Below are 72089 nucleotides of genomic sequence, written 5' to 3'. Positions count from 1 at the left end.
GTTCTGTGATGGTGTCTATAGTCATTCCTCCACTATTCTATTTTGCACCTATATTCTTCTTTATGGCTTCCTTTTTATCACTTCTCAAGGTCTTTGGCCAATCTAGGGTTAGAATACTAGTAACCCTATGTACAATTTTCTTTGTAAACTTTATTGGCCCTATCTCTAACCAAAAAGTTCCATCATGGATTTTGATCAATACTATGCATATCCATTTTTTTTTGAAAATAATAGGGAAAACTAGGGCTTTGGTCAGACCCTTCTTCTCCACTATGGAGAATTCATCTTTAAGGTTTCCATTTTCACATAGTTTATCAAATGCATTAAAAATCTCCAAGTCTCCTACAACTCCAACTTTGCAATTATAACACTTTCAAATGTCTTGAACCATGACAACTTTATCAAGAATAATGGATAGGGCACCAGCAGGATCATTTTTATAAGAAACTTTAGGAATGGACCTAAACTCTAGCTATTTGACTTCATTAGTGACTAACTGAATTTCATGACTCTCCTTCTCCTTAGTAGTTCTTGACCTAGATGCCATTGTTTTTTGAACTAGGGTTTAAAATCAAATAAACTTTCACACTCTATGTAGCTCGACACTTGAATGAAATATATGTGAATCAATGAACTAGAGTTGAATTGAGGTTGAAATCACTGTAAATCATTGTTTGATCACTGTAGAATCACTTTTTTTCTTTTCTTGACTTTTTTTTGTGTTTGTATGATTCAAAAATGAAAGATTTTCACCTTTATTAGGTTCAAAAACCTAGCATTTATTACACTTGTGCTTACAGATGTACACTCAGCTTCTAAAGATTTTATCAACTTCGCTTCCACTAAAGTTCATCTAGTTGGCAGCAACTAAAATTGCAAATTGCTCGACAACCACTAATATCTCTTACTCGACATCCACTAAACTGTTCAACTTAGCAACCAAGGGTAGCTTGGCATCATCTTCTAACTTTCAACTTGGCATCTTTCCTCATGCATTTTTCTTCTTTACAATACTTCTATGTTTTCTTGGGTTGATGTATGATACATCTTTATATGTATTGGCCTCATGTATTTGTCTTGTGCTTAATTTGATGAGATGTGATCACTTGACCTCTTAGGTGAAGTGATCTCCCCAGTTGACATGCTACATTCACCTTTCTTCTTCCATTTCTTGTTCATTTGTCCTCTTATTTGTTCAACATCAATCTTCTCTTTTCCTTTGTTGACTTCAGTCTTTGGTGCTTTTGACTTTGTAGGACAGTTTCTGCTGATATGACCAGTCTTTAAGCAACTAAAACATGTAATTTGGTTTAGCCATCTATTGTAATGTTCCTTGAAATTTGTCATTATTCAATTTTTAGGACTATTTCCATACTCTTGGCAATAGTGACAGCTATACCTAGTATTATAATCCCAATTGTAGTGATGCACATGATTGATTCCTCTTGCAGGCTAATTAAGTTTCCACATAGGCTTTTATCTACATTTAAATGCTCTATGTCCATACTTTTTGTATTTGTAGTAGTGTCCCTCAAATCTTGTTGTCCTCATGGTCTTGGTTCTGTAGTCTTGTGTTGAATGTCCTTTTCTTTTGCATTTGTGACAAAAGTTTGCACTTGTAGGCTTATCATGCTGATGATTATTCTTGCTTTTGCACACATTAGAGGTATGTCACTTTTTACCACAAAATGACAAGTAGGTTTCGTGTTCTTACCTTTTTTTATTCTTTCTTCTATAGCGTTGGATGATTCTCCTTGTTCAGTGCTGATGTAGCGAAGTCCTAAAGTATCATTACTAGCCCTTGGTGATTTCAACAATTGCTCAAAGTACTTGATGGCCTCATTGGGTTTTTTGCAACTTTCTAAAATTTCATTTTCTCTCTTCAATTCATTTTGCAATTATTTATTCTACATCTTCAAAGTGGAGATCTCAATGTCTTTCATGTTTAGCTCAAGATGAAAATTCATCATCTGGTTAAAGGTGTTAAACTGCATGTTTGAGATCTTTTCAAGTTCAATTATCTTCTCTTCTAACCTATCGATGAGATTTCTCTTGTCATCTTCTATCATGGCCTTGTCTTCAATAGCTCTTTTCTTTTGTTCAGTAATCTCACATAGCATCATATCTTGTGATTCTTATTCCATCTTGAGAGATCTTATCTCTTCTGCTTGAGCCCTATTTTTCTCCATTAATTCTAGTATTACTGCATCAAATTCCTTGGAATCTCCATTTGAAAACACTTGTGAGGTGTCAATATCTTTGTAGTGTATGTCATTTTCAGCTATGGCTATCTCCTCCTTCTTTCCAAGGATTTTCTCAATTCCTCCCTAGCTTCCTGTACTTCCTGTAAAGATCACCTGATTGTCAGTGATCTTCCCAAGTTTGAAGACTTCCATCTTCTGACCTTTTTTTCCAAGTTGGTAGGCTTCTCCTTGTGAGAACTAGGGCTTTGATACCAATTGTTGGAATATTCAAATGGAAAAAGTACTTCTGAGATGGGTGGTGAATCAGAAGTAAACAATTTTTATCCTTTTAAACCCTTATTAACACATAACTTAAAGTAATGTATATGCATGTAATCATATAAACAAACATGAAATGAAAGCATGCATCAACACATAACACAAAGATTTAGTAACCCAAAAACCCTCCAAGAATGAGAAGGTAAAATTGGGGTGGGGATGACACCCATTAAAACTAATGCATCAATCAATGTTCAACCGCTTATGATGGTCAGCCCTGTGAAAAGCCTACCCTATTAAAGGCTTTACACTGTGTCAATAGTGACCTAGTTAAAGAATTTACAAACACTTACATGAAGTGCCACCTTGTTAAAGGATTTACAATAGGTTGTTAAACCCACCTAGTACATAGGATTTTCAATCACCTTCTCCAAAGGTTCTTCTACCTAGCTGTTAAGCTAACCTATCAATATAGGATTTCAACCTCTAATACAATTGTGAGAGAGTATTAGAACATTTGACCTAATTGAATGCAATCTCAAATTGTTGGATTCAAGTACTAGATCTACTCTTCTCATTCTAATCCTTGCTTGATCTAATCTCTATATGTTTTCCTTGTTTCATGTGCTATTCTGACCAACCAGATATTAAATTGCTGATTTGTTCCTCTAAGTCTTTCCTTCTTCACACTGAAATTTCACTATAATCTTCCCATACATTGTTCTCAGTCATACATGCAATTGTGCATTTGACCTCGTTTTAAATAAATTGAAGACTTAGGGTTAGGTATGGATCTATGATCCATATTGAATCTCAAATTCCCACTCATACCTTGGATTTTTCTCATTGGTTGCATGCCTTCGCCATTTTTCTAATTGGTTCCATGCAGATTGCATAGAGAATGTAAATGATTTTTCCTTATCCTTTTTCTTCTTTGAAATCTCTCTAAGTCAGCTCCAAAAATAGTCTACATCTTAGTTTGTGAAAGCACAAACTCTTATGTTGATCCTAACTTACTAGACACTCATTACATTACTGATGCTCGGCATGAATTGATTCCTAGATTGCTCGGCATCTATTACTTTCTAACTTGCTCAACACCTATTAATTTCCTAGTTCACTTAGCACTTGTTAAACATTGTATTTCTCAACACATGTATGTTCTATATTGCTCGACATCTAAACATTTCCTGGATCATTCAGCACATAAATATTTCTTGGATTACTTGGTACATACTACATTCTAACTTGCTCAACACCTATTGAAATTCTAGCTCGACATACATTGTGTACTCAACCTATATAGTGAAAAAAGGTTAAGTGTGTTGACACTCAATTTTCAAGACTATTCTTTTAAACAAAAAATTAGCCTTAACAAAACTTTGGATTCTCATAACTAACAAACATTATTCCCAAACATTACTTTTGGTCCACAATTTCCTTTGTTTCTCCTCTTTTCTTCCAAACACACATTTGGAATTCCCATTAACACTCACAAGATTTCTAGCTCAACAACTATAATCAATTCCACATTCAGTTACAACATAATTAGTTGTGTTTCTCTTCCTCTAATGTTTCCTGCTAATTTAATATCAAATTTATATGAAATACATACTTCAATAAAATGCTTGTTTTAGATCAGAAAAACGGTTAATCAAATTGATGTTGGCATAAGGGTCCATTTTTTTGTTGGAATATAATTTGAGAATTAGCATCCAAAATCCTTGATTTGGGATTCTGGAACTTGAAATCGGTATTATTGTTTTTGAAATTTGATTTTAGACCATTTAGTTGAAATGTCCCTTTTCTGATTTTGTATGATATTTTCAACCTATAATCAGATCTTTAAGATCAAACAACTAATATCACAATGATCCACCAAATTTCTCAAGAAACCCCAAATCGGGTATGCCGAAAATAGTGCCAAAAAGCTTCACAGCTTCACCTGTTATTAATAAATCTGAAAGTGGACATTTCTACAGAAATTTCAACAGCATAAAATCCTACAAAATGATGTTTCTAGATCTATATAGCCTTTACACAATAACTCACAAATGTAGGACAAAAACTATGCTCATCGGGCTCTCGAAATTAACACAAAATGCCCGGAAACACCACAAAAACACTAATAAACTATCTCAGAAGTTTAATCACGTCCCAATACATATATTCAGCTCTATTTTAATAGCTTAAAGTCTGAAATACAGAAGCAACCAAAACTGATATGAAATGCTCAACTGAAAACACCAAACTCATGCAAAAAACACACCCAAAAATCCACAAATCTACACTGTTCAGCACAAAGGCAAACTCTGTATGAGCATGCACATGGAATGGCTTCAAACTCCCATCCTTAGCCTTCCTGGAAACCTGCAAACTCCCATTCTTGGGTCTCCCCGAAAACCTGCAAACTCCCGTTCTTGGGTCTCCTTCTCCACAGGTTTGGCAGCCTCTGAAGAATAACAAAGAATGAGCGAAAATCAAGTCTGGAATCCCCCCCAAAATGCCTCCAAACCTCTTTAAAAAGGGCATAACTATAACTCACATCCAAGAGAGGTTAATGAAACATATTTTAATAATAATTATCATTTATTAGTCCAACGGTTTCCAAAGATTAACTCCCTTTTTCCGAAAATTCACTTTCTTGGGCCTGCCTGTCTTAGCAAAGATTATTATTTTTTAATTATTTGAAAAGGGGACATGAAAAGTCCTCCCCTCCCAAACATTGCTTGTCCTCAAGCAATGGCTGAACAATAAACCAATCAATCCTCCTGGATCCCAAATGTAGTCATGAACTATACTACTACCAATTAACACAGACTCTTGCAAGATCCTCTGCAATATGACCAAGAGGAATCCATAATCAAACTGGCAATTATAGCTCAACCAAACTCCAAAATCACCATTACCACAGTCAAAAAGCCATGAGACACAAACTCTTAGAATATCAAAACCCAAGTAAAGTGGACTACCAACATAGTAAATACCATCAATGCATTCCACTGGCCTATATGGAATGTACAATCCAACTCTGCAACAATGGTGAATGCTCTCAAATGAAACTATACCAAGTATGGAGAATCCACACACTGTACAACTCCTGCAGTCAACACAACTCTGTAGATCATTGGCCACTGTCTCATAACCATAACTCCCATGCACCCCTGATGGTGAAAATCCATCACAAGATAAACAACAAGAAATGGAACCCAAACCAAATTTTCCTGCCATCAACTCCTCAGCATAAGGATCAATTGTTAACTGATGTACATACCCTGCAATATACTGTTGATTAAAAAAAGCAACCTCAGTCAACAGCTCACCATGAACAAGTGATACAACCCACTGTGATTGATCACTAGCTAAGTCAGGAGATGTCATAGCCAAAGGAGTAGAATCAATAACAATACTTGCTGAAGCATCACTCCAAAACTCCTGCTCTAAGTCATGTATTATCAAGCTATCAACTACAGAACCTGTTGCCATGTCGTGCCCATCACAACTCTCATCTCGAGGCATCAAACTATTCCATAACTGATGATAAGCACTAGGAACCAAAGTACATCTCTGTATCATAATCTCATCAACATGGTCATCAAAGGTAAATTGATGAGCGTACCTCACAGTGTAATGCCGATAGAATGCACCAATCTCAGTCAGTGGCTCAGACTGTAATCCAGATGAAACTAACTGCAATTGATCATCAACCATGTTGGAACTGACTACTACCTCCAAAGATATCACCAAGGGAGTAGTATTACTAGCAGGAACCATGCCAACTGTCGACTCACCAACATCACACATGACCTTTGATACATCTCTAGTCTCTGTGCCTTCAGTACTAGAGGCCACCACCCTGTCAGGCATACAATAATCTGCTACAATACCCAACTCAACTAAACCTGACTCTAGTGGGAATGAACTTGATATGCCAATGTTAGTATCAAGGATGGATGCATCCCCATCTCCACTGTCTCTGACAATCTCAGCCATGGACATCCTCGAATCACCAAACACCATAGCTTGTGACTGTATAGAATCAGATAAAGACTGTAGTCGCTCTAACTCCATGGTCACCTTAGCCAAATGAAACTGTGACTCCTTGAAAGCCAACTGTGTACTCTCAAGAATCTCAGAAGTCACCTCAAGCTGCTCAGTAAGCTCACTCACCTCATCTTCCTTGGCCAACAATGCATCATATGCTGTACTACCCCACTCGATAAGATAATCTCTATCAGCTACCAACTGCATATACTTCTGTCTCAAAATCTGAATAGCCTCCCATAAAGAGTGGATCTCTATCAAGGAAAGATAACTGCCTTCCTTCTCATCACTAGTAGGAGAACCCCATCCATAAACTTCTAACAACTGACGAGTAGCATCGAAATGCTGGCAAGTGATAGCAATGTCTCTGTCACTAACTCTCAACTGATTAGACACATGATGGCACTGGCTTGACTGTCTCCTACAAACCTCCTCTGATGCACTATCTAAAGGAGTATCCTCAAAGTTACTAGTCTCTAGAGTATTACCATCCATGTCCTGTGAATCAACTTTAAAGCTCATATCAACATACGGAGTATCAAAAATTGTAGCACTGCTGTCCAACTCCTCTGTACCCAAAGAAACTAAGTCTTCAAAATTGCCCACTGCATCCTCCTGGATGTCATCAATGCCAATATGATCTTGGGACTCATCTGTACACACTGCCAAATATGAAAGATCATCAACACATTCCAGAAAGTATGGTCGACTGGATATATGAACAAAACCCAACACCGGTGTATAAAAACTAATACCAACATCGAACAAGCTGCTAGCACAAGAAAAGACAACACCGTGCAATCTACTAATCAAATCCATGATAGCACCCAAACAAACACTGCTACCAAAAAGTGTTAAAGATCTCCTGTCAACTGAATCCCAAATGCCAATATAACAATCTTGAGTCCATATGTGTAAACTAGAATCAGCTGGTAACTCAAGAAAACTCCTCACCTGAGTAATATGACCAATACCAACTAACTCCACATACTTGTCATGATGAGGTAATGAAGTCACAATACTATCTTCACTCACCTTCAGCTGGCGGGATAAATCATGTGAAGTACTACCTGCCTCAACCTCATGTGATGAAGCATCTAACTGTGCTTGGTACTCTTTCTCAGCAAAGTCATGAATGCTCAATGTCTGCTCATCTTTACCAGGTATCTCACCATCTTGCACAACAACATCCTCATAATCATCATCTGAACCCACTACACTGTAGTCACTACCTGTTGTAACTATACCATCTTGAATACCTGTGGCATCACCCTTTGACGACCTGTAAACAATTGTCTCAATTTGAGTATCAAGTTGACCGTTACTATCAATCTGTGTAATATCTTTGCCCACCACCTCCTGTGGCAGAGTAGAATCTAAGACCTCTACCTGGCTATCAACTAGTTTCTCAAACTCCTCTTGCAACTTCTTGGGAATTGTGTCATCTGTCCTGTGAGAAAATATGCCAAATAGAAATCCAGTCAACTTATCCACCTTAGCTGGGTCAGATAACATGTCATTCATTATACGGTGGTGCTCAACCAACTATTTAGACATGTCATGGCTTATTTTCATAAGTTTATCTCGAACATCTAAATAACCATCCTTTCTACTGTTTTGACTCTGGCTATCAATTGTCCAAGATCATTTCCTCTGAGACTCTGTACTATACCTGTCCATTCTGGATAAAGTAGAGTGTAACCCCAATAGGATATAACTTCTTCAAACACCAAGAACTAACATGCAAATGATTAGAAGTAGCATGCAAGCATAGATTTGGACATGCAACTGATTAGAAGCAACATGCAACCACCAAATTATGACATGCAAGATCTGGGTAGTTGTCAAAGCTTCTACAACCACCAAATTCACCAAGACCTAACATGCAAATGATTAGAAGTAGCATGCAACCATAAATTTTGACATGCAGCTGATTAGAATCAACATGCAATCATAAATTATGACATGCAAGATTTGGGTAGTTCTCAAAACTGAAATGCAAGATCTAGGTAGTTGTCAAAACTGACCTGCAACTTCTACAAACCCTCAGGCTGGCAAGATCATGGCTCTGATACCACTGAAATGTCCCTTTTCTGATTTTGTATGATATTTTCAACCTATAATCAGATCTTTAAGATCAAACAACTAATATCACAAAGATCCACCAAATTTCTCAAGAAACCCCAAATCGGGTATGCCGAAAATAGTGCCAAAAAGCTTCACAGCTTCACCTGTTATTAATAAATCTGAAAGTGGAAATTTCTACAGAAATTTAAACAGCATAACAGCCTAAAAAATGATGTTTCCAAATCTATATAGCCTTTACACAACAACTCACAAATGTAGGACAAAAACTATGCTCATCGGGCTCTCGAAATTAACACAAAATGCCCGGAAACACCACAAAAACACTAATAAACTATCTCAGAAGTTTAATCACGTCCCAATACATATATTCAGCTCTATTTTAATAGCTTAAAGTCTGAAATACAGCAGCAACCAAAACTGATATGAAATGCTCAACTGAAAACACCAAACTCATGCAAAAAACACACCCAAAAATCCACAAATCTACACTGTTCAGCACAAAGGCAAACTCTGTATGAGCATGCACATGGAATGGCTTCAAACTCCCGTCCTTATCCTTCCTGGAAACCTGCAAACTCCCATTCTTGGGTCTCCCTGGAAACCTGCAAACTCCCGTTCTTGGGTCTCCTTCTCCACAGGTTTGGCAGCCTCTGAAGAATAACAAAGAATGAGCGAAAATCAAGTCTGGAATCCCCCCCCAAAATGCCTCCAAACCTCTTTAAAAAGGGCATAACTATAACTCACGTCCAAGAGAGGTTAATGAAACATATTTTAATAATAATTATCATTTATTAGTCCAACGGTTTCCAAAGATTAACTCCCTTTTTCCGAAACTTCACTTTCTTGGGCCTGCCTGTCTTAGCAAAGATTATTATTTTTTAATTATTTGAAAAGGGGACATGACATTAGTTGACCAAGAATTGATTACAAGAATACATATTTTCTCTTTTTAGTTGCACATTTTTAGAATTGGAATGCTAACTAGAATAATCATTCTTTAATATTTCAACATGAATGAAATGTGACTTTAATATATTGTTTTAGCAATTTATTGTCATTAAAACTATACTACAAAGTAAAAATACAAACATTAGAAAAAAAATAAAACACTACATTTTTTATTTTGTGAGATTATATACGAAATAACTCAAATATCTATGAAGTGTTTATAAAAATGTAATTATGGTATTTATGTTAAAGCATGAACTAAATTTTAGTTGCATTTTAATGAAGTTGTATGTCCAAAATTGAGAATAATAATTATGTTATCTTTAAAAAGATCTAAAGTTATATCAAAGAAGTTTGATAGAATTTGAAGTAGAAATTTTTATGCATATTTCTCCCCCATATTTTCATCATTGTTCAAAGTTTCATGAAATGGAATAATTAATAAGCCATAAAACATGATTTCAAATGTATGTTTATTTAGCATTCAATTACAATCTTGTTATGTTTCTGTACATGAAAATTGTCTAAACTGAATAACTATGAGGATTTTTTATTTTACATTTCTTGATTTTAATTTTTTCAAAATCAATATGAATAGATGGTCAGATGGTTGTAGATCCCTACCCTAAAGTTGTCTAGACTAAATTCAAATGACAATTTAGCCTTTCTTTATATGAATCTGTAGGATTTAGTGTTATAAAATTTAGCAAGTAAAGTTAGGTATTTTGGTCATCAAAATAATTGCTATATCTTTTTTTTTCCAAGCTATAGTTCAAATTCAATTTGTTGGAGTTCCATTATTTCTATTCTTTTTTATTATATTCAAAATTCCCTATGTAGTAATGGAAAGATTGATTAATTATCGCTATTTTTTTAAATAAATGGTCACGTTTGAAACTTATATAACATACTTCTTCCTTAGCTCTGTTCACATGGTGTCTAAGATGGCTTTCTGCTTGACATTTGGTAGAGACACTTGCCCATGTATGGTTGAAGTTGTAGAGGAGATCCAATCAATTAGGGCTTCCTATAAAACAAATTCCACAACCAAAGAATACAATTCCATAATTGATAATTGAATAGTTGAAAAGATCTATTACCTGATTGAATACAAACATGGCATCACTAGTTTCGATAATAAAATCTATAAGTTAGGGCATGTTTGGCTCTAAGAATTGTCAAATGTGGCATTCATCTATGTTGGAATAAGTTCTATTCTAGTATTCATGCATTCTTAAAATAAGTTCTGGAATAACATTTGGACCTATTTGTTTGACCTAGAAAAGGAGTCAAAATATGCATATTCTTTGTTTGGTTGCAACAATTGAAATAGGAATTGGAATAAGTTTTATTTTAAAATTTTAATTTTTGTTTAGTTTGGTAATATTTTAAATAAATAAGATTTTTTATTCATAATAACTGGTTTTTTATTATTTTTTTAAAAGGTCAAATTATTTTAATTTGTCTATATTTCATTTTTTTAATTGACTTTATAAGTGAAAGATATACCACAATCTTTGAAATTAATTGAAATTCAAAGGACATAATATATTGTATATTAAAAATTTAATTCTAAATTAAATCATTTTTTTTAATGAGTATAAGATCAAAACTAAAATCATTTAATTTTTAAGCATATTAAAGAAAATAAAAAATACAAATAAGTTGAGATCATTACTATGATATTTAAATGATCTTTCAACATAGTTTTAATTATAAGACTAAATAGAAGATTTATTTGTAAAGATAGTTTTGTGAAAGTTTAGAAAAGTTATCAAATCTGATATTATTCTTTTTTTCATTTAAAAAAAAATACATAGTAAACAAAATAATGTTGACATAGTATATATCTTATGATGAACGGAGAAAATAGTTCAAAAATGCATTTGAGTTGCAAAATACTATCAAACAACAAAGTCATGGACTAGGCAACCCATCAAATCGGGTTCATTAAAAATTGGAATAAGAATAACCTATTCTGTTTCCATCTTTTTTTAGGAATTCTACTATGCTCATTTTGGGGTCAAAGTAGGATAGGAAAATTCTAATTCCAATTATGTATTTTGCAAACAAATATCAAATTGGCAAATGTGGGTATTCAAATTTTCCTATTCCTTCCCAATTCCTACAAACAAACGAGGCCTTAGTGGTTAAAGCTCTCCCTCCACAAAGTCAGGCAGATGTCAAAATAATTCCAAGTTTGATTAATTTGGAATGCTTATTTTTGGAAAATTAGAATTAGAATGGATATTTGAGAAATTCCACCTGTTTAGATTGAAGACGAAATCCTACTTTTGGAGGGTAAATGAGGATACCGATATTTTTTATTCTCATTCCCATTTTGTAGACCCAAACAATGGATTAGAAAATTTAAAGGATTCCAAATTCTAATTCTTGTTCAAATCTACAATCCAAATGAGCCCTAATATATTATGATGAGATCGGGGTAGAATTAATAGATCCAGAGTTCACAAATTCCTTATTGACATTAACATAGGAGACAAGTTTTGATTATGAGGGTTTATTTTCTTATGTGTAGTAATTGCAGAGCACCTGAAGTGTTGCAATAATGCCAAGTAGAACATAAAACTATGGAAACATGTCATGTGGTCACTTGATTTGCTACCACATTTGTAGAGGACCCTTTGCTAAATCATGTTGAAAACAACACCAACACAAGGTAAGGAAGATTGTGTACATAGATCTTTTATTAGACAAAAGAATGAAACACTACTAACCCTAATAAATGTTGACAATCCCAATCTTACACTTTCAAAATAAAATTTTAAATAAGTAATATAAGTTTTTATGACAAAAAATAACTTCATAAAAAACATTAGAAAAATTGTGTTATTTATAATTTGAATAATATGATTAAATTTTATTAGATATTAACTATTGAAATTAATTGAATTTTGATTTTTAAACCAATTTTAGATTGCACATTTTAAATAGTTTAGTTTTTAAAAAATATGTTCATTTGAAGATTATTAACTTTTACTTAAATTTAACACAACAAATATAAGGATCAAATGATCAATTTCAAGTAAGTATGAACTTTTGATTCACAATTAAATTCATAAAAAAAAAACAATACAAATTTTTGAAGTAAAACTTTATATATATAATTTTTAAATGAAGTTATATAAATAAATGTTTATAATAATTGTCATGATATAAATGATTTGTAATATAAATTTTGTACATCTTTTTTCATTGTAACTAAAAACATCACATATCTATCGATATAGATCTAGAAGCATATGGTAATCTTAGACAAATCTATATTTAAATAATATTTATGAGACTAGAAAATACACATTAAGAATGATTCAATCAAATATTAACTTGTGACCATATATTATCAATGGCTGAAGGTTTACTTGAATACCACATAAGCCCTTTGTTCTAGGTGGAGTTGTGACAAATAAAATAGTCTATATTCATTTTATATAGAAACTTGTTCTTGATCTGATGACTTTCTTTTGAACTATTTATTTTATGAATTCTTATTCCAAGAAGCTACATTTAACTATGCACAAAATTTTATATCTATTAATTTTATTTTTTAAATTAGGCAATGGTTAAATCATAATTTAAACTGTAATGTTGTTATGCATGTAGCATACCATAACAAGATATGAAATTTGACGAGATGTGACATTTCCAGTACTATGTACATGCAAGCAGGCATTAATTTTCTGCCATTCTCATCATATTTATAATATCTTTTCTTTTCTTTTTTGTGATGGATTGCACTTCATTAGAAATAAAAATTAATGAGCGTAATTTTAAGAAATGATTAAAAATAAGGGTTGCCTGAGAAACTCAAGTCCTTTCTTGTGGTGGGAGAGTGGAAAAGAAATGTGGGAATGTCTAATTTAAGAAGATTATAGAATCTAAAACTCAATTGTTCATGTCTCTGTTAGTAGAACATATCAAGTTTTGGTATGGTTACAAATGACTGATCTGAATTTAGTAGTTTCAAAATCACTTCCAAGTAGAAGATGGCTTAGAACATATGCAAAAGTAAAATAGGCAAAAGTAACATATGTTGGATGTTCTTTTTCTTATGATGTTAATTGATGGTTATTTGTGAGAATGATCTCATGAGACAACTCCAACTATCTTGTTGGAAATTTGAGATTCATGCTTGGGGGTATGCTTAGGGCCCTTGAGGTCTCATGGTGCCATTATTGTAGGGAGGAAACAAGCATGGTTGGTTGGATTTGGTTTCATCATATCCTTGTACTTTCCTTCTTAAGATGTTGCTTATGTCCATGTATTTGTGTGGATTTGGTTTTATTTCGTTGCAATATTATTTATCATGGTTTCGAGTAGCTTGTTGTTTATGTGAGTTATCTAGATCTTCTCTATGTAAATGATGCTCTCAATTTTGGTGGTTCCAGTACTCCTCGGTGTGGAGGTCTTAACCTTATTTACATCCTAGTGTAGCCTCTTATCATTGTTTTTATTCTTGGGTGACACTAGGAAAACATCTCCTATGCTACTAGTAAAGTATCACCATTAATTGGAGGAAGTGTCATACAATATTGGGAAAGTATCACCCTTACTTGGAGGAAGTATGATATGGTACTGGTGAAGGACCACACAATAGTTATATGAAATATCATATGATACTGGTGAAGTATCACACCATAGTAATGATAAGTATCACGCAACTTATTAAGGTGATTTGGACACCCTTTTGGGGGTTCTCACTTCCTATATATAAAATATATCATTGAAGTATAAGTTGGCATTCTCTTCTTCCTTATTCTTTCTTATACTTAAGATATATTTCATATATATGGGATGATTTATTTGAGATAGGTTCTAGCCCTCCATGAGTCAAGGTAAAGATTCTAGAAAATATTAGGGCTTCAAGAATTTAGATTTAGTCAGATTGTAGGGCTTCAAGATTTCAGACTTAGCCAATTTAAGGATTTAGCATTTGTCCTTTAGTATGGTGCCTAGTAGATGAGTGGTTATAACCTTGATTCCTTGTCTTGTGCTTGATTGTTTTAGGATCTATTCTTTTAATTCTTCATTACATTATGGTTAGATGGAAATGGAATTTTATGTTTAAGCATGCTAGGAACTTTTACCTTGGGATTAAAAAGAACATCTCTTTTGGATATTCCCATGATTCGTGTGATATTTGATTTTGAGTTTCATTTGGTGCTTGGAGATCTTTGGAAGTGTTTGTAAGGCTTCCTCTGGTATAAGTGAACATGTGAGTTTAACCATGTTCCCTATTCTTTTACCTTATTTAGATGTTTCATTCTTACACTTGGTTACTTTATGTTATTGTTATCTTACTTATCTTAAGAAAAAATATATAGTGCATATTTTATCCTTGTGTTCCAAGGATCTTCGGGTAGGGCATTACAAAATAAATTGATTTTATTATCTTTTTGATCAAATCCTCTTACCACCACTTCACTAGTTGATGTAATACATTCCTTTAAAGGACTTAAAAACCTATCCTAATACCTAAACCTATTTTTTGAGCCATATGAGAACTAGATTCACCATTTTTACATTTTTATTGTCCTTTTAACTTTTTTACAACTTTTCATAAGTGACAACTTTTGATATTTTATGAAAATTTACTAATGACTTATGTAATTGAATCTTTGACCCAATTTTTTTTTACTCCTTTTCACATCAAGTGGATATTTAAAACATCAAAATAAACCTTTTATACACTATTTGTCTTTTGGTTGCAAGAAAATTTGTTTGACAGCTTTTCTTTCAACTTAAATTTTTTTTATCATATTAGAATTGACTTTAATACATTTGATTACATTTTAAAAGGGATCATATGATCCTATTAGAATATAAAGGTAAAATACAATTTCATAACCCATCAATTAATCTTTTTGGACAATTAGGGCTAGGTGTGCCTGTACTATACTACCTATGAAAATGAATCTCATGTACCTTAAGTGAGGATGTGCAAAAAAATCTTCCTTGATATCTTATTCCTATAATCTCAAAATGGTTATCTCATTTTGTGTGTGCTTCTAGTACAATTGATATTGGAAGCATGCATCAACTTAGGAATTTGTATTAGCTTTATACTTCATCTTCACCCTTGGTCTTCCTACCCTTCTATTTAGGAACTTGGACTTGTCAAAGAGAATTTATTTCTTCTTCAAATCTAATTCTCTCATGACTCTTGTAGTTGAGTAAACATAATAAAATAAATCATTAATAAAAATATGATTAGTATCAATATTGCTTATGAAATCTTTATTTTTCTTCTCTTACATTTATTCAATTGTCTTAGGTCTAGGCACCTCAATGTAGTTATGTTCCAGGTAGTAAGAAGTGTAATCTCCAATCCAAGATAACTACAATTTCATTATCTTTTTCCATGCTAAGAAGTTCTCCTTGTTCATCTTAGGTATCTCTCTCCTATAGATCTTGAACTCTGACTTGAGTCCCTTCAAACTTTCTTGACAAGAACCAATGCTTTGATACAAATTCTTATAATGATTTAGGATAACTTGAGGGGGTGTGGGGGTGAATCAATTATCCCCAAGTCAGGATGTACCAATTCAATTTAAACACTTGAAACAACTTAAATAAACTCAGATATCCATTCAATTTGTATATCATATCATTAACAATTTAACATTTCACAAATTTAATTAACTCTCTGTCTCTATATATGTCGACTACCAGTAAATAAACTACTGTAAAATATATCTTGCAAAATAATAACATCCACACATCATAATAACACTTTTGACACTAGGATTTAATATGGAAACCCAATTTGAAAAAAACCAAGTAACATGCTACCAATTTTCACTCTTTTGAAGTGAGCTTGGTTAAGAGCCAACCCTGTTAAAGGTTATACAAAACACTATTAAATATGACCTTGTTAAAGAATTTAATCACCCTTTTAGGAGTTTCCTAGATAGAGGACTTTAGAATGTTCTATTAGAATGTCACCTTGATTAAAGGATTTACAAAATGAGTATTAGGTCAACCTTGATTAAAGGATTTTGGACTGATACAATGGTTAGAATGGAACAATATGTTTGAACTGTAAAGTAAAAATCACTTTGCAAATTGAAATCTACATTCGCTCATCTACAGGTTCATTGACTGGCATTCACTCACATCTCCATCACTGATATATTTGACACCTCCTCAAGTAATCACACTTCACAAACCCTTCACACTTCACCTCTTCTATGTGCCTCTTCACAACTTCTCCTTAAGATGCCCAATCAACCAAAAATCAACCTTAAAATTCATTCCTTATGCCTCCTTAAATAGACAATTTCAATCCTTTTTCACTTAAACATCACCACTGATCTCAAGGTTAGGTTAGATTTATAGAATCCTTCAATCTTTTTGTTCTCCTTCCTCTTCTAGAAACTTTTGATAAAATCCTTACTTTTGATCCTATAACAAATTCTCCTCATGTATTAAATATTCCAACCCTTCAATCCTTATCTTCCACATGCGTTGAATAATTCAAATCCTAACTGTGTCGACCTCAAAATCAAATATTTTTGAAACATTAACATTTTCTATCACTCAGCAATCACTGTGTTCTTCAGCTTGGTCAATACTATGTAACTTGAAATACACTATACTATCTCACTTAGCATCAACTTTCTCCCTCGAACATTACTATGCTCACTCAACCATTACTTTGAACAACATAATTTGACTTATGTCCAAATAATATTTGGGATTTGGCATGTGGTCTCTAATGCCACTTGTCAACTTTAACATGTCTTTAGTATTGGGTGATACTCTTGAGCTAGAGAGCCAAACTTGTGTAATTTCTTCTTTCACATCATCAGATAGCTTATCAAAATGTGGAAGTCTCCCACCAAAAGCCCATGTTTCATTTTGAAGAGGATCATCAATGCTCTCCTATCTACTAAGTGTTCTTCTCAAAGTAGTACAATTTAGGTTCAAGTCAATACAAGTTAGTCTCATATATCTACCCTTTCTCAAATGATGACTTACCAAAGAGGTTGTAATAACCCTTCGAGCAACTCTCTTATCCTTATCTCTGCTATCTTTCCAATTGCTATTGAGAGCACTAAAAACATTCTTCACAATAATGTCATTTCTTTCAAAAAAAGTATTGACACGAATCTTCAATTTGGAAAGCATAGGTCTCATCTTTAATAAGTGCATAAAAAGTTGACATTTCTCCACCACTATCTTGTTTCTGAAAAACATCTTATATAGTCTTGAAGCCCATAATTGAATGGTTCTTTCTAATTTTTTCCCTTCCAAATTGGTAATAATTGTTTCATCAATTTCAATTATCAATTTTGGTGTTCTAGAACCTTCATGTTGATTATAATTTAGAGCTATGTAAGGTTCCTGTGCATTGTCATGTTCGGCATGGTCAATCATGCAATTTATATTATGACCTGGTAGAATTTTATTTTGCAAATTTTCATTCTCTAAATTTTCAATCCTAGCATTATCATTATCAATTGGTACATTTTCATTCCCCAACTACACATATTCATTATCTGACTCTATGATTTCACCTTCGATCAATACATCGTCAACATGACTCACATTTAACATACCTTGTCTTTTCCTTCGATGATTTACATTGTCCCTTTCCCTATATGCCGCAATATCTTCCTTTTGTGTTTAGCCTTTCACCAACTACTGTTTCCCATTTAGATGACAATATCAGACACCTAAAAATATATTATCAAACCTTTTTCGATCATTTGGGCCCCAAGAAGTCAATTTTTCCAAAACCTATGAAAATGGCCCACAAAAAGTGATGTTGTCAGGTTTGCAGTGACAGGGAATATATTGGGAAAATCATGCCTAATACTAAATTGGATATCTAATATCAGATCAAATATCTGATATTGATTCCCAAATTTTAGATGGAATTATGGGCAATATAAAAAAATTTCATTAACTTATGTATGATTAATATATATATGATTATTATCATATATGATTTATTTATCATTATTATATATGATTATTATATTATATTATTATAATTTTCACTATTATTATTAATAATAATAATGTAATATAGGTTATTATTGTTATTATTATTATTATAACATATAACGATAATATATTAATATATATATATATGATTATTATATTATATTATTATGATTTTTACTATAATTATTAAATATAGTACAGACAACATAAATTATTATTGTTATTATTATTATGACCTATGATCCATTTGCTTGGTTCTAATGCGTCGACAGGGGTCATAGGTTAACCTATGAACTCTCTCAATGCATTTAACAACATCGTATGTCTGTAGGAGCCCTAGCACCCCTAGAGATGCATTTGGTTGCTTCCAATGCATCGAGAGGGGCCATAGGTTAACATATGACCCCTCTCGATGCATTTTATGACAACATATGTCCCTAGGGGCCCTAGGATCCCTAGGGACCCATTTGGTTGGTTCCAATGCATCAAGAGGGGTCATAGGTTAATGTATGACCCCTATCAACACATTTCATTACAACATATTCCCCTAAGGACACATCTAGTTCATTCGAATGCATCAAGAGGGGTCATAGGTTAAACTATGACCTCTATGACCCCTCTCAACACATTTCATCACAACATATGACCCTAGGGGCCCTAGAACCCCTAGGGATGCATTTGGTTAGTTCTAATGCATTGAGAGGGGTCATAGGGATGCATTTCATGACAACATATGTCCCTACTGGCCCTAGGACACCTAGGGACCAATTTGATTGGTTCCAATGCATCAAGAGGAGTCATAGGTTAACCTATGACCCCTTTCGATGCATTTCATGACAACATATGTTCGTAGGGGCTTGAGGTCCCCTAAGAAAGCATTTGGTTGGTTTGAATGCATCAAGAGGGGTCATAGGTTAATTTATGACCCCTCTTGATGCATTTCATGACAATGAATGCCAGGCCTCTAGGGATGCATTTGGTTGGTTTCAATGCATCAATAGGTGTCATAGGTCAAGACGGGTCATAGGTTAATCTATGACCCCCCTTGATGCATTTCATGACAACATCTGTCCCTACGGGCCCTAAGATCCCTAGGGACACATTTGGTTGGTTCTAATGTGTTGAGATGGGTCATAGGTTAACCTATGACCCTTCTTGATGCATTTCATGACAACATATGTCCCTAGGGACCCTAGGACCCATTTGGTTGGTTCCAATGCATCGAGAGGGGTCATAGGTTAAGCCAACCCCTATCAATGCATTTGACGACAATATATGTCCCTAGGGGCACTACGGCCCCTAGGGATGCATTTGGTTTGTTCTAATGTGTCGAGAGACTCTCGATGCATTTCATGGCTTAGGGATGCATTTGGTTGGTTCCAATGTGTCGATAGGGGTCATAGGTTAATCTATGACCCCTATCGATGCATTTTATGACAACATATGTCCCTAGGTGCCCTAGGGCCCCTAGGGGCACATTTGGTTGGTTTGAATGCATCGAGAGGGGTCATAGGTTAAACTATGACCCCTCTCAATGCATTTCATAACAACATATGTCCCTAGGGGCGCTAGGACCGCTAGGAATGCACTTGGTTGGTTCGAATGCATCGAGAGGGCTCATAAGTTAACCAATAACCCCTCTCAATGCATTTCATGACAATGTATGTCCCTAGGGGCCCTAGGATCCTTAGGTATGCATTTGGTTGGTTCTAATGAGTTGAGAGGGGTCATAGGTTGACACATTTCATGACAACATATGTTCGATTTTGTTGGTTCCAATGTGTCGAGAGGGTTCATAGGCTAATCTATGACCCATATTGATGCATTTCATGACAATATATGTCCTTAGGGGCCCTAGGGCCCTTAGGGACACATTTGGTTGGTTCAAATGTGTCAAGAGGGGTCATAGGTTAACCTATGATCCCTTTCAATGCATTTCATGACAACATATGTCCCTAGGGGCCCTAGGACCCCTTGGGATCCATTTGATTGGTTGCATTGCATCAAGAGGGGTCATAGTTTTATCTATGACCACTATTGATGCATTTCATGACAACATATGTCCCTAGGGCCCCTAGGGACCCATTTGGTTGGTTGAAATGCATCGAGAGGGGTCATAGGTTAACCTATGACCCCTCTCGATGCAATTTATGACAAAAAGATCCTCTAGGAGCCCTAGGGCCCCTAGGGATGCATTTGGTTGGTTTGAATGTGTTGAGAGGGGTCATAGGTTAGCCTATGACCCCTCTCAATGTATTTCATAAAAACACATCTCCTTAGAGGCCCTAGGACCCCTAGGGACACATTTGGTTGATTCTAATGTGTTGAGAGGGGTCATAGGTTAACCCATGACCCCTTGCAATGTATTTTATGAAAACATATGTCCCTAGGGGTGCTAGGATCCCTAGGGAACCATTTGGTTGGTTCTAATGCATTGAAAGGTGCCATAGATTAAGCTATGACCCCTATCGACACATTTCATGACAACATATGTCCTTAGGGGCCACTAGTACATTTGCATCCATTTTTCTATCAAAATTTTTGACCAACGCTATGAATCCTCTTTATTTTTTGTTTTCATTCCCATGTTGGTCGGAAAAATTTTTTTTTCCCCCACTTTGGTCAAAATTTCGACCAACATCAAATTACACAAAGTTGATGCAAAGACTAGAAATGCCAAATATTTGCCTGCATTTTTTGAACTTTGGTGAGTGCACACCAAATGTGTTTGCCTGCATTTTTTGATCTTGGATATGATTGAGAAGGAAAGATGAAATTGTGTATCTTTTTCACTCGCATTTTCTGAAGTTTGGTGAGTGCAGATATCGGATTGGAATTTCTCATAGGGTTTGCGCATGAACAAATTTTCTTGCAGGTGCCCTGTGTCGACTTGGCCTAGTGTGGAATCATTCTTTCAATACTAGCTATGATCAATTGGTGAGAGTGAAAAACATTTGGGTGGTTGACCATAGCCTATGTCAGATACTTGTTTCTCATTCTCATCAACATGGCACACATGAGATTAGGATAACTGGCCCTCAAGCTACAATGCATTTGCTTTCGAATGAGAATGAATTAGGCCATTGGGCATTCTTTTCTCATATAGAGGCCCTTGCATGTCCGCATACATGAGTATTGCATCTACTTCTGCTTGTATTAAAAGGTAAAATAGTATAGTTGCTATGTTTTTGTCATCCATTTAATGGGCAAACTCCTTGTTTGGAAGTAGTCTATTTAGCTTTAAAAAGATCTAACATAAACTCTTCCAATATTGTATATAAAGCTGGATAAGCTGCTTCAAGATAGTTCAAAGAGTATAAACATAATTCATAAAGTTGAGCCGGTCAATAAGTTATTGAATCATATGCAAAAAAACAAAAAAAATTTCGCAAATTGGAAGTAGCAGTCTAGAATAGTAGTTGAAGAGAGCATAACTTAATGGGTGTTTGTAAATTGATTATTATAGGGTTAAGCATTAATGAGCCATCAAAGACCATTTTTCAACATAAAACAAGCGAGGCTTCGACGTGGGCTTGTTGGATAAGGTATGCACGGTTGGAAGACAAGGAGCTCTTTTTATACTTTCTAATTTATGATTTCCTTCAAACATCCATATTAATTACAACTGCATAATCAAGTGAACATACCATCGTACAACATAGTTTGTAAATATACTTTTTTATACATTTCCTAAACACTAGCATAATACCAAACAGTTGTCAGTTGCTTTTATCAATGTTTCAAATATGTATCAAGCTCATTTCAAACATATTCTTATCATATTGTTCTTCTAGACCCTCGGATAACATGTGCTAGTATTGATAATCACCCTTTCTGTAGTTAGCAAACACGAAAGTAATTAACTATTAAGGTCACTCAATAGTCATTCTTTGAACATTTAACAAGAAATGGAATTTTCATAAGCTTCCTTGATAAAAAAACTTGACTAGTTCTTGAGAATAGTGCATACTAAATAGAGAATGAGTAGTCCAATCTCTTGAACTCCATTGTTAAAAATTACTATCAAGATCACAAATAAAATCCTAACCAATCCAATGTGAATTTAACATATGTGCACCTGCATTATTCTTACAAATATAGTGTTATTCATAGGATTGCCTCTTATTCTAGGAGCAATTTTCTATTTTGATTGTACCTTTTGACATTTTGTTGATTTTCACTTCCATCATTTTGACATCATTAGGATTCTTGGCATTTTCATGAGACTCTTTAACAAAAATACTACCAACTCTCCCTTGATCTTGTTTCAAATTCTTTTGTCTCAAACTATAATTATTTCAAACCCGACAAACAACTATTACAGTAAGATGGCCTCCTCAAATTATTTAGCCTTCCATATGAATCAAGAATATTTATAGAAGCAATCTACTAACTTTCTTCATAATAAATGAGAACTTGTAGGGGGCAACCCCTAGCGCACATGGTAGATGGGTAGGGTTGATTTCATGGGTCACCCTCATGGTCTTGAGTTTGATTCCACCTCCGGGTTCAAATGGTGAGCGTGGCTTGCCTGGGGCTACTCTGCACCCATGGGGTATTAGTCTCACCCTAAGCTCACAACGGCCATTGGTCATCGCTGGGCTAAGGTCACGAGGACACCCCCATGTAAAAAATAAATAAAAAATAAATGAGAACTTGCTATTATTAAATATCTTCATGTTGTCTATGAGATCTGCTATATCATTATCAATATGATATTTTGAAGAAGAAGCCCTCCCTTTGCAAAGTGTGATGTAGTAGACAACATATTGCATTTACATCTTCTCTTATTTATAGTCTGTAGTATTGGGATAATCTCCCCTCTAAATATTATTTGAATAAAATGAATGTTCAAAGAACGTTGTTTTATACTTTTTTGGATCTTTAAGTTACCAAGGGATCAACTAAGCAATGCAAAAATGCATTTAAGACACCTACCTACAACTTATCCCAGTAAATGTGTAGTCAACCTACCATTTGAGGATTACTAAGGTCAAGAAAGATGAGTACTAAAATGTATGAGGTGGAAAATATTTCATACACTCGGTACCTAAATCTAAGGTCTTGCTCAGAAACAATGGTTCAAAATACAATCACAAAATTATCTTCACATCTAGGAAATTGCTTTATTGTTTTGACTTCAGATATATGACTTCAACACCATCCATGAATGGTTTCAAAAATTTTGGAACAATTACAGACCCATCTTCCTACTGAAAATTTTCAAGTATGGATATAATCATTATAGGTACAACACAAGTTGTTGCATTTAACGTATGTACAAACTACCATGGTGGCAATGGGGTTTTCCCTTTCTTGGGCTTGATAGCCACTGAAACAGTTGATTTTGCACTTACAGGTCAAAACCAAATATTAAGTCGATGATTTTGGTAATCTTTGTAGTTTGATGCACTTGATATATAAAAATAAGAAAATTTGTATAATTATTACACAGATATTTGTAGAGGCATAATTTTTTTTTCCTATCTACCAATCAAATATTGTCCTTGTTGAATGGCATTATAGTTTAGGGTATACCTTACCATACCACCCAAGACCTGGCATCCTTGCCTCCACATCATACTTGCGGTATGCTGGTGCACCTAAGTCTTCAGAAGGCATGTCTAGAGTCCTACAAATAATGAAAAATTGTAAAACAAAAAAACAAAAAAAATTATGCTATATAATCAATTAAACAACCAAAGATTTCCAACTCACTTGAAGTATAATCCAAGTGAAGAAAAGAGATCTTCCTCAACGCTAATTAGCTCCTCAATGAATAATTCACTTTCCTCTGGATGAAATATCACAAACATTTCAACCTTACTGAACTGATGGACACGGTACAAATCCCTACCCAACAACCCAGAAAAAATAGCTATACTTTAGGCAATAGAAATTCAAAAAAAAACCTAGTTCACTAATCACTCACTAGAAGGAGCTAAGGAATCTATATAACATAAATCTATTATTTTTAGTTATGAAGCATTTCAAACAACAAAGCAGGGTGCAGCCATGGTATCTTTTCATCATTATGGCTTCGAGTCTCGATCATCTATCACCAATATTATATTTGTGGATAGTGGGCACAACTTAGTATATAAAGAAATAAGAATGAAGGCATAAAACATAGGTATGTCTAATTATATAAATAATTGTTTTCCCTAAAATTGAATGACTCATATATCCAGACAGGTTAAGGGAAAGTGATGAATGAAGAAATCCTCTTGCACTTTTAACTAGTTATAATTGCAAGAGAGGATCAGATTCAAACTCAATGAATGCACCTACCATGTAACTATAAGAGAGCTAGAACACACTAGCACTCTCCTCCAAGCACTACTATTTTACTCTAGTGGAGTAGAGGCAAGTGAATGGAATCAAGAAGTTTCACTTCACAGGCTAAGAATCCATTTCCATTGCCTTTGTCCACACATTAAAGAAGCTACTGGGGGAACCATGTATGGGCGATGAGCTCACAATGACATGCACACAACGATGTAAGCATAAAAAATCCTACCCCACTACAAGATAATAAGTCCTGGTAGAAAAAAAAGAATAACAATTCAGACCAAAATGATTGCATTAGTATATAACAATTAATGCCTTATTCCAGAGGTTTCCATTTACAATGCAAGTGATTCAAGGAGGGTATTTCATAAATGTGTCATTTTTTTGACAATATTAGTACCATTTTAAGGACCAATAGTTGTTAATTAAAACCTAACCATTGCATTTAAAAATGTATAGTCATCTGATAAAATACCTTAGCCAACAATTAAAATAATAAAACTAGTTAGCATAACATGTATTAACATAACAAAGGTCACTCTTGAAATTGAGTGAATATTTTTGACAACCTTAATGACCAATGAAATACACACATTAGAGAGATATACTCCCCAAATAATGAGCCCAAAGATTAACTTGAAAACAAAGATTATTGACACTCATCCAAAAGTACTACCAACCTCCATTAAAGTATACATGTAAGGGTTCATGAGGAGGGAATCAAGCCCCTTACAAGAACTAGGGACCTCAACCTATCTTGCCAAGAGAGATCAGACCTTTAGCCAGGGAGGTTTATTGACATTTACTAACTTGAAAGAATGTTATATTTTCCAATATGAAATATAGTTTCTTTTGAGCATGCATTTGTTTTCAACTTGACATAGTTGCAAGATATTAGTAGAATATAAGCTGACCATACATTTTACGTGGTATTATACAAATCAAAGTACTCAAGAAATTGTTGATTTTACGTGTTCAATGGTCTCCATTATGTAGATAATTATGATTTTACCAAACATTTTGCACACCATTCCACATAGCGTTATCAATCCTAAGCAGTATTAATGAGTATTTGGTAACATACTGAATCTAAACATTGGCCCTTTCAAGAACCTCAAACAACATTTTTTATTAGTATGGAGTGCATACAAGTTATAGACATTTTGTTTAGTTGAACAGTTTTTCATATTTCAAGAAATTTATGTTGGATGGAATAGATTACCTTTTATTTAATGCAATCATAGTTTCCAATGTTGATGTAATGCAATAAAAATTAATATAGCAGAAAACATGTGCACTTCCATTTACTCAAGAGAGTGACACTTCCATTAAAAAAATGCAATCATACCTTGTTGCATAGCCTACAACACTAGCCTCTATGCAAAAGCAATGTGAAAAAGCAAACATGTTTTATTGGCAAGATCGTGTCAGCTACAATGTGATACATGTACATTCCCCCTACTAGGATCTTTGAGGTTCCTGCTAGACACTGGTCTATTCCATATATAGAATATACTTGCTTAAAACAAAATTAGTATATCTGTATCATGGTGGTTCAAATTTTCAAATGCACCATCTTATCTTTAAACATTTGATCTTCGTGTAACTCCAATGATTTATGACTTGAACCTTGGAACATATAAAAAGGACAACTAAGATAATAAATTATTAATGATAGAAATTGTTCTATCAATCAAATTTTGTATCATAAAAGGACATAACACCTGGGTATTCTCTACCTAGGGTTGAAAGCCACACTTTTCAAGAATAGATGCCTAAACAATATCAGGGGTACTCAAAGGCACATATCCTATTCTTGTGAGTTCTGACAAAGCCCAGTTAATGAGTCCCACCTCCAATAAAATAGCCTCATTTTTTAGGTAATATAACTTTGAGCCACTAACTTGCACCATAAATACATGGTCAGCAAAAGTTCCATTTTCTTTTTGAGTTATTGCTAGATATTTGAGGGATCTAAAAATTACAAGCTTGAAAACCCACCTACTTGTTAATGAATGATCTGAGAAATTCTATAATCAATGTTTCATAAGACACAACACTTTATGAAGGTTTTGCAAATGAGGCAACAAGCTAAGTTGGCTTGTTAATTGCACTTGAATCAGATTAACACTATCACAGTTGAGCTCTCAAGAAGTCATAACATTTCATTTTTGTGAGCATCACCTAGGTGCAGTGAGTGCTAAGTGGATTATTCAAGCTTGTGAGAGATGGGTATTCTTAACCACTCCTATTTGAAACTACATGATTAAAAATCTTGATAAGGACCAAAATTTTTGACCATCTATTAAAATATTTTAGATTGGTCAGAATTTGCAAGGAGAAATACCTTTTTTTTAAAAATCCATGCTTGTGTTGGTTGAAATTTTGACCAACATGGGCTTCATATGTTAAAATGTAAAACAGTCAATTTTGTGCCCTACTTCATTGTTATGAGAAACTTATACAAAAATGTGAGAGGGACGCTCAAGACTTGGGAATCTGTTGTGTGTGGTCATTTTGGATGAGCCAAAATATGGTAAGAGTAGAGATGATGGTTTTCTTCACTAATGCTGGGATCTCTTATGGTTGTTTCAACACTGATTTTTGTGGATATACTGGACATTGTTGTTTCGTCTGTTTTGCTTAGGATTTTCAAACCATGCCATGGATTGAAGGTGGACTGGAATACCTATAGTTTTGTTCTTCTTTGGTTGACATTCCTTTCATTTCTTTGATTCGGTCCATCATTATAATCTGTAAGTTTGTCTTTACATTTCTCTTACAAGTCCTCACAATTGATTTCTTTTTACATTCTGCTAAAAAAAAATTGAACATTTTGGAGCCCATTTTGGGACTACAAAAGGCTTCAGATTTAATTTGCTAAAAATTTGGGACAAATAGTTTTTGGACAAGGTTTAATGATTATTGAAATACTTTAAATGATTTATAGGTTCGTCGAAGGGATTGACTTCTTGACAAATTCAAATACAACTAACAAAGCGCTGACTTTGGATTCCAAAAAAATCCAAATTCCTTTCAAGCTTCAACATTTTGTATGTTATCAAACTAGGGTTACAACAATATCAAGATCTAAACATCAAAAATAATCATGCCCAAAGATAAAGTAAGGGGTTATACACATTAAAAAATACCTACTTTGGAGATGTAAAACATATCCACTGACAATTCTACCATAATCGTAGGCATCACTGGTCATCTAAATATGTTAGACTCAAAATATTGCAATGGCCTGTGTGCTAGTCTTAACCTGCCATAATTAATATTCTAGAGCTACCATCATGCACTATCACAAAGAACTAAAAACTAATTCTTTTGAATCCATGTCAACACATACATGCATTCTGAAGGATGATCAAGGCTTAAGTTTGGGCTTAGCTTTGTCTTTTTGCTTGAAAATTCTTCATCTAGTTATTTATTTTATAGTTCTACAACATTGGTGTTTTGTACAAAAAGCATTTAGTTTGAGTTTAATGCAAGGTAATTCTTTGTTTCTCTTTTCTTTGGTATCAAATCAGTTCTAAATGGCTTTGGTTGACTTGTTTAGGTGTTTTAAGTTTAATATCTTCCACAATACTATCTTCTTGAATAGCTTTGAGTTGATTCCTTATAAGAAGCTTGAATAGGCCCAAATGCTTCCAGAATGCTATCAAATTAGTTAAGCCTTGGATTTCCTTAACTATTATTCCTCTTTGGGGGACAAGCTTATTGTGCCTTATCAGGTTGCTACTCTGAGTTGATTCGGGTAGGCATTTTCTTCATAATCAATGTTCACGTCCAATCTCCATTTGAGTTATCTTGATAGTAAGGACCATTTCCAAATCTGTATCAATAGCAGATATATGAATAGTTGGAACACCTAGTTTATTATTGAATTTTAAGGTCGTAATGTAATCCCCATGGCTCCATTTCTCATGACAGGCAACTTCTGTGAGTATTCACTTAATTAGAGAGGCAAGGGAGGACGTCAAAGGGGCTATCTACTAAAGAAGGAACAATATTGGTTGTGTTCTCTTGGAATTTGAAGCAGGACACAAGTGTTTCTTGAATACATTTCTTGGTTGGTTCAACTAAATTCCTTATTTGAATACATAGAAAGAGAAATATTTTATTTGTTGCAATCAATCAATTGAAAATTGGAGGATCTTGTGTGCAACTTAATAAAGGGAATAACCATCATTGATCCTATATTTCTTCAAGATTAGCTAACCCCCCAAATGGAACCACTAGTTAACACTGCACACCAAAAGACACTGAAGCATTTCCAACTTGGAGGATCCCGTGTGCAACTTAATATAGGGAATCACCATCATTGATCCTATATTTCTTCTAGATTAGCTAAACCCCCCCAATGGAGCCATTAGTTAAAACTGCAACCCAAAAGACACTGAAGCATTTCCAACTTGGCCAAAAATAACTTTGTTACTATCCCATTACACTTATTACATCAACTATTCTACAATTAAATAAGGTTTTCTCTTGAAGTTTTGGAATCATTTGTTGATGAAATTGGTGTAGAGCGTGTGGGAATTTGGCTATCTCCTTTCTTAGCTTATGACTCAAATCACGATCTTGATGCTTACAAAACTAGTGATCTTTCTCTCATATCGTGCAGATCTTTATGGCTTGTGAGGAATTTGGTTATTGTCCACACACTTTAGGAGCAGATAGAAAATATTCAATGCCTAAGAGAATGCATGTTCTTCCTAATTCAATTGATCATGGAAACCCCCATTTCAGGTATGTGCATTTTCATTCACCACCTTTCAATACTAGCTACGTTGTGCACAAAGAACATTGCAATGAAATAGTTGGATTATTATCAGTGTATGTTTTCAACATTGTTCAAAGAATATTGCAATGAAACACTAAATTCAAATAGAAATGATCAATCAAAGGCCTCTCTGATTATTCTCAATGGTATTAAAATTGCAACTACAGGAGCTCACAATTTCAGAAAATATGAAATTCAATTTTAGCCCAAATTAAAAATCCTATTTCTAAATACAATAATAGAACCAAAGATCTTTTAAAAACATTTCCAACAATTATCTTAGTAGCATTTCAGTTTTGATAAATTTTGACCAATAATCTCATTAGCCCAAAACCTTATCAAAAGTCTCATCACTTTTCATAGATCACTTTTCCTCTATATTTGGTATATCTCTTTTATTCACTTGTTTTTGATGTCGATCAATTTGGACTTTTTTTATCTCTATTTAAATCTTGTAGGTAAAGGGCTATTTTTGAGTTTAGATTTATCTGTCATTAATATATTTTAGAATTTGTTTCTGTAAAATTTTCTCATAAATGTTCTGCATAAAATAGTGAAAATGCCTATTCATAAATGTTTTGTTTTATCTCTTTTCTAATGCCTATTCATTTAGTTTTAGTGAAAATAGTTTGAGCCAATAGTGATAATGATTTGACCCAAGACTAGATTCTTTGTGTTTTTCTTTTGTAAAAATAAAGATAGTGCAATAGAATCTAAAGTCATTATGCCCTAAATATTACAAAGCGATGAAGCATTTGCATGAGCACTATGATCCATCTATCATTCACTATGATTTGAAATCATCAAATGTTCTCCTTGATGAAAACTACAATGCCAAAGTAAGTAAATTTGATTCTAAGGGAATGCTCATCAGGGTAGAGTCCAAACTAAAAAACCTTGTACTTGATTGTTGAATATGTTAAAGAAGAACAAACGCCAGTTAATTTACAGATTGGAATTGACCTAAATTGCTTGATGTATTTTCTAAATGTTCAGATGCATATACTAATGAATTTTTTGTTGCTACAGGCCAAGCCACAGCTGACAGACAGGTCAAAGCTTCCAACTATTGTGAATCCTGTGATTAAAGAGTTGTTGAACTTGAAATATCTTCAGCAAGTAAGTTGGATGCAAAATATTTCTTTTAAAGGGAATTAACATTATCTTTAAAAAGACATTCAGTTTATACAATTGTACTCATGTTTTGGTGGATAAAAAATTAACGTTCTTCCACATTTCTTGCCCATTTTATTGCATATCTGAAATAAGACATAATCTTGCCATTTTCCAATAGCTAAATGTCTTTAACTATGATTGGAATTTGGCATAAAATGTATTTTTAAGGTTAGATTGTCAGCTAGTTCTGGTTGATCACCATTTGAAAATTAGAGGTGCTAATCCTTTCATTGAAGAGAAAATTTATAGTGCACTACATATCATCACACTTACCCAACAAAGTTGAGCCAAACATTTGATTATCTAGATTGAAAGTCATTGTCCACTCCATAATCTTAGCAAGAAGAACACCATAAGCACTTGTGAACCAAGTATTTATGATGAAGCAAGAAGGAATGAAAAATGAAAAAATGTGTTGAGTCGAGATATAGACATTGGAAAGAAAGCCATTGATTATAAAAAGTATTAAGATCAAGTTTAAAAATAATGTTTTAATTGATAAGCAGAAAGGAAGATTAGTGGCTAAAGAGCAACAAATTTTTTTTGTACATCTATGCACTATCTCCATGATTCCATGTTTGGTTCTTAGCCTCTTTGCAATAACCACATGATCGATGATTGCCAAATAGTGCCAACATACTATGTGAAAAGGCCCTTTCTAGATCATATTTCAATGCAACAATTTATCAAACGATGGCGCTTTGAGGGGACAATGATCATCTTCAACCGTGTGACTTTGGCTCATTGCTTAAAATTTCTTAGAGGATATAAAAACTTACTGACTATAAATAGCAAGTATGTTCTTAGAAAAAAAACCCATACTCATTGTAAACATTAGGTATGGATTTAATGCATATTTCATGAGTTGTGGTTCACAAAAACCCATACTCATCAGCTTGAATTGTTTGTTAAATACCCAATGCATTGAGGTGACACTTACTATTTGAATTCATAACAACAATTTCTCATCAACTTAAATTTTTTGTTTAGTTCCCATTGCATTGACATGACACTTACAAGGTTGAAGTATTGCAACTTCCTAGAAGGTCTGCCTACTCAATTCCATGATGATCCAACTTTCTTTGATCCTTGGGAGAATGATGCAGGAGCATCAAGGTCAAGGTTGAAGGCATGAGAAGACATTCAGGCCTCAAGATAAGCAACATGACCATGTTAGAACAGTTGATGTAATAAGACCCTATGAAGGTCCTTTTTGATATGTTTGTAATCATTTTAGTTACATTTGAAAACATTAATTAACAAAAACCATATGTGCAGATATAAACATTAATCACAACATGTCCAATTTATTTGTAGGTATATTTTCCTGTGAAGAAAGACCACACCTGATAATATGAATCCATAAGAAAATAATGAGACAATGGCTACATTGTGGGCTTAGTTTTGAAGAAAACCTAATAAATTTTATTGTCCTTGCAAAAAGTGTAAGGGTTTAAAGAATCGAAGAATTCTAATCACAATAGCCCAGAGTCATTGTAGGCAATATGGTCATGTTGAAGGAGGCCACAATTTTTGTCCATTACTGAATGTGGATTTCCTACTAGAGGAACATGGAGGTGTGAATATCCAAGTTGAGGATAACACTCCCATGGAAGAAGATGATAATGTGCCAGAGGACATGATTGAAGAAGATGGTATTGGGGAAAGTGATGAAGAGGCTCACAATGATGGTACTAGCGAATCTAATAATAATGATGAAGATGATCTTGATATACCTTTACTTGAGAAGGCACACGAGCCCTTATACCTAGGCTCCCAAACAAATCTATTGTCGGCTATAGTGTTGGTGAACTTAAAGGTTATGAATAGTATATCCAATGTGGCAATGTCACGTATGCTAAAGTATGTCATTTTTGTCATCTTCAATGTTAGCATACAATTACTATTCATTATATTAACAATGCATATTTGTTGTTGTAGGTTGATTAGTGAGTTTTTGTTGCCACCATCAAACATTTTTCCTCATTCTTACTGAGAATTATCTAACATTGTCTCATTCGTTAGATATTTGTCCACATTGGAGTTAGTTTGGTATCGAAACCTGCATATTTTATTATATATATTTAGTCAACTAAAAGCAATGTAGAAAGCATTCACATGGTTGATGTCTAACAAAAGGAGACAAGATGCATATACTATTTAGCATGGAAATCATTGTAGGTTAATTGTGTGTGTATGTACACACACACACACATATATGTATGTATGTATATAACTTCAAGCAAATTTGTAGGATAAATTAACAAGAGACAACGACCTCAAATCCTGCAATGAAGAAGGAATTGACCTTTGAAATGCAAAGTGTTTATAATGTAGGTAGATTTTCCTTAGATCTCGTTCAAGGTCTTCAACAAATCTGCCTTGTACTTATGAATAATCCACTAAGATTTGAAATAGTTTTTTTCAATAAATGCCTAAACTTGGAATATACCTTCATAAAAATTCTGATTTAGATCTGCTCATCATATTCAATATAAGCCTTCACGTGTCTGTTCACTTAGATCCGATTTAGGTCTTCCACAAATTTGGCTTATAATTATGCTCTTGAATCTCTCAAAATCTTCTTTGTATTCAAATGATATTTAATGAATTGATTGATATAAATTTCCTCATACTTGAATCCAAATATCATTATCATTGTCAAACATAACATAGACATAAAATCATTTTGGTTATTCGCTTTTTATACAAGTTAGTCTTATCTTTCTGGTTTTGACAAGTCATGCACTTATGCATCTTCGGGATATCCACAGGTTATTAGAGATGTTTGGATGGTTCATGTCCTTATTTTTTTTGTGTTGTTTGTATGGTTTTTGCCATGAAGTCTAAGGACATACATGTTGGATGTTTGTGATAGACATATCCACCTATAAGAAAAGTATCAAATGTAGGAAAAATGCAAAAAAAAAGCAATGTTCATGACTACCGCTACACATATCTCGACCCATAATACCCATATGCTTAGATGGATTGGCTAACATTCCTAGTCTTTTATATGTTTAGAACTCTATCTTAGAAGCTCCAAAATTACATGGGCTTTGTTCAATCCTCTGATAATTTAGAGATATAAATGCTTCTTTTTCTGTTTTTAAGTCCAATACCTCTTAATATAGTCTTTTTTGTTAATCCCTCTCTATACAATGTTTGTTAAACCCTCATAGGTAGCTTCAGGACCTCCTTATTACTGTCTTTAAAAATTGTTATTATGTGTAGGATAGAATTTATGGGAAACATGGAATTAGTGCACAATTATGTATTATATTAAATCCTCTTTTCACAAACAACATCCAAATTTACAAGTAATTAAATAGTTATGGTCCATATAAATTTTGATACAAGATATAATATTCATATGTGGAAACTCAGAAATGAAGTGGATTCTGTAGGTTTGTGCTTTTTGGCAAATTACATGCAGCAATCTAGTAGCTCTCTTTGCACTGTCCTATTTGCCCTTTTGGGTAAGTATTATATAGTGAAGTATTGTAGGCATTATTACATCATCAATTGGCAAAATGTGTAGAAACACATGGTGATATTCATGAAATATTATCTTTGTTCAGAGTCTTCCTACAATGTCATCTTTATTGGTAGTAGGTAAGAAGATATCACACACAAAGAGTTATCAGTTAAGAAGAGGAGTTGTTTTATCTGAAGCCTTTGAAGTTAACATCACCATTCTCAAGAGAAACACCAGATCTTGGGTATGTTCTCTTCGTCTTTCTTTATAAACACTTTTTTATTAGGGAAGCACTAGTTTTTGTCTCTTTTTCTTTCTCATTATGCATGACAATGAATTCGTTACCTTTTTGAGCTTCTTGAAGACCTCTTGGGAAATGTCACTCCCATCAGAATTTTCACTTGTAATCATATTAGTTATGGTAGTTTTTGGTTGAGAGTAAAATCCTAACAAACCTCCTACATTAACTATAAAGGCCAAACCATCCCCTTAGCCATGTCAATTCAATTAGTAAGAGGCCAATCCAAAATGGTTTGGATTTTTTATTGATCCACCTAAAAACTTTGAGCACCAATAACAAGGCACAAGTAGAGAAAATTTATAACCCCAACCTAGCACTAGCCCACTTCTTTAAAAATATCCTATTGCTCCACTATTCCAAGAGCTATATTTAAATGCTTTAGATGGTATTGCTATGTTATGTGTAAATCAATATATCATAAAAAAAAAATCTTACTTGATTATTGATTGTCAATGGGTACATGAAAAGAAAGTTGTTAGAGCATTTATCAGCCATAAGCTAGTCACCAAACCTCGTAGTACCCAAAACAAAATCTGAATGTTTTCTTGTGCACATCCTCATTGCACACATGGATTTAACGATATCCTAACTTGAGATCAATCTTTAAAAAATAGATTGCTCTATGCAACTCATTGATAAGCCATTCATCGTGAGAGACAGATACCTATTCTTGATGGTAGAAAAATGCCTATTCTTGATGATTTTCCCCCTCAAGGTTCTATGGTCTATGCACATCTCACATACCAGCTTTTCTCTTTAGAAGTCTGACATATGATTCAAAAGAGCTAGAACTTGGCCTGATGTGATCCATCTCCAGCAATTTCTTTGTAATGTTTTCTTTTTCTTCTCTATACATCTGTGGATGGTAGCAAAGGACATTCATGACAAGCTTAGAACCTATTGCCAACTCTATGATGCATTAAAACACCCTATCCAATAGTAATCCTAGAGACAAATTACTGAATAGCACATTATGGCTATCCAATATTATATGAAAGTTATTATGATAAATGAAGCTTACCCAATAGCCATGCCTTTTACTAGAGAGCAGTTTGTTACCTATGCAACTTATCCCTTGTGGAGAGTCCTTTCCATCCCCTAGGAGTGACCACTCATACTGATTAATCAAAAATTCCTTTAGGCACCATGTCTTTCCCTTTATATTTAAATTTTAATTCCATAGACTGATAATATTGTGTAAATTCTCTAACAAATGCAACCATTGGCTAGTTCTACAAAAAAAAGTTTATAAAGAACTCACCACACTGAAACTGCTAGATTCTTATTGACAAAACATGCTAGGCTACATTAATTAACAATAGCATGCAACCACCTACAAATAACCTACAACAATATGCAATCGCTGATGAGAAGTTCTCTAAAACTGACCCAATGTTTACTCTCTACTACTATTTACTATCAGGGCATCTAAAAGGTCCAATTTCAGTGAGGATCCACTAAGACTAAAAATCTATAAGGGTTATGTTGATTTTATTGTGGAGAAAGTAAAAGGTTTACACACAAGATACCTGAATATACGAGAAGTCTCTGCAAGCTTGCCATATCTATTTCACTTGGAAATTCTACTCATGGTATATCAACTATCAAGTGCATGTGAAAAAGCTAAGATGGCAGAGATTACATTTTTGGCTTTAAGTAACGTGAGTAGTCCTCCAACAGAATTTAACAATACACAATTGGCTTGTTGGTCTTTGTTAGTTTCTGCACTAATGCTAGTCATTCAGCACATGATTCATTATTTCACTACCTTTCCATCCTGGCTGATGTTGCAAATGAGGAATAAGTTGAGGCAGGGTTCACAAGGAGAAGATCTTCATCTATTCAAGGGTGTGGGACATCTAGGACTAGAATCATGGGTTTACCATGTAGTACAAAATATTATAAATTTGAATGAGGGGATCTCAGGAGAGCGAGGAATGGATGATCTCTCTTTTCAACTTATTGATGTCAGTGGGATTTGTAATTCGAGAATCATAGAATAGAATGTACTTAAAGATTTGGGTTTGGATTGGCCTGGTCTGTATTATGTGATTTCATGCATTTTGGAAGCTTGGCAGGGTAAGACACCTTCCCAAGTGGAGGAGCTTATACTTGAAAGTTATTGTTTTATTCTTGGCTGGAACACTTTATGTGATGTTGGATTTGAGGTAGTTAGTGTTCTACCTTGGAAAGCTGAACCTAAAGGCAAGTTGCTAGGAACTAAATGCTTCATACATTTTAGTAGAATTTTGCGCAATAACATTAATTTGGCACATTGTGGAGAGCTATTGCAGCTAAAAAGTTTCCTTTTGGAAGTACTTTCTACTCAACAAATGGTGCATAAACAGGGCAATTTGAATGAGAAGGGTTGGGTTTTTTTTAGGCATGGAGCATGGATGTCTCTAGTCATATCATTACTTGAAGTAGGCTTGTGGAAAGTTTCCCTAGAGAGGCAGGATGTTTCAACAGATGACACGCGTTGGATAGAATAGACATATAAGGATAGTACATTTCTCACACTATCCGATCAGTTTATTTCTCATATACTGGAGGAAGGGAAAACAAGTTTGGTGCTGAACATTTTAACATCTGTTTTAAGCATGTATATTGAGGTAGTACAAGATGTTGCACTTGTTTTTCTTGATGGTAAACATTGTAAAAATGATACACGATTTTCTATAAATTTACTCCTTAAATCAGGATTAGATAAGTCAAAGGAGGAAACAATCCTAGAGAAGCTTGGAGCTAGGTTTGAACTGATTAAATCTATATATGTAATAGTGTCAAGTTTGGCAAGACTTGTGAATCAAGAAAATACAGGGAATTTCAATAAATTTTTCCTGAGATCTTTATTGCATGGTTTCCCATCAGACGGTCACCTGGGGAGTGTGGTATTAGTATCAGCTATCCTTTCGGTGGAAGGTATTTTGGATACAATCGAAGAATTTCTTAGGACAAGGGATGCTTTAAGTAACGCTAGCATGAAGTCAAAAGTTTTAAATGCTTTGATCAATGTTACAATGATCATGAAGTTTGATAGACAGTTTGAGGGTATACATGATAAATGTGAGGCATTCCTAAATTATTTGAATCCAAAAAATGAAGAGAGGCACATCTATGCTAATCTATTTGTAATCAAGCATATGGAAGGTTTGGTAAGTGAAATGAACTCAAAGGATATATACTTGACTGTACAAGAGAATGTAATCACAAATGTAGATGATACAGTGGAATGTCTTAGGGTGGATCCAAATAAGCTTGATGTGCTTAAATATTATTTGGTTCATGCTGGGGAATCAAATATGTTGAATGAGTTGAAGTTAAGAAATTTTTTGGGAGAACATGGCAACCTTTTAGCTCTTGTTGATTCTTTGGATGGATGCCACAGTGAATCAGTAAATGTAAAGGTGTTGCAGCTTTTTGTCAACTTTTTGACTGAAAATCCTAATTATTTCAACATAAAGTAGAATTTGCAACAAAAAAATTTATTGATGGATTTTCCTACTTTGGCTAGATGGTTGGAGAAAAGGTTGTTAGGATATACCATTATATCATCATCAAGTATTGCATCAACACATGGAATTGCCAATTCAGTAAGGGACTCAACAATTGCTTTTATAAATGCTCTTTTGTTACCATCATCTCATTTAAAATCTAGAGAGCTTCTTGATCAGTTTCTATATGCAATGCTTATCAGTCTAGAGAAAGCATTTGTGTCATTTGATATTTTGAGTGCGAAAGCCTACTTCAATTTCTTAGTTCAGCTAGCAAATGGTGAGCCTGCCATAAAGCATGTTGTCAAGGGTGTAATTAATATAATGGTCAAGCTATCTTCTTGTGAAATTCAACTTGAAGGATTGAAGTTTATTTTTGGCTTCCAAATATCTGTGTTGGTTGCATGTGGTGCTAACAATCATGTTTTGGAAAAGTCCATAGAAAAACCATGGTCAAATGCTAGTTGTAGCAGTGGATTTTCTATCTATAAGTTGAAGTCAAATGTTACTAAAAAGAACACATATGCACTATTTAATCCAATCAATCAGGCAGCTCCATATGCTGCAATAAAGTGTGATGCCACATCAGCAGATGAAGATAAAGATGATGGTACGTCAGATGGTGAACTGGCTAGTATGGACAAAGAAGATGATGATGATAGTAATAGTGAACACTCACATGATCTACTATTGCACCTACTGTTGCATTACTAAAAAGGCTTCTATTTGCTCCTTATGAGGTAGTTCAGACATCTTGCAGGTTTCTTCTTTGATATTCAAATATGCGTAGTTTGTATTTTCTTTAGGGAAAACTGACTCTTTTGGGATAACTGCATTTGTAAATGCCTAAAATTCTTTAATTTTTTTCTCTTCCAGCTTGGCCATGTCTTCTAGGTTGCTTCAAGTTCCCTTCCCAAAGAAAAAAATGTTGGCAATAGATGATGTGATAGAGAATAATAGATCTTTGCCAGTTCCTTCAAACACAAGTGTTGCCACTAGAGGCAGTGGCCAGGGGATTATTGAAGAAGATACTAATACTTTATTTGTTCACTATTGCTATGATGGTTGCTCAACTATTCCCATTCTTAAGCAGTGTTTCCATTGTAATGTTTGCCTAGATTTTGATCTATGTGAAGCCTGCTATGAGGTGATGGATTTAGACAAGCTTCCATAGCCTCACTCGAGAGATCATCCAATGTTAGCTATTCCAATTGAAGTTGATTCAGTTGTAGCAGATGGGAGTGAGATCCAGTTTTCCATGGATGAAATGAGTGAGGAAAGTTTATTGCAAGTGGCAACTGAAATTCGTTTACACAATTCACCTCCATTGGATCCCCCAATGGAAACAAATGAAAGCGAAGATTTTCTTGTTACTGCAAATGATACAAGAGTAGTTCAAAAGGCTTGAAATGTGGCAAAACTAAAGCTTCAAATGTCTACTTATTCATGCATCATAGTGAAAATTTAAGTAGGTAATCTGCCAACTATGAGCAACGGTAAGTAAATATAGTAGAGATTTTTAGAAGTAAAAATTATCATTTTGAATTGCTAAAGACTCTTTTTAATTTTATACTTAAGATTTTTTAATTAATTTGAATAGCTAAACTCCAAACTATAAATTTTAAAAATACAATTAAAACAGTTGCGTGGAGTCATTGTGATAACCTATACAATTCATTTAGGAGAACAAGTTAACATAACATGAGAATTGCCCTGCATCTAGATGTATTCTTCGATAGAAGTATGAGATATACTGTTACTTTTTTCACGTGTGTAACTTGTAGGCATACTATACAAAAATTTAATTTAAGAATATATTGAGCTAACCTTCTTGCTACTGCCAGGGAAGTTTCCCTTCCTACGCATTTCAACATAACCATGAATCAGATCTTCTGCTACCTCATCAGATATCTTAGGATGTATATGTTCTCTTGCATAAGTGATATATGAAGTGAGAGTCGAGAGGTCGAATGCATCTAGCATTTGGTCCTAGAATCATAATGTAGTTCACATCAAAAATATCAGATCATTGGACTGCCCATTAATTACTACATAGTATTGAACAAACCAGAACTTACCTCTTGCTTGTCATAATGTAATCCAACAAGATTCCTTGCAAGGTGCCTATCCATTTGTTCATCAGTTTTATCAAGCACTAGGTAGATCAAATCAAACCTCTAGGCATTTTTTGTGATTCTTTTATACTTGAGTGATAAAAAATAAATTCTCTAGCTTGAATTCTAAAACCAAACATACTCCACCTAGAAAGCAATGTTGGAGGAAGTTTGGATATTGTCAATCACTGACAATATAGGGTTTTAGCATGAACCACTAGGATTAGCACAAGCTAAATTAGATGTTCTTGCATTGAGAGATGCTATGATCCTAGCCTTTACAATTGACAGTGTTTGTTGTTCCATAACCTACTTCAAAGGAATGACCAAACATTGATATAAAAGTCAACCAATAGCATAGATTATGAATTCAAGAAACCAGTAAAAGCACATAATTCGAAGAGCTTGGAGAAAAATCACACCACATGTAACATGCTATGAGTATTTTTTGACATCTTGTCAAACTCGTCTGTACAACAAACACCCCTATCACTCATTACTAATGCTCCACTTTCTAGAACCTTTTGAGTTCAAATAAATAAGTAGTTTATATAGAATAAAGTGGTAGGTAGCAATGGGCGAGCAGGCAGCCCAAAGACCTCAATGATCAACAAATTGAGTTAATAACTTACTATTTCACTACTTTTAGGATCCTTTGATACATAAGCAGTCAAACCAACCACAGAGCTTCCATGACCACTTGTATAAATTCCTTGAGGAGCCAACTTATGTCCATACTAAAGTAGTTGAGACTTACTTGTACCTAGATTCCCAACAAGCAGGATGTTGATATCACCACGAAAAGTAGCACCTGAAGCTAGTTTTACTACAGTTCCCCCAAAAAGCTATTTAAGAAGCATAATGGTTAACATATGGTTCAAAGAACATGCAAAAAATTACCAATTAATCGAACATGAATGCAAAGAAAGATCCTTGGCACAAGAGCCCTTTCTTTACATCTTCTAGCTCCCAAATACTTGGAGCTAAGGACCTAGTTAGCCTCTCATAGATATCGGGCATGCGAGATAGTTCTTTCAACTTCTTAGTTTGGAAATTGGCAGTCAAAATTCAATTTCAGAGCTTGCAAAATTCATGTCATATACAAAAGGTAAAAACTATGAGTTTATACCTTAGCTTCATAATTAGTTGGTGACATATCACCCTCTTGAAAAGAGGCAAAACTATCACTATTGGTATCACGTTCCATTGGATCTTCGACTCATAATCTTGTCTTGTCTGCCTTTTTCAGATGAAGGCAATCGATGTAGGTCTACACCAACAAATGGTTTACAAATTAGAATTAGAAATCATAAAATACAACATTAAGGTCCTCATTTACAACTTAAATGGACTAAGATAGGCTTGAGAGCTTTGCTTTAAATAGAGATTTCACAATCCTTTGGTTTGGTCCAACTCTAATTGTCATAGGCATGAAAATCCCAGTAAACTACAAAAAAAACCAATGGTAACCTTCAAATGCTAACACTTGGCAATGAAAATGAGTGTAGAATTCATATATCATGTAATGTCAGACACACCTCGATTCGATTACCAGGTTTGGCCGCATCAAAAAGTTTGTCATGCATCAGCAAGCTAACAATGTGTAGGATTTCCCCCTTTGGAATGGCATCAGGCATTTCTTATAGCCTTACAATCTGCTTATCAACAAACCTAACAACAAAATAAAAGGATATAGTTGTCTTCAGAGTCTTGAAAATGCAGCTTCAAATCATGCATAAAGTAAAATCAACAAGTTCCTACCTGCATTTGTTATGCATCAATGTCAAAGAATTCATAGCAACACATTCTGGCCTTGCACAATGTGTAGGTTCATCAATCTAACCTGAGCATTTGAAGCATAAAATAGAATGTGAGTACAAATCCAGAGAAAACACTTTTAGACAACAAGTATCATTGTACATAGTGAAGCAAAGATATGAGATTTTTTTTAAAAACATGAAATATGTTTGACAAAATTCAGTAGAAGATTCTCATGGAATATGAGAATAAAATTTGGTGTGAAAGTTCTCATATAGGGATTTTTTCACACTAAAAAAATGTGCTCTCTCATATATAGCTTTCATCAAGAAAACATCTCAATGTAAGAAGAACCTCATGTATGGTGTCCTATTAGTTCCAATTAAGGTTACAGAGAGCAGATCAATAGAGGTTGTGTCACAATAAGGAGTAAGATCTTATTTGCAAAATCCTGGAATCTAAAAGCTTCTGAGATCACTTTCATAAGCATGAATCTATTTAAAGCCGTAGATTCTTCGCCATAGTTTATGTAAAATAGAATTAAGAAACAAACATAACATACAATGAAGACACAATTAACTGCTATATTAAGATTTCAATTGCAATCCAATGAATTACCTCTATCAACAGGTACTGGTGCTGGAGCATATCCATAAACAAGGCACCTAAAGAATGCTTCTTTGATTTCTGGTATAATTGAGCTGCACCGAATTATCATTCCTTTGACTGAAACCATCTTCTCAATATCTAGATTTCAAAGACAAAAAAACCCCCTTATTAGATTTTTCAAATAGCATTGAACAATGAAGATGTAACTTTAAAAAGCATTGCCTACCTAATGGATTCAGATCTTGCATGTTAACTATATCTCTAAGATTGAATATTCTTGCCTGAATGCAATGGCAGTTATATGTAAGTCTGAGGCATATTTATGTGCATAAATAAACAAAATCTAAAACAACAAAGTCATTAAATGAAAACATACTAACTGACAAAACATATTTTTCCAAAAATGTAATTTAGTCACCTATATGTTCTTCTCCCACAAAGGCTTGAGGTGAACAGCTACATCCATCAATACAATGTCAAAAATGGCAAGAACTTCAAGAGGATATCTGACCATCTTGCCATAAACTTCTTCATCATATTCGAAGATGTTCATTGCATCAATATTGAGCAAATCACCTTCGACTTCCATTGTCTAAATGAGAAATCAACTAAATCATGTGAATACAAAAGCAAATGTGCTTAACCAATAATTTGAAATGGGACTAGATGGTAACCATAAGAGGCCAGCAGGGACAAATTTTAACCTGTTCCAAGAGCCTCATGTATTTCTCCTCAAGGTCTGAAGGATCATCCCTAAAATTCCTCAAAAAGCACTGAACTGCTTGATTGACATCTTGAACACTTATGTTTGTGCCCCAAACAAGCATGGGGGGGTTGCCATCAAGGTCACCCTTGGAAGACTGGGGCATCTAATTATAACAACCAAAAGAGGTAATTAATGTGTGTTTCAACAGAACATATTATACAAATTGAAAATAAATGATTGACTCAATTGATAGGCAGTTCTCTATCCAAAAGGTTTCTTTTTACAAGGAAATATCTTGAAAATAGGTTTCTTTAATGTAGAAGGCACCAAAAGTTGGTACATAGGCATTTGGTATGTCGATTCCCTGAGGAGGCAGTTGCTTGGACAGTCAATGTGGACCACCCATTAAGGTTTGTAGAATAGAAGGGTTTTCTGGTATGACCCATTTGACAGGACCCTAGGAATCTCCATGGTTGAACTGACCCAAAATCTAGTTGTGTAGGCTAACATACCATTAATATAGTTTTTAATTCTTCTCACTAGCAATAAAGCATGTTTTATTAGCCCATTATTTAGTTGGTTCACTTTTATTACTTCAAACAATCTAATCCAATGTTTATAATAGTAGAGTTCTATTGATTAGAATATGATACATTTTCTATTTCGGTATGTCCAGGTTACATACTCCATATTCTTAATATATGGTTCAATTTCTTTTTGTACTAGTCTAGTTTTAATTGCTTTAAAAAAAATTAAATGACTATTGTTTGGAATTATAGAGTATAGATTAACCCAAACTCTGCCAAAGGCCATAAAGCATGAGGAATGGAAACTTTACACATCTGGAATTCATGACGTGAATGACAATCTTCATCCATATAATTCTATTTTAAACTTTAGGAATTTGTCTTGTTATGTGTTGTGATATATAATTAATATTTGTCAAAATTGCAGGAAGAAGCTTGCACAAAGACTTTTGTTTGATAAAAGTACAAATGATGATCATGAAAGAAGCATATTGACAAAGTTGAAGCAATAGTGTGGTGGTCAGTTTACTTCTAAAATGGAGGGAATGGTATGCTGCATCATACATAAATAAAAAACTCACTTTGATTCTTATCAATGAAGTTAATCTAATTGTAAATTGTGTAAAAATCTGTGTGCAAGTATGTAGGTCACATATTTAACATTAGCAAAGGAGAACCAAGGGCATTTTGATGATTATGTTAATGAAAATTCTCAAGCACATCCTAGCATAGACTTGACTATGACAATTTTGACAACTAGGTTTTGGCTAAGTTACAAATCATTTGATCTTAACCTGCCAGCCGAAATGGTATGCCCATTTTGTATATAGTATACCTTTTAAATTTGCCAATTTCTAAAATAGTTTAACATTTTGACCTTTGCTACTTAATGCAGGTAAGATGCGTAGAGGTGTTCAAAAAGTTCTATCAAACAAAAATAAAGCATAGAAAGCTTACATGGATATAATCTTTGGGTACTTGTAATATTAATGGGAAGTTTTACCCTAAGCCTATGGAACTTGTTGTTACTACTTACCAGGTAATTTCCTTTTTGGTTGATTATTGGCTGACAGTTAGATTCTTTGATTCATATAAAATGGTATTATAGGTCATTTTCTACTGATCATTACTGGGAATTTCTTCTTCTAGTTTCTGGTTAAGAATTAGTTGGGTAGGATAAGTTAAAGCAATGGTTAATATCATTAATTGTTAATGACCATACATTGATAATTTGATTCATTTTCTACTAATGATATCTGTTTAAAGGAAAACTAAAATTGATGTGTTATAGAAACCATAAATATGCAAAGTGAATACATCACATTCATCGGTGTCAGTTTCCTTGATATATCTGGAATTCACTTCTTTTTCCTTGTGTAACTTACTTTGTGGTTATGTTACGCAGGTAGCAACATTATTGCTGTTCAATGCATCCAGAAGGCTAAGTTACTCAGAAGTGAAGACTCAATTGAATTTGACCAATGAAGATATTGTCATATTGCTACATTCTCTTTCATCTGTGAAACATAAAATTCTCTATAAAGAGCCAAATACAAAAACTGTGGCACAAACAGATGTCTTCGAAGTCAATTCAAAATTCAATAATAAGATGAGGAGAATCAAGGTATGAACTCTTATATAACAAATTGTATACTATTTTTCCTATCTATTTTTAGCAAAAATTAATGCATGTGGAGATCACATGGGAATTGGTTTCTACCTAATTGCAGATTCCAATCCCACTAGTGGATGAGAAAAAAAAGGTGATTGAGGATGTGGATAAAGATAGACGTTATGCAATTCTAATCAATAAATTACAAGTTAGCTGAAGATCAATGCTAATATGTTTTCTCATGAATCTTTTTCCAGAGTGTTGGTACTCTAACTCCTAGACTGATTTAACTTCATTTTAAAGTACTAGCTCTGAGTTTGTATTGATTAGACATCATTTTAGAGTAGTAAAGTTGTAATTTGGATAATATGGTAACAAAAGGTGATCAATGCCAATGGTAGTCACCTGGTGTTAAAGAAATCAGGAACATCTTAGAGGAGACTTGGAATATTATATTGGCTATGTTATTTGTGGTTCTTTTGATAAGGTGTTAAATTGTTGATAGAAGCAACAAAAGTACTTTGTCCTAGAGAAATAGGTGTTGAAGCTTTGCTTCTTTTCCTCCAAATATGGTAAGTTTGAATGACACCAAATTTTTCTTTACTTCAAGTGACTTGGAGGGGTGACTTGGTGAGTTGATTTGGTGAGCTGACATGGTGAACGGACTTGGTGAGAAAACTTAAAGAGTCAATTTGGTGAAGCGACTTGGTGAGCATACTTGAACAATTGACTCGGTGAGTCAACTTTGGGAATAGAACTAGCAATCCAACATTGTCAGAGGCCTTAAAGAGGCAACTTGGTGGGGCAGTTTGACGAGCCTACATAGAAAGCCCCACTTGGTGAGATGAGATGGTCAGTCGACTTGGTGAGATGACTTGGAGAGCTAACTTAGTGAGCAGACTTAAGGAGTCAACTCGTTGAGGTGACTTGATACGTGAACTCAGAGTCAACTTGGTGAGTGTATACTTAAACAATTGACTTGTTGACATGACTTGGTGGGGTGACTTGGCGAGCCCACCTGGCGAGCATACTTGAGTAGTCAACTTGCTGAGCCAAACAAGTGAGTTGACATGGTGAGTGGGCTTAGAGAAGAAACTTAGTAGGGAAATTTGGCAAGCACACATTACGAGCAGGAGAGGGAGAGAGAGAGATAGTAGATGGTAGGAGAGAGTGTGAGAGTGTGAGAGTAGGGGGTGGCGAAGAGAGAGTGCGATGATGGGGGAGAGAAAGTAGGTGGTGGGAGAGGGTAAGAGAGAGGGGGGATGGGAGTGCGTGTGTAAGAGAGATAGAGTAGGGGATGGGTGAGAGTGAGAGAGAGAGTAGGGGATGGGAGAGGAGAGAGAGAGTAGGGGATGGGGGAGAGAGAGTAGGTAGTGGGAGAGGGAGTGGGAGAGGGAGAGAGAAATAGGGCATGGGAGTGTGTGTGTAAGAGAGATAGAGTAGGGGATGGGAGAAAGTGTGAGAGTGAGTAGGTGGTGGTAGAGAGAGCTCATAAGGGGATGAGAGAGAGAGTGAGATTAGGGAATGGGAGAGTGTGAGAGAGTGTAGGGGATGGGAGAGAGAGTGAGAGTAAGGGATGGGAGAGAGAGAGAGAGAGAGAGAGAGAGAGAGAGAGAGAGAGAGAGAGAGAGAGGGAGGGAGGGAGAGAGAGAGAGAGATATATATAGTAGGTGGTAGGAGAGAATGTGAGAGTGTGAGAGTAGGGGGTGGCAGAGAGAGAGAGAGAGCGAGTATGACAATGGGGGAGAGAAAGTAGGTGGTGGGAGAGGGAAATAGAGAGGGGGGATGGGAGAGAGAGTGTGAGAGAGTAGGGGATGGGGGAGAGAAAGTAGGAAGTGGGAGAGGGAGAGAGACTGGGGATGGGAGTGTGTGTGTAAGAGAGATAGAGTAGGGGATGGGAGAGAGTGTGAGAGTGAGTAGGTGTTGGCAGAGAGAGATCGTACAGGATGGGAGAGAGAGAGAGAGAGAGAGAGAGAGAGAGAGAGAGTAGAGAGGGAGAGAGAGAACTTGAGAGAGAGAGAGATAGTAGGCAATAGGAGAGGGAGAGGGAGAGAGAGAGTAGGAAGAGAGAGAGGGTAGGGGATGGGAGAGAGTAGGGAGGATGGGGAGTGATGTGTTTTCACATAGTGCACACATACTATAGTGCGTACATGCTTTATAGTGTGTACACACTATGTGAAATCACCTAAAAACAGTCAAAAAGAAACTTTGGAGCCCATTTCATCCATTTTTTGCTTTTGGTCTATTATGCACTATGTTATTTCAATAGAAATCATGGGTTTCAACATAGCAAACACTATTTCAACACTTTTGGAAGCTAGCAAACACCAAATTCAGTAATTGGATACGTGATTTGAAGACTTTTTGAATATTCCTTTTATATAAAAGGTTAGTGCAATCTATTTTAAATATTGTTTGTTGATATATAGATACAAATTTGATTATAATTTGACATGTTGTTTAATATATAGTGAATTCATTGAAATTTTTATGTTTGAATGAAATGTTATTTCGAAATGGTTAGATATTTGACAAGTCATTTGATATATGTTGTGTATTCATTCAAATAATTATAATTTTTATATGTAGTTGAATAATTTGTAATTTACACATTTTAATTAATTCATATGTTTGAATAATTTGACATGTAGAAATCATCATCATGCCAAGGAAGAAACCAAAAACTCAAACAAATGACGATAGATAGAGAGATTTAGCAATTAAAAGAGATAAAATGAAATTACTATGTGAGCAAAGAAAATTGCAAAGCAATAATCAAGAATTGACTTTCGAAGAGAATCAAGAACGACTGGTACAAAGAAACAAAGAGGAAGAATTGGAAAGACAAAGAGAACGAATGAGACTGTTACGCTCAAGAAGACAATTGAATTGTGAAGCTACACCATCTTCCAATGTTGGAGTCATATCATCCACTACACCATCTTCCAATGTTGAAGTCATATCGTCCTCTCATGTTGAAGAGACACCGATTTGTAGATCCGAGGATATATACACTCCATCATGTCATGTTGAAGGCACAACATCAATACATCAAGTAGGTGATATTCCATCTTTTGCATCTTATTGTCAAGGCACATCATCTTCCATTCAAGGTATGCAATACACTCGACCTTATGTTGATGTTCAAAATATTGAGGGAATGGAAAAGATTATAACACCTTCTAGAATTCATTTTAGAAGACCAAAATATTTGATTGATATTGATACTAACATTTTGAAATCAATGTTTGACAAGATTAGCAAGTGTACTTGTCAAAGAAAAGTTAATCATATGTGGAGATTATTTTTTGAAGAATTAAATATTACAGGTCAATGCCAATTATTTGTTGAAATGCTGAGGAATTTGAAATTTAGGCCTATCATGAAGATTCTTTGGCTAAGAACAATCGATGATTCAAATGAAAAAAATATTGTAAAGAATCTAATGAGTGCTTATGACAAAGTGGCTTCTAAGTCACGCACCAAAGATAGTTATATCACAAGACAAGTACTTACATCGACAATAGTAAGTAGCCAAATGAACAAAGCTCAACTCATGAGAAAGACAAGAAAAACATTAAAAATTGGTAGAGGTACTCTAAGGAGAGCCATGTTAAGGTGTGAGAGATTGAAAGATCCATCAAAAATGAGTTATGGACATTTAGACTACCGCGAAGAGATAAAGAAATTAGTGAAGCTTTGAAATCATTGATCGAAAATTTTTGGAAAAATAACATACATAGATTTTTATGTGAAGATAAATCAAATATGCACAACTTGTTGTTGTAGAATACACATTGAATTTTCTAACCATTTTGATGTTTATAGGCATATATGTGTAGTTTTGCATTCTCAGTTTGTTTTGCAGGATTCTGACATAAATGAGCCACCAAAATCTTCAAGGGAATTCATATCCAACATTTTATGTGAAATAGAGGATGACCAACAATTTTACGAGACATCATGCTTGGATGGTACGTGCTTATTTATTGGTTCTTTGTGACTTTTATCAACTTGTCAACATATAGATAGTACACATGCAATTTGAAATGAAATAGTAGATTTTAAACAATTTAAGACCGTGAAATATGCTCTAAAAGATGGGAAACAAGGTAAAAGATGTGATTTAGTCATTGAAAAGATTCCAGTGTATGAGTTTATGAAGATTTTTCGTGAAAAGATTATTTACGAGTATGCAAAGCATACCCATAGAGCTCGATGGCTAGATTTTCAATTCAAGTTGTGCAAGGATATGTTTCCATTGGATACCCTTTTTTTGGTTGTAGATTTTGCAAAGAACTACACACTACAACCACAAAATGAGGTGCAAGAATAGTATTATACTTCTTAACAAGTTTCCATATTTGTTCACATAACATTCATGCATTCGCCTACAAGTACAAAGGATGATAGGAAGATTTTGAGGGAGGTCCATCTCTACATCAACGATGATTGATCACATTCTACCAATTTTGTACATGGTTGTTTTCAACTATTTTATGGAGATTTGGCTAATAGGGGCATAACATATCATCAGCACATTATTTGGTTAGACAATTGTGCATCTCAATTCAAGAATGCATGCATGTTCTATTGGTTGAGTAGGATGCACAGGTTGTGTAGAATTCAATATATGTAGAATTTCATAGAGGCTGGTCATGGTAAGGGAGAGCACGATGGTGTAGGTGCATGCATTAACAGAGTGTTGGCTCATGAAGAACTAAAGTACAAAGATGGAGCAATATTCATAGATGTAAAATCCATCATCCAATGGTGTAACACTACAATGGGTCCAGGTAAGGAAGGTGAGTCTATGGTTCATAGATTCTTTTGGTTGATAGATAATACTAACATTGTACCATATTAGGATTGTTGTACACTAATAGGATCTAGTGAGTTGCGCTCTTTTAGAAGCTCTGATGCAGGTTCATGGAGTATCCACACATGAAAAATGGCATGCTATTGTTCATCATCTGCAGAGGAATATTGAGATGACTGTGAGTCAACTAAATGGGTGGACAAATGGGATATATGGGTTTTCGACCCAATTGACACCCATCATCCCCCACAAGCATTAGAAATGGTAGAGATGGATTCGTCTATTGACTTTGACTGCTTGTCAAATCTAGTGCAACCTGGTAATATATATATTTATATATCTTTATAATTTCAATATGTAACTTTATAACTTTTAACCAAGTCTTTTTTGAATTAATGACCGCATTTTGTACATTTGTCACTGCAGGCCATGTTTTTGCTATTATTGCACTTGAAGACAATGAAGAAGGGACATATTATTATTTGTGTCATTGTGTTGAAGCAAATTTTTTTTTGGATCACTCAGTTATAGATGGTGAAGGTTTAGAGTACCATGTCGGTGTGGTGGTCATAACAGGCACATGGCTTAGACGATATTCTATGAAGAACCCTAACTTGTGGTTATTCGAGGATTGGTAAATAGAGAGGAAGATTCTTCATTATTCAAACCTTTTTGTTGCATCAAATGTCGACTTGATAAAATATGGTGGAAAACCACATAATAAGATTCTTTGGAAAGTTCGCGAGTCAGACCATGAGGCAATACTTGAGACATTAAAATGTCGACTAGATCCAGTTGGCTCATTAGATTGAATAGTGAGAGAGGGAGGGAGAGAAAGAGGATCAATTGGGTCCAAATACAATGTTACAATGTCTTCCCCAAGACTATTCACATGACTAAGGTGGACTGTATTGTTATGATGTGTAAGTAATGAGATTTAGTTTTGATTTGTTTATAATCTAGATACATTATTTGAATTTATATTAGATTCTTTAATAGGACTCATTTTTAGATTAGTCATTTGAATAAGTGAAAGTTTAGAATTTTTTGTTCAGAACAAAATGTAATGAAAGAACATGAATATTGTTAGAATGTGAATGTTTTGTGATGTAAAGTCATGATTGTGTGCATGTAACCAGATACTTCAAAATGGTGAAAGCACGGATACAATGGGAGAAGTTTTGAATACTCATGAAGCAAGGGTTATCATATAACTCATAAAGCAAGAATTTCTATAGATGAATAATTCTTAATGACAAGCCAAATTCAATTTTTTTCATTCTCTAATTTTAGTGGATTAATCTTATCTTAGATTTTTTATCATGCTAATTCTTCATTTGCAAGTCACCAAAGAAGAGGGCTAATAAAGTTGACGCACAAGTGATAAAGGGTATTATGCCAAAATCATCTGCAAAATGGTATTATCAATTCACATCCTCAATATTTATTAGTGTTCTTTGTTCAAGTACCATTGTATGTTAATCATCTTATGTCTGGAATTACAGAGGATCACAATTGTCAAAAACTAAGAAGGAAAATAGGTCTTGATCTAATGATAATGGGGTAGTGACAGATATAGTTCTCTCTAAGGATTTGACAAAATGTATATTGATGGATTTGACAAGAATTAAAAGTATATAGACAATCAATTTAGTCTTCCATAAAAAGGTTCTTATATTAACAACTTTTACTATATTTATTGATTTCGTTCCAACATTTAATGTGATTTAAGTGATGCGGGTATATATTGGGTAGGTTCAGCGTATGCTTTGAATGATTTATCCATGATCACCATGAGATGACCATCTCAAAAGTGTTTTTTGAGCTCATTTTCCTAGCTACAAGACTAATTTACTCTTATTTTTCTTCCAAACCATGGTTTCTTGTAATAGATACCCAAGAATACTTGCAATCATTGCATTCCAATTTGTAGGACTTTGACCCATTATTATCATAAAGTTGGAATGTTGGAAAGGGTTAATACTTGATTATGTATATTCATCCCATGTGTGTTCCATGAGGTTAATACTATTGTAACATTTTATGATTTAATTTTGTGAATTTTTTCCTCATTTTGTACATGATCAGTTTGTTCAAGTGACATATGATGAGGTTGCCTATACAATATAATGACTGAGTTGAAGTGATTTATGAAGTAAAGGGCTATTTAATGTAGCTATTTAAATCATGCATATTTGATGGCCATTTCCCTCTATTTTGTAATCCTTTTTCACAACACTATTTCTAACATGGTGTTTTTCAATTTCATGAATGATCACAATATCTGTGATTATACAACAAGTGTGTGTGTTTCATGCAAAGCCCTCCTATATTCCCCTAGGAACCACAACTCAACTCTGGGATTCTCTTGTATTCTTGGAATCTACCCAAGAAATTAGACTCTACTATGGTTCAAGAGGAGGTTTTTGACTTGGTAACATCTTCCTACAACCATGTCTATGAGGTTATAACCCAAATCTTCAGTTTTTCTTCTAAACACTCACAGTGTTCACCATGCACTTAGTGTACCCTGCTGCCTCCAACATACCAAAACTCATCCTTGGCTTCATACCATGACCCCAACACCTTCAATAATCTCAAAACATCCCATATAACATGATCCAACTCCTTGCACACTCTCAGCAACTCATCCGTTACACCTTCTCAATTTTGCCTCTTCTAGGCTTGTTCCAACTAGCCCTTGCCAATCACAAATTTGTTGTTTTCTCCAAACTTTCCCATAGAACTTCCTAAAATATTTGGTGATTAAAATACCCTTTTTCTCACTCTTAAATATACTCCAAAACCAACTACACTTGTTTTCTAAAATATCACTCAAAACTGGCTATTTTATTCAACCAACTAGGCCTAGTTTAAGGCCATTTACAAAGCAACTCACAATCCCTTGACTTTTCAAACTCCAATGACCCAAAAAAGTCTTAAGAGATAACTCAAATGAAAGTATTATTCTATTTTTTTTTGTCTCATGATCAACTTTACAATGGTTTTTATAAAACCCTCCTTTCTAGCCCCTTTAACCTAGGGCTTAGAAATCTTACTTTGCAATGTCTCTAGAACCCCAAAATGTTTCAAACACCTTCAATTTTGTTATATTAGATGACTTCCAACATAAAATGCGACTCTTGTTTGGAGAAAACACTAAATCCACCTTTGCAGCAATCACATACCCCTTTTTATGCACTCAAATTTTAGGGAAAACTATACATTCAATGCTCAAACTTCAAATCTTGCTGAAACTCTCAAATCTTGCTTATTTCCAATAGTAGTCATGTCATAGAAAAAATGTCTTCCAGCCTGATGCAGAGGATATGGCGATGGACCCAAGTAACAACCCAAAATGAGCAAATTTGTAACAATGTGCCAAGTGACCCTTCTAGGTCCTGATGGGAAAACGCCACAAATAGTCAACTCTAGGATGCTTTTAGGATTTAATAGGTTTTTTCTAGACTATCTACCATGTTCCCATCAACACCTTTTAGTTTTCATACCGCGCAAGCCAAAATGCATAATTCACCCAAATGTTGTTAATGCATTTTCATAGTCTATGACAGCAACAAGACAAAATGATGGATAAATTTTGATTTTTTCAAATGACTTCTTAAATAAATGACCTCTCCAAATACCCTTTATCCTTTTCTAAAACATATGTAAGACTTAGATGCAACTCCTTGATAAAATATCAGAGATTCTACACACTGCCCCTATTTTCATCAATGAAGCAATAGTGCATTTACAAAGAAATATATAGAAATACTCAATGTATGCAATTCAAACTTTGCATAGGCTCCTAAAATGACTTCAATTAGACAAATCCACTCTCAATTTTAGTCTATGAGTTCCCTAACCCCATAAGCCCCAATTCACCTTCTCAAAACCCTTGTTCCTAGGGCATCACCAATCTCACACATGCCAAGCCTTCTTGCACTAATTCAAAATTTAGACATCTATGTTTTATCACCATAAACATGAATCAGATCACAAACACTATCCTCCTTAAGGAAAATCTCTTCCTAATTGACTGTCCTCTCCAAATAACCCTTGTTTTCACAACTTTATTTGATTTGGTGGCCACCAATCTCAAGTTAGATCTTCATTTCATGGTTAGAAATATTTTTAGAAGCTAGATAAATGGAATTCCATGAAGAAATAGTGATAATTTCATGGAATGACCATGATTAGGTGCAAAAAACTATGAAAATGCTTAGAAATAAGACTGCTACAACCAACAGTATAGAAATTTGATGAACAAAACTTCAAGTTTGAATGCTAAATTGAGTAAAGAATCTCAAAACATGTCTACTAAGCTGTTACCAATCATTCCAACACATGGAAGCACTCACAAAGCAAAGAGATCTTAAAATTACTCTTCAAACCAAGCACTTTCGTTCTATTTTTATGAGATAGTATGTACAATCTATATTTACAGTCTATACAAAACAAATATTTATAGACTTGGGAGATAGAAACTAACCCCCTTAACCAACTCCAACTGGTTTCACTTCCTATTCCTTCATAAAATTTAAACTATGGAATTTCCCTCCAAAATGCCCATGTAGCCGTTACATTCAAGATTTAAATTTTTTAACTATTAAACTATGTTTTTAAAGACCTTTTTGAATCTTTTAACTTATCAAATGACAAGCTAAGGTTATGATAACCTATAGGACCCTATCAAAGGACTCTCCTACCCTAAAAAATCCCTAGATCCTATTTAATGGCTTAATTACAACTTTTCCAACATTGAAATCCATCAAGACATCATACAACATTATGACTTTTTTATGCTTTCAAATGCCATGATTGGTTGAAGGATTGCCCAATTGACTCTAGGAGATTCTCCATGACCTCTGTAATGACTTGGACCTCCAATGTGCCTCAGATAAGCATATGATGCTCCTACATCACAACCTGATGACTTGGACATCTAATGTTCTTAATTTAAAAATAGATACGACTTTTTCATTATAACATGTAGGCACAAATCTCATAATTTTACTCATGTTCACCATCATCGCTTAATGGTGTAGGGGCACCAAGGTCATTCTATGAAGATATATTCATTGAATATGCTAAGGAATAAGGATCCAATGTACTTCTAATACAGGGAGACTCTACCCTACAAGTGGACTCCACTTCACAAGCCCAACCCTCAAACTTAGGGTACTCAAACAACTTTGATCAACACTTAGGAACTCCCTGCCACCAATAGGCCTATAAAGGCAAATACTTCTTAAATCATTTCAACACTTGAATTTTTTTATGGAAATGGTTATTATAGACTCAAACCAACAAGAAAAATCTCAAACTTGAGGTTTCTCATTAGTCAACAATCAAATTTCAAAATTGTTACCAGCACTTCCTACTAGGACAATTTCTAGATTTCACGATCAAACTCCCAAACCATAAAAAGGACCCCCTTCTATTTTTGCATTTTTAAACACTCTTCAACATCCCCTAAGAGATTCCAAAAGATTAACCAACAACTTGGCTCTAGCATCAAGTTATGCCCACTTTGTGTCACAATCCTAAATGGCCAATTTAGGCTGGGTTACAAGGAAAACATAAAAAAATGGGTGCACAAACTTGGTTCAACCCCTTGTATTTCTGATATATAACAAAATTTCCCTTCTACACCCTTCACTTGGGTCAGATTAATCAATTTAGGAGCCTGATCCTTCTTATTCATTCAAATCTAGACCAGACATAAGACTATGTTTAGTCTAGCACTTTCTGGTAAAAATAGATGCCATGCTCCTACAATCCTAAATCTCTTCCATCTCAAAGAACCCTCTCCTAAATTGTATTCCACAATGAAACAATGAAATCCCACAGTGGGTTTGCAAATCAGGGTTCCTTCTTGTTGAAACTCTCAAATTTGGAGTAAATCTGACCTACCTACACTAAAACTGATATAACTTTTTTTGTATACAAGATAAAGACCTTAAACCAATTGAAATGGAATCCTAAATCAACCCTCTATCCAACCATATAAGGCTTGTACCACCACCAATCCATATAGACTATACATAATTGAAAAAATAGTAAAAAAGACATAAAATTTGAGTTTTTTATTGACCAATGTTGTCCACTATCAATATAATGACCTTTCCCATGTGTGGGGATTGAACTAATTTCTTTTGTTAGCTCTGAGTGGCTGGGTAAACACTATCTTTAACCTCATTATATCCCCTTCAGTGCTGGAACATTCTTGAGTACGCCAAACCAGAATGTCCCTAAGGGTCACTAAATGCCATAGGGGTGCGATCTTTGACGAGGCATATCTTAGAGCTCGTGCGAGGTATGGATGTGATTCTAATTCCTACAAGACTATATTGTAGAGCCCTACAATAACCTCTCTCACTTTTTTGAGATCACACCGTGTTTTCATTTTACGATGCCATTTTGAGTGATGATGAAAGTTACAGTATTGGTCAGTAGAAAGTTGCCAACTACCAAATCTCTCTCACCTTTCATCATGGGATCGAACTATCTACTCCATTAGCTCTGGGTGGCTGGGTAAACACTATCCCTAACCTTATTCTATCCCCTTCAGTGTTGGAACATTCTTGGGCACACTGAATCAGAATGTCCCTAAGGGTCACTAAATGCCATAGGGTTGTGATCTTTGACTAGGCATATCTCAGAGCTTGTGCGAGGTATGGATGCAATTCTAGTTCCTACAAGACTGTGTTATAGAGACCTATAATAATCTCTCTCACTTTTTGGAGATCACACTATTTTTTCATTTTATGATGCCATCTCGAGTGATGCTGAAACTTGTAGTATTGGCCAGTACAACATTGCCAACTGCCAAATCTCTCTCACCTTTTGTCGTGGGATCAAACTATCTACTCCATTAGCTCTGGGTGGTCAGGCAAACCATATGCCTAACCTCTTTCTATCCCCTTCAGTGTTGGAATGTTCTTAGGCATGCCGAACTGGAATGTCCCTAAGGGTTACTAAATGCCATAGGGCTGTGATCTTTGACGGGGCATATCTCAGAGCTCATGTGAGATATGGATTCAGTTCTAGTTCCTATAGGATTCCATTGCAGAGACCTACAATAACCTCTCTCACTTTTTGGAGATCACACTCTGTTTTCATTTTACGATGCCCTCTCTAGTGATGTTGAAACTTGCAGTGTTTGCTAGTACAAAGTTGCTAATTGCCAAATCTCTCTCACCTTTCATCGTGGGATCAAACTGTCTACTTTGTTGGCTTTGGGTGGCTAGGTAAACCCTATCCCTAACCTCATTCTATCCCCATCAGTGTTGGAACCTTCTCGAGGACACCAAACCAAAATGTCCTTAAGGGTCACTAAATGCCATAGGGCCACGATCTTTGATGGGGCATATCTCGGAGGTTGTACGAGGTATGGATGCAATTCTAGTTCCTATAGGATGGTGTTATGGAGACCTACAATAAAATCTCTCTCTTTTTGGAGATCACACTCTATTTTCATTTTCCCATGCCATCTCGGGTGATGCTGAAACTTGCAGTGTTGGCTAGTACAAAGTTGCCAACTACCAAATCTCTCTCACTTTTCGTTGTGGGATCAAACTGTTTTCTCTGTTAGCTCTAGGTGACCTAGTAAACCCTATCCCTAACCTTGTTCTATCCCCTTTAGTGTTGGAATTTTCTCGAGCACGCCGAATTGAAATGTCCCTAAGGGTCACTAAATGCCATAGAGCTGCAATCTTCGACGGGGCATATCTTGGAGCTTGTGTGAGGTATGGATGTGATTCTAGTTCCTACAGGACCATGTTGTGGAGACCTACAATAACCTCTCTCACTTTTTGAAGATCACACTCTATTTTCATTTTACAATACCATCTCGAGTGATGCTGAAACTTGCAGTGTTGGCTAGTACAAAGTTGCCAACTACAAAATCTCGCTCACCTTTTGTCATGGGATTAAACTATCTACTTTGTTAGCTCTAGATGGCTGGGTAAACCCTATCCCTAAGCTTGTTCTATCCCCTTTAGTACTGGAAAATTCTTGGGCATGCCGAATCAGAATGTCCCTAAGGGTCACTAAATGCCATAGGGCTATGATCTTTGATGGGGCATATCTCAGAGCTCATGCAAGGTATGGATGTGATTCTAGTTCCTACAGGACCATGTTGTGGAGACCTACAATAACCTCTCTCACTTTTTGGAGCTCACACGCTGTTTTCATTTTACAATGCCATCTCAGGTGATGTTGAAACTTGCAGTATTTGCTAGTACAAAGTTGCCAACTGCCAAATCTCTCTCACCTTTCGTCATGGGATCGACCTATCTACTCTTTTATTTTTGAGTGGCTGGGTAAATCCTATCCCTAACCTCATTCTATCCCCTTCAGTGCTAGAATGTTCTTGGGCATGTCGAACCAGAATGTCCCTAAGGGTCACTAAATGCCATAGGACCGTGATCTTTGATGGGTCATATCTCCGAGCTCGTGTGAGGTATGAATGTGATTCTAGTTCCTATAGGACCATTTTGTGGAGACCTAAAATAACCTCTCTCACTTTTTGGAGATCACACTCTATTTTCATTTTACGATGCCATCTCAAGTGATGCTGAAACTTATAGTATTGGCTAGTACAAAGTTGCCAACTGCCAAATCTCTCTCACCTTTCATCATGGGATCAAATTTTCTACTCTGTTAGCTCTGAGTGGCTAGGTAAACCCTATCATCAACCTTGTCCTATCCCCTTTAGCACTCAAACATTCTCAGGCATGCTAAACCAAAATGTCCCTAAGGGTCACTAAATGCCATAGGGCGACAATCTTTGAAGGGGTATATCTCGGAGCTCGTACAAGGTATGGATGTGATTCTAGTTCCTATAGGACTGTGTTGTAGATACTTACAATAACCTCTTTCACTTTTTGGAGATCACAGTCTGTTTTCATTTTGCGATGCCATTTTGAGTGATGTTGAAACTTGCAGTATTGGCCAATACAAAGTTGCCAACTACCTAATCTCTCTCACCTTTTGTCGTGTGATCAAACTATCTACTCCATTAGCTCTAGGTGGCTTGCTAGACTCTATCCTCAACCTCATCCTATCCCCTTCAATGATCAAACGTTCTCAGGCATGTTGAACCAGAATGTCCCTAAGGGTCACTAAATGCCATAGGGTTGTGATCTTTGACGGGGCGTATCTTGGAGCTCGTGTGAGGTATGGATGAAATTCTAGTTCCTACAAGATGTTGTTGTGGAGATCTACAATAATGTCTCTCACTTTTTGGAGATCACAGTCTTTTTTCATTTTATGATGCCATCTTGGGTGATGCTAAAAAAGCTTTTGAGACAAGAGTTTGATTGAGGAATTATTAGAAGCATTCCAAAGCTTTTGATGCCCTTTATCAAGGTATACCCCACTACACTAATTAGAAACACTCCATGTCCTTATTCATTATAGTGAGTGTGAGAGATAAAAGAGTTAGACAATGTGGAACCCACATATTGACCCACTCACTTGACTCGCACTAATCGCAACTACACTAAACACACTTGGGACAAAAAAAATACAACTCTCATGTCCAAATAGTCCATGTACTAACATATCAATTTCAGAAAGAATGTGTTTTGAAGAATTCTTCACTGTCTAACAATTCAACCTATCTCCTATTGTGCCAACTCAACCAACCAAAAGAATATGTACACTATTGATTCAAGACTCCCCCCTATAGTAACATTATATTACACCGATAAATAATAGAATGAGCATCAAGGAGTTTTGTACTTGAAATTGTCAATTTCTCCTTCAGTACAACTCTCTACACACACACACACCTACTCTATCATACTCTCATTTGACCTTGAAATTTTTTTATATATGAGGTACATCTCTATCTACATAAATTCTACATAAGCAATAAAACATACAACCATTCTTGAATTGACATGTGCAATTATTTGACCAAATGAAATGTCTATCCATAGCAATATCATTTTCCTACACCTATTCAAAATAATTTTCAAATTTGTATTGGACATACTCATGGGAGTGACATTTATCATCGCTAATATAAAAATGGTATTCTCTAATTATTGTGTGGTCTTCTTCTGTACTATCAAGAGAATGTGTGTGTGTGTGTGTGTGTGTGTGTGTCTATATATAATGTGCACAAAAATAGCAACATGGATAGAATGATAATATAGAGCTTTCAATTAATTTTGGGGATACAATTATAGTTCTATGCAAAGTCAAAAATTGATATAATTATATCAATTAGGAAAGTGTACTTACACATCCTGAATTGTTGGTCTAGCCACTAAGACCTATGGCTATGCCTTGCATACTTGTAAAGAAACTTCTTTTTGAAATCTGAAATAAAATTAGCTACATTGCATTATTGTATAACCAACTCATGTCTATAGCCTTCACCTTCACTTTTAAGTATATACTTAATTATTTTATATACCCTTTTTTGGACAATTTCCTTTCCAAAATATTGTCTATAGCCCTAATGAAAACATGAAACAAACTTCACTATCCCACCACACTCAAAGAACTTGTCATTAAAGAATAGTACACCGTAGCAAGTCGCTTGATTAGTTTAGAAGAATAGTACACCGTACTCCTCTAACATTCCATTAGTACACATTATAAATGCAACAAGTACTTCAAATATTAAGAGGTGCACAAACAAAATGGCTTCAAGGCTTCAAAATTCCTTTGTAATATTTGTAGTATTAGATGTATCTCGAAAAAAAACTTGAAAAACATTGTCTGAATCTCCTCCAAATGATTATTAGGGTGTTAGGTGTAGTCTCAAATGAAAATTCTCAATTTAAATATATCCTTCACATTTGGTGACACTCTTGAGTTAGATTGTCAAGAAAATTGAACTTGATCCTTCGTAGCATTAATAAGTTTCTTATCACAATGTGAAAGTCATACATAAACATAAAGTTTTATGACTTTAATGCCATACATAAACATTCTAATTTAATGTCATACATGCACGTATCTAATTTAATGTCATACACAAACATATCTAATTTAATTCCATACATGAAAAAACATATAATATAAAATGATAACCAATAATGTCATGTACATTAACAAACACATAACATATTATGATAACCAATAATGTCCTATATGAACAAACATATCATATCTTAACCAATAATGTCATAAGTCGAATAATGTCATACATCAAATATAGAGTGTCATATACATCAAATGTGTATCACATATGTCCACTGATGCCTATATATTTACATGTCTAGATCAACTACATCTTTTCCTTCCCATAAGGGGAAGGAAACAAGTCTCTCGACATCCTCTGCCGTCATGTGGAGGGAGACAGTGGAGATGATGGGGTCCTCCTGACATGCTCACTCGACCTCTTGTTGAGGCTCTTCTCCAACTCCAACTGATACAAAGAAAGTAAATATGAATCAATATTTATTATACATTGAAATCAAATATATGTGCACACAAAATCAATTATTTTCTTACCACCATCAAATAGTCACTCTGTAAGTCCACCTCGAATGCTCGTGGACGATCAGGCATGACAAGACCCTACAACAATTCAATAAATATAATCGCTTATAAATAAAATTATAAATTTTGAGACTAAATATTATAAACAAAAACTAAAACAAAGAAAATTATTTTATACCTCCATCAATGGCTGTGAGCTAGCAATAGCTGTGGCCACTCCACTATCAATAGACTGTTGTAGATGAGGAGGTGTGTCCGACATCATGAGTTGCATGTCATACAATACAGGTTACATCTAACATGAAGCATGAAATAAATATAATCAAATGAATTAAATTAACATGAAACAACTATACCTGTGTGAAGCTCATACGATGTCTATGCTCCGAGTCCATAGTAAAGATTGAGGGTCATATGGAGAACTGATGCACATGCATAATTTTTTTTGTCAATCCTTAATATGATTATGTAATAAATATATGTATTAATTAAAATGATTAAATTGATACATACCTCTGGACTCATGGAAGGGACAAAAAATGGGCCTCAAGGATCGTTGCTAGGCCTAGCAACACTCTGACCCTGAATTTTGAACAATGTCAATAGATGCTAATTAATTAATTATTCACTATACATATAAAATGTGATCAAATTAGTGAATTATAATTGTAATTTACCTATGTGTCAATGCCAAATGTGTCATTCAGGAACTGATCGCTGACAAGCCCATCATCCACACCATCTCCAACATGAGTGCCAAATGTGCATAGGGATCTGCATGAAGTGCACTTATGACCATGATGCACAAAAGGCTCCCCCTCAACTAATGGGCTCATGGAATGGATGAGGGTCTGTGTCAAAGCATTAATGGTCCCTAGAGTGCTATCCTCTACATGTTCCTTCACAACTGAAGGAATAGTCACATGCTCACGTTGTGGCTTGACCACAGGTGCCCTAACTACATTAGGTTCACGACATGCTCTCAGCCTCTCAAATGATGACCCCCCACCTCTACCCTAGGATTTTAATATATCAAAATAATTGGGAATCTCCCCAAGGACAAACTCACAATATAATTTCTTCAAAAAATACATGGGGACCTCATGATTGTTGCAAGGTGGGGCATCATAAACTATCCACCATCTATCCCAAAAATTATTTCTAATAGCATCGTGTATGCACCAATCGATGGGGAATCATTTACTACCCTCTCTAATAGTATTTTTCTCATCGAGTTTTCTAAATAATGCACATACACTACCTTTTGGTATTTCTTTTTTTTAACATCTTCATATGACAATTTATTTCCATAAAATCTTTTTTGTTCATCCCTCTTAACCCACCAAATATCTAACTAACCACTAACTGAGGGTATCTGGGTGTTAATGGATTTGAGGGATGATGCCAATTGAGCCCTCACTGGATTGGTTTGTCCAAATTCTTTCAACTGAGCAAAGTCTTTCTAATTCAATTTTGCCTCTCTCTATTTTATTTATTATATTTTCTTGTGTGCTTGGCGGAGGACTTGCAATTGGTTTGGGTTGTGCAATTTGTTATTCTTCTTGAGGAGGGTTTTGGTTTTGAGGTTCTCGAGGGTTTTGACGTTCTTGTAAATTTTTTGATTGATTATGGATATTTCCTGATAAAAAATCAATTGAAATCCAAATAAATAAACAAATCTAAATGAAATTTGTAAAAACCCTACAAAACAATATTAAAAACCTACAAAATAATATGTAAAACATATAAAACAATGCAAAGTTAGGTTTATATCACTTATGGTGTCGTTGTGGGTGTGCTTGTGGTCTTGGATTTCATTGATGAGGAGGCATTTTGGCAAATGGTGCTGAAAATGTTAAGATTTCAACTCGTGTACGCACTTCTCGCTGTAGGAGTAGAACAAAATATTGATAAAAATGATGGGCTACGGGTCTACAGCCCATCATATATAATTTTTTTGTTTTGGTAATAGCACATACGCGCTATTTAAAATAGGAAAAAAAAAAAACACTTCTCACCTTTTTGGCACCACAACTTGGTGCATATGCCCATGCATTTCATCACAATGTATGTCCCTACGAGCCCTATGGCCCCTAGGGACCCATTTGGTTGGTTCAAATGTGTCAAGAGTGGTCATAATCTTTTGACACATTTCATGAAAATGTATGTCCCTAGTGGCCCTAGGGCCCCTAGGGATGCATTTGGTTGGTTCCAATGTGTCGAGAGGGGTCATAGTCATGACAACATATTTCCCTAGGGGCCCTAGGACCCCTAGGGATGGATTTGGTTGGTTCTAATGCATTGAGAGGGGTCACCTATGACCTCTCTCAATGCATTTCATGACAACATATGTCCCTAAGGGCCCTAGGATGCCTAGGGACCCATTTAGTTGGTTCCAATATGTCGAGAGGGATCATAGGTAAATTTATGATCCCTATCAATGCATTTCATGACAACATATGTCCCTAGGGGCCCTAGGGCCCCTAGGGATGCATTTGATTGGTTTGAATGCATCAAGAGCGGTTGTAGGTTAACCTATGACCCCTCTCAATGTATTTCATGACAACATATGTCCCTAGGTGCCCTAGGACTCATAGGGACCCATTTCGTTGGTTCTAATGTGCTGAGAGGGGTCATAGGTTAATTTATGACACCTCTCGATACATTTAATGACAACATATGTCCCTAGGGGCCCTATGACCTCTAGGGACCAATTGGGAATGCATCAAAAGGGGTCACTAGGTGCCCTTGTGACATATATTGTCATGAAATGTATTGAGAGGGGTCATAGGTTAACCTATGACCCCTCTCAACACATTTCATGACAATATTATATTTAATAATATTATTATAATAGTATATATTTTAATATAATAATACTATATTATTAGATTACATAACAATAATAATCATATATATTACTAGATTATATATTTAATAATGATAATAACAAAATATATAATTATTATATATATTAATAATCATATGATATTACTACATATTTAATTATTATTATTATTATTATAATCATATATAATAATAATAGTTAATAATAATAATAATCATATGTAATAATAATAATGCCCACACTTCCCGAAAATAAATTTCTCTGTAAAATTTCTCTCTAAAAGTTTCCTCTAAAATTTCCCTCCAAAATTTCCAATGTGGGTGTTTCCCTCCCAATTGAAAAATTCAGAGTAATAAGATACCCAATTTCATATCAGGTATCTGATATGTAATTGGATACCCAATTTGAATTTGGGTATCCAATTAGGCTTGGTATTTACCAAACCTATTTGGTCCACCCGAAAAAAGTGTTTAAGAAGGGTTTCAGTAACACTTAGACTTCAAGTAGCCATTTGACAATGTTATTTTCATTGAAATTGAATTAAATGAAAAGGTTTTTTTTTATAACACTCTCAAGATTCCATCAATATAATTTCTGTCAAATTCTAAGTTTGATAAGTATTTATTAGTTAATTTTCAATGAAGATGATTGTAAAGTGTTGATTGACATATTGATTGAAAAATAGCTATAACTTTCAAATGGTATAACATTTTTTAAATCCAAATGTTGTGTCACATTCTATGCTTCGCCTAGTTTAAGGAAAAATAAATCAATTAGTTAAGGTGTTCAAACACGAGAGTTTTTTATTCTGAAAAGGTCTTAGTAGAAAATTTATATTTAATTATTTATTTGAAATAAAAATACCTAAAAATGCGCACTACATTCGGGCATGAGTCTACTTTTTATATCTATAATTATATTTAAAAATATTATCATTTGATTTTGAGTAAGGTGGTCAGACATACATTTACTTTTTATTTTCGCCTTGAAATTTTTGTAGTACTGCATTAAAATCCAAACTTTTGACCAATCAAATATTTTTTTCTCTAGATATGGCCTAGTAGTTTAAAAACTACATTCAATTTCCTACAAATTATTTTCTTACAACTTTTTGATATAAAGTCCAAAACCACTTTAAAATTATGTGTCAAGTTGACATAACCTTGATTTGCTAGCTTTTCACTATCACTTAAGGCCATAACTTGGTTGACCATGATCTTGCACATACCCCCTTTCTCTTATTTCTTTTCTTTTCTTGTTTGTTATTTTGTAATACCTCACCCTTAAAACACCTCTTCAAAAAATCTATCTCTTCAAGAAAGTCTCTTTTACCTTACTTCTACTTTGCCTTTGCCTCACCTATGTCTCTTCTCCTCTCTACCAAGTATTTTGGAAAATAGTTTATCTTCTCAACCCAAACCAACACAAAAACACAACCAAAAGGCTTCCTTTCCTAGATTCTTTGAACTTTGTTTCCAATTTAGGTAGAGACTTGAGTTTAATGATTGAAATAATACATAGACAACTCAATCATAATCAAGCATATTTCATAACAATGTGCTTAATTACCTTGTCCATACTCAAATATAAATATTGAGGAACACCATATTTTCATGAAAATTCCCCTTGCAATCCACTACTTGGAATGAAATCATAATTCTATATAATTTCTTTCACAATAAATCATACACTTCACAATAGAACTTTTCTTTGTAGGTTTTAAGTAAAAAATTAGGTCTTTAATGTTAAAAAGACCCAACCAAATTCAAATACATACTATAACAACTAAATACATCCCTTGGACACCTATGGTGGAACTCATAGCAACTGGTTTCAATAACTTATAATCTTCCCAAATTTAGTCCTATTCTCTTCTAGCCCTAGGAAACAACAAAAAATGATGGTAACTCCACAATAAATAAAAAGAATCTTTAGAGTAACTACAATTTTAAATATAATTTTCAAATACTCAAAATCTATACTAAATGGCCATTGAACTATTTTCAAACATGTATGCTTGAAAAATTGATTGATTTACTCATTTTAGAGCTAATTAGCCCTCCCAATATATTCCAATTCCAATCTCCACCATATTATTTGAACAAATAACTTCAAATATTGAAATAAAATTCAAAGATAAGTGGTCAACCCTTATTTTCTTAACTAAAAAAAGATTCCAAGATAATCATTACAAAAAGTTTCATAACACATGTACATTGACTATTACAAATCACTTCTAATAGTGTAGTGTTGTATACGGAAAAAAATCTTGTAGTGTTAACCAATAATTAACTTGAAATAAGTTACAACATATCTCATCAATGTTCTCTAAGAATTTTATCCACAAAAAAGAGACATTTTCCATTTGAAACCTTCAAGTTTCTTTGAACATTATCATTCCCAGCCTACAACATGTGGTGGGGCTTCTTTGAAACATGGGAAAAACTTAACATGGTTTGATTTATTAACATGGGAACTAAAAATGTACAATAGAAAGAGTTATTTCACCAATTCAAGCCATTTCATTGGAAAAATCAAGAGATACATAATTTTCTTTTTCATAAATTACCCTAGATGAGGGTCTTGGATAGTTTTTAGTAAAGTTCTTATAAATCTCTCCAAACTTAATAAAATTAACTCAAATCAATTGAAAATTAAAGGAGACTATTCACTTTTTCCAATCATGCTTATTTTAGATCATGGAGCATCTGCACAATTTACTACAATCTAATTGTTACACAACAATCTAGAAATTTCAATCAATAAAATGATCACAACTTTCGTTCTACTTAATTAAAATAAAAAGGAAAATGAAAGATAATAAAACAATCTATCATCCCTAATCAAGTTCAAGTTGAAATAGCATCATGAAGTCATATAATTTTTTGTTATGGTTATATATTAAAAATGCACCTAAATTCACTAGTATTATTATAATTTTGATAAAATATTCTTACTACCACCTATTGGTTGATAGATTATAGGTATTTAAAGGATTTTGCAACCTCTCCAAATGTCAATAACTATTTTTTGAACCACTATGAGACTTCCCATTTTTGTAATTTTATTGCACTTTTTAAATCTTCATTTTGACAACTTTTCATATGTGACAAATTTTTCCTTTTTTTTTTTGAAACTTTCTTAATGACCAACCTAATTGAATCTTTGATGTCAAAATAACCTTATAGAGACCTTTTTACATAAAGTGGACATTTAAAATACCAATTGAAACCTTTTAGGCACTATTGGCCATTTGGTTGTAAGAAAAGTCGCTTAACATCTTTTCTTGCAGCTTGAGAATTTTTGATGATAGAACATTATTGATTTTTATAAATCTCATTACATATTGGAAGGGCTCATGTGACCCTATTAAAAAGCCAAGATCAAATACAATTCCTTAACCCATCAATTGATCTTGTTAAACAATTAGGGCTAGGTGCCCTTGCACCATTTCCAAATAAGAAGAGCACCAACCCAATTTTAATATTGGATAATCTATAATAAGTGAAACTAAATAAATTTTCATTGTCTAATATTATGAAATAAAATAATTATAAAATGTTGAGGGAATTGGCTTGCTATAGATTACATTATCATTGAGATTTTATTAATGTTGTTATGCTATGCATGTCTTAGTAGTTTTAATGTCTTTTTTTATAGTTTAATAGTGGTTTGAATGTCTTTATCTTAAATATTTTCTTGGTTTGAACATTTTATACATTTTATTGGTTTAAACAATATATACATACTTTGTGAGTCTAATAATAAGAGTTTCTATCATAGATGATGCCACTATAAAACTTAATCTTGAATCTTTATAAAAAGAATCCAAATCATTATTTTCTTGATTTCAACCAGTGAGACATACTTAAAATATCTTAATAATATAAATAATTACCATCTTTAACATCAACATTATATTAATACTTCTAAAATTAAATGAAACAAGTCATTGAAGAGATCACATCCTCAAAAACTATCCATCATATAAGTGCAAACAAGAATAATTTTCAAATATGAAACAAGCTTTCAACTAAATTGTATTTATGCACTCAATAATTGTACATTTGTTCAACAAAAATGACAAATAACAAATTTATTATAAATTTAGTACTTCATCCATGTAATAAATCTATTGCAATCAATTTATCCTTAAGATAACACTAATAACTTCATCATGTGAGCCTCAGCCACGAATGATCAAACTCATAGTTTTCTTTTTGAGTATCTTGTTCTTGGCATCTTTGAGTACTTTGTTCCCTTCACATTTCAATGATTGTTGATGTGATTTACATATAAAGATATCGTAGACTACACGTAGGATTATAACTCCAATTCTTCCTTAATCATGCATTTGGCCTACGGACTAATTTTATTAATAGTCTCTTTTTATTAATAAATAATATTATTTACAAAAAGGGTAACCGAAGCCAGAATCAAACAGTGTTAATAAAAAAAAGCATTGTCAATCTGTAATGCGAGATTGGTTGTAATTTGATTAGCTATTTTTAGATTGAGAGATTGTTTGTAAACTCAGTTGTGTTTATTTTTTGTAGTGCCTGCCCTCGTTCACATCTTTTTGGACATTGTTGTTGTTATTATCAGACTATGTTAGACTAGCTTTATGTTGATGGATTAGTGGTATTGTTTTGAGACTATCAAACATTATGTTATGGATTCAGTTGGTATATGATGAGATCATTTAGACTTTACATTTTATGTATGCATGATGATCATTACATTGCTTTCAGTTATTGTTGATAATTAGTTAGATGGTTTATTATCTCATGTGTTATTATGGATACTTACCCCATACTTCCATGTGTATGGTGTGTGTTTTTTTTAATTGTATGACATTTCTGATGTGATTAAGGAAGGGAGTCATAGTCACCTGCTAGTCGGGATCTACACAATGCACCACTTCTTGTCATTTCCTATTTAGCTTAGCATTATATATATTGTATGTACATGCATGGCTTTTTTGCAGGTTGTAGGTACCAGGTATCAACTTTCCTGAATTGCCAGGATGAGCGTACCCTATTACACTATCTCAATGATAAGAGAAGGGAGATAAATTCTCAAGTCCAAATTCCAAACCCTTAAACCAATTGTTCTAGTGAGGTAGGAAAAGTATCTGGATATGTTACCCACCAAATGTGTCGGATGACGTAATTCGTGCTTTTTAACCCTTAAGACTCATTTAGTGTGAATTGCTCTATGATGGGTTTTCATATTTTATCTTGGAGGTCTATGGTGAATTTTCTATTAATTAAGTCTTAATAAATAGATTTAATTAATAAATTAATTATTTGAGAAAATTAATATAAAATATCATGGTCTTTGATATTTTGATTATAATTAATTAAATGTTAATTAATTGAGGAAAAAGAATTAAATAAAAGAAAATTAGAAATTAAAATTAATAATAAATATAAAATAATAATAAAGTAATAAATAAATAATAATAATAAAAGTTATAAAAATTAAAATGAAAGTTATAAAGATTTAAATAGAAATTATATAAAAAAGTAAATTGGATTTATAAGCTTGTCTAGGAGTTAACGCACCTTTTCATTTCTCATATGTCAACAATATGAAGGTTAGTGCATCAATGAAGTACATAGTGTCTACAACCCTATGACTCATCTAGAAGGTTGGAAAAGACACATGCTTAGTTGGTGACACCTTCTAGCTGTTTCTAGAGACATTCTAGGTGTTTTCTGAGAGCTCTTTATATTCAGGCATTCTTAGAAGCTTAGACATAGCATGGAGAGCATTTTGGAGCATTGGAGGACTCGAAAACTCTGAAAAAGGGAGGGGCTTGCTCTGCGGGTTTTCTGAGGAAAAGTGAATTAGCATCAGAATCTGGGTAGATTCTTATGATTTTATTTATGCTATTTCCGCATCTTGCATTCCCTGTCTTCTTCGTGTCTTCCATATGTCTTCTGAGGATTTTCCTATTTTAATTGTATGCATTCTCAATATGGGTAGTTAATATATATTTGAGAATCTTTATATGCATAGATTTGAAGAGAACACGGGGCTAGGGTTTAAATTATAGCCAAATCCTTTAGATGAATTATTGAGTAAATTTAGAGATCAAATAATTTATAGGAAAATTTTAAAAATTGAAAGTTTTAAATAAATTGTGTATATGTTCATTGTAAAATATATATGTTCATATTTTTTTAAATCTACACACACACACACACACACACACACACACACACACACACATATATATGTTTATATGCTTTGATGCTTGACAAAACTCTGCGAATATATATTGAATAATCGAATATCAAATCACAATAGATTTTTATGTTAATAAAATGCCATATCACATGAAAACGTTTTTATGAAAAAACATTACTAAAAAAAAATCGTATTAAAAAAAAAAAATTATTAATGCGCAGTGGGGATGGATTTTCGTGCACTCGCACTTGTTCACAGCGGGGTACCTGTTGTCGCAAGAACTGCGATGTCAGCAGGTACCACGTACTCACTGCTGCCATAGGCCCTGCAACCGCTGGGTACCTGCATGCGTGTCGCGACTTTTATATTTGTGTGTTGCAACGTTTGTATAAAAGAAACATTGCATCCGATTTTATAATGTTATTTTTAAACATTTGTAAATAATGATATTTTTCGTTAGTTTTATATATATATATATGTGTGTGTGTGTGTGTATATGTATATGTATATGTATGTATATGTATATATATATACATATACATACATATACATATACATATATATATATATATATATATATATATATATGGATTAATGAAATTTTAAATATTTAAGATTTCAAATAAATAATATTTCTTAATTGGAATTTGATCTAATTAAGGTTAGACAAAAGTTATGATATTTAAGTCATTTAACATTTTAGTTTCATTCAAATAGTAAATGGAGAATAGCATGTGATTTCTAGAACACTTATGAAAATTGAGTTGTTAGAGGTAGAGGGAGAAACTTTTATCTATCAATACAATACATGGGTTAAGTAAAACGTGCAATTTCTCCACTTGATATCTAGATTGAAAAATGTAAATTGAGACCTCTACATTTAAATTCAAGTATGTAAATTTAGCAAAACCAAAACATGTGTTTGAATTGTGTTTTCTTTATTTTATTGTTTTGAGTTTTGGGTTGACTAGTGTTGACCAGTTATAGGACGTCTACTAGAGGCTTGTGGGTTATGTGATTGTGATGTCATGATGATGTTCTAATCTCAATCTTTATAAACCCAACCATGGTTATGTGATAGAATGCTCTATGTAATTTTTTTAATTCTTGATTGTTATAGTTGAGATTCTTATGTATGAGACACTTGACTTAACCATTTTTGGTTCATCGATCAGTTATCCTTGGTTGTTTCCTAGATGCCATGATGAGACTGAAATGTGAATTTATTCTTGATGATGTCATGTTGTGACATGCTTAACTCAACCATTTTGAAATCTTCGATCAGTATGATTGAGATATATTTTGGTTATTGAGAACCAATGGATACTTTTGATTATCAATGATACTTCAGTTGCCAATAAAGAGCTGTTGTGGTCATGATTTTCTAT

At 34.1% G+C, this 72089-nt stretch overlaps 1 pseudogene; it reads right to left on the bottom strand.

Moving 5' to 3' along the window:
• Nucleotides 1–23641: 23641 nt before the first annotated feature.
• LOC149558815 (serine--tRNA ligase, chloroplastic/mitochondrial-like) lies at nucleotides 23642–26719 on the bottom strand (annotated as a pseudogene).
• Between the last annotated feature and the right edge of the window lie 45370 nt (nucleotides 26720–72089).

Source organism: Cupressus sempervirens, chromosome 5 (assembly GCF_028749045.1).
Source record: "Cupressus sempervirens isolate cs-2001-9-10 chromosome 5, ASM2874904v1, whole genome shotgun sequence".
NCBI lineage: Eukaryota > Viridiplantae > Streptophyta > Pinopsida > Cupressales > Cupressaceae > Cupressus > Cupressus sempervirens.
This window is presented reverse-complemented; position numbering and strand designations above follow the sequence as displayed.